General features: G+C 45.1%; 4 protein-coding genes across 5 annotated transcripts; 3 read left to right on the top strand and 1 right to left on the bottom strand.

Moving 5' to 3' along the window:
* The first annotated feature begins 6,681 nt into the window (after nucleotides 1-6,681).
* Nucleotides 6,682-10,019, top strand: LOC124692566 (probable aquaporin PIP2-2). The gene is made up of 4 exons (XM_047225963.1): nucleotides 6,682-7,056; nucleotides 7,171-7,466; nucleotides 8,840-8,980; nucleotides 9,617-10,019. The coding sequence occupies exons 1-4, from the start codon at nucleotides 6,741-6,743 to the stop codon at nucleotides 9,722-9,724; spliced, it is 861 nt and encodes a 286-aa protein (XP_047081919.1). The 5' UTR covers nucleotides 6,682-6,740; the 3' UTR covers nucleotides 9,725-10,019.
* Nucleotides 10,020-21,364: 11,345 nt separating this feature from the next.
* Nucleotides 21,365-22,278, top strand: LOC124687638 (thioredoxin domain-containing protein PLP3B-like). Its single transcript, XM_047221410.1, has 6 exons — nucleotides 21,365-21,389; nucleotides 21,473-21,570; nucleotides 21,647-21,722; nucleotides 21,805-21,866; nucleotides 21,966-22,063; nucleotides 22,236-22,278. Exons 1-6 carry the CDS (start codon nucleotides 21,384-21,386, stop codon nucleotides 22,238-22,240), a joined length of 345 nt encoding a protein of 114 aa, XP_047077366.1. The 5' UTR covers nucleotides 21,365-21,383; the 3' UTR covers nucleotides 22,241-22,278.
* Nucleotides 22,279-36,131: 13,853 nt separating this feature from the next.
* On the top strand, nucleotides 36,132-44,907 carry LOC124692565 (F-box/LRR-repeat/kelch-repeat protein At2g27520-like). Of its 2 annotated transcripts, none has more exons than XM_047225959.1 (3): nucleotides 36,132-37,300; nucleotides 38,003-38,081; nucleotides 44,488-44,907. In XM_047225959.1, exons 1-2 carry the CDS (start codon nucleotides 36,184-36,186, stop codon nucleotides 38,023-38,025), a joined length of 1,140 nt encoding a protein of 379 aa, XP_047081915.1. In that variant the 5' UTR covers nucleotides 36,132-36,183; the 3' UTR covers nucleotides 38,026-38,081; nucleotides 44,488-44,907. The 2 variants fall into 2 exon arrangements, with proteins under 2 accessions (XP_047081915.1, XP_047081918.1); XM_047225962.1 differs by lacking the exon at nucleotides 44,488-44,907 and adding an exon at nucleotides 38,616-42,732.
* An 11,717-nt stretch (nucleotides 44,908-56,624) lies between these two features.
* On the bottom strand, nucleotides 56,625-60,276 carry LOC124692564 (phytosulfokine receptor 1-like). The gene has a single exon (XM_047225958.1). It carries the CDS (start codon nucleotides 60,002-60,004, stop codon nucleotides 56,849-56,851), a length of 3,156 nt encoding a protein of 1,051 aa, XP_047081914.1. The 5' UTR covers nucleotides 60,005-60,276; the 3' UTR covers nucleotides 56,625-56,848.
* Between the last annotated feature and the right edge of the window lie 11,392 nt (nucleotides 60,277-71,668).

The following is a 71,668-nucleotide window of genomic DNA, read 5'->3' as shown; positions in this document are numbered from 1 at the left end:
GTTAAAGATAATTGCAATTCTCCCCTGTTAATCAAGTGCTACTGAATATTATAAGGAAGCCCAATGAATCAGCAGGAATAGTGCTAACGGATTATTGGATGCCGTTAGACACGTGTCGAGTAGCCAGGGGGTGCTCACGTACCCCCCTGATCACCGGGCTTCATCCGATGAATCTTGTTCTCTGGACCATTTCGGACCTCCTCGTGATGTCCTGGATCCCATCCGAGACTCCGAACAAACTTCGGTCTCCATCTCATATTCCGAATCTACTTATGCGACATCGAACCTTAAGCGCGTCACCCTACGGTTCGTGAACTATGCAGACATGGTCGAGACTCCTCTCCGACCAATAACCAATAGCGGGATCTGGAGATCCAAAATGGCTCCCACACATTCAACGATAACTTAGTGATCGATTGAACCATTTACATACGATACCGATTCCCTTTGTCACACGATACTTTACTTGTCCGAGGTTCGATCGTCGGTATCTCCATACCTTGTTCAACCTCGTTACCGACAAGTACTCTTTACTCGTACCGTGGTATGTCATCTCTTGTGACCCAGTCACATGCTTGCAAGCTAATTAGACGACATTCCACCGAGAGGGCCCAGAGTGTATCTATCCGTCATCGGGATGGACAAATCCCACTATTGATCCATATGCCTCAACTCACACTTTTCGAATACTTAATCCCATTTTATAACCACCCATTTACGCAATGGTGTTTGATGTAATCAAAGCATCCTTCCGGTGTAAGTGATTTACATGATCTCATGGTCAAAGGACTAGGTAAATATGTATCGAAAGCTTATAGCAAATTGAACTTAATGACTTGATCTTATGCTACGCTCATTTGGGTGTATGTCCATTATATTGTTCATCTAATGACATAACCTTGTTATTAATAACATCCAATGTTCATGATCACGAAACCATGATCATCTATTAATCCTCAAGCTAGTTATACAAGAGGCTTACTAGGGACTCCTTGTTGTTTACATAACACACATGTATCAATGTTTCGGTTAATACAATTATAGCATGGTATGCAAACATTTATCATAAACACAAAGATATTATAATAACCACTTTATTATTACCTCTTGGGCATATCTCCAACACCAATCTCCTGAAGGATCTCCTATCATGGAGCAGAATAATGAAGCTAGGGTGGAGATGGAGGAGGAGGTGAATGTTGAGGAGGAGCTGAGATTCAACCTTCGCAAGAGTTCAAGTGATAAAGAGTCTATTATGGACAAGGCCATCAATCGGATGAAGAAGAGAAACTTTGAAGGTAGTTTTGAACCTGAACATTTACAGTCAACAAATTCTTTTCCTGTGATGTCTAATACATAAATTCTTGAAAAGGCTAGCAAAATGGGGGTAGTTTTCCCTTCGGATAGTTTTGAAGAAATAGATCTATTGAAAAAAATGGAAAAGGTTAGAAATAATTTGATGGATAAAAATAACCAAAAACAGACAAATTTAGTTGTGCAACATGACAATGATCTAACTACCACCCTTTCTTTAGAATGGCATGATGAAGTCCTATTTTGAATGTTTATAGAATGGATAAGCCTAGGAAGGGTAAGAGAAAAAGTGGTGAAAATAATAAAGAGACTGATGTCTCTAGACCTTTGACTAGAAGTAAAGGGGCATGTCGAGAAGATGTTGCGATGTTGCTAGGGGTAGTTTCGGAATTAAATAAATAGTTTTGGAGAGTTACGTAATTGTTCCGGGAAGATGATTAATAATTTATTAATTACTTAAATTAGTAAATATTAATATTTATTTATTTTAGTAGAAATAAATATAAGGCTAAAAATAGTCTATAACAAATTTTGCTAATGAGCCAATTAAGTAGTTCATGTAGACAAACTATCAAATTTTTTTGGCAAAAGACAAAAGAAACAAAAAAGGAGAGCAAGGGCCGGCCGGCCGGCCGCACGCACGCCTCAAGGCCCAAGTCTAGGCCAAGGCAGCGATCGCTGTATGGCACTTGGCCCGATCGGTTTGACCGATCGTGCGCCTTGCTGCCTCGTCGATCGGCCAAACCAAGCTTGGCTTGGTACGCGCGGCTGCGCGCCTATATAAACATGACGACGCGCATAGCCAGATGAGATTTTTTTGCTGCTTCCGTTTGCTCCTTATTTTTCCTAGTTTCTTTCACCTAACGTGAATAGGTGAAGCTCTACCCGCGCAAATTCTTCACCACCACCACGCCGTCGTGCTGTTAGACTAGATCCCATCTACCACATCTCTCAGCTTGCTAGAACAAGAAGAAGGTGTCTTCATCGAGCTGTACGTGTGACCGCGTACGGAGGTGCTGCCCGATTGCAGCACCGGAGGGATCGTCATCGCGATCTTAAGATCGGCAAGTGTACGACTACATCACCCACGAGATCCGATCTCGTTTCCTCTTAGCGATCTACAATGGTATGTGGATCCAATCTTTCTCGTTGTTTAGATCTAGTAGATTAGATCTTGATGGTTTTTTCCTAGATTGGATCTTGATTTTATTCATTCTTGCGGTCGAATTTTTTTTCCCATGCAATGAACCCATCAGAATAATGTGGTGGATCCTTACTTCCAAAGTGCTAAGGGAGTAAGACGAGGTGATCCCTTCTCACCAACTCTTTGTCTTACAAAGATGGTCCTTAAGGCCCAGGAAAATAATCTCATAACTGGGTTTGCTAGTGATATTATTGACAAAGGAGTGGCACTTTTACAATATGCTTATGATACAATTTTCTGTATCCAGCACGATGTAGAGCAGGCTGTAAAACTGAAATTGTTGATTTATATGTTTGAGTTGATGTCAGGGATAAAGATTAACTACCTGAAGAGTGAGATTTTGGTGATTGGTGGTGATCTTAATATCATGGAAACGTACTCTGATGTGTTTAATTGTCAAATTGGCAAGTCACCTATGAAATATTTAGGGGTTCCTCTGACTTTTTCAAATCTGAAAAATATTGATTAGGATTTCCTTGATGCAAAAACTGATAAAACGTCGGGCTCCTGGATTTGTGATTCTACATCCTCTGGTGCAAGGCTTACTTTATTAGATGACTGTCTTTCTGGCATACCTTCTTACTATATGGAAATGTTTCTGTTGAACAAAACCTTTGTTGAAAAGTTGGACAAACATAGGAGAAGATATTTTTGGGTTGGTAGGAAGAAGAAGAAAGCCTACTGGATGGTTAAGTGGGAAAAGGTTTGTAAATCAAAAGAAAAAGGGGACGCGGGGGTGAAGGACCTTAGGAAGCAGAACATTAGTTTTCTCACCAAATGGCGGCGGATGCTAGAAACCCAAGATGGGTTAGGGCAAATAATTGTGAGGCAAAAATGTATGAGAAATGAAACTATGTCATCTGTAAAGCCCAGATTTAGTGATTCCCCTTGTTGGAAAGCTCTCTTGAAAGTAAAAGAGCAGTATCTTCAGGGGAGAGAGGTGGTGTTGAAAAAAGGTGATCTTGATAGATTCTGGTTAGATCCCTGGTTAAATGGTGAGAGTCTATCTGTAAAGTATCATCTCTTGTTTAATATTAGTTTAGCCCATGAGGTTACCTTCTATCATGTGGTTTCTACAGATTTTAATAATCCCTTTAGAAGAAGGTTTTTGTTGACCTGCTCAATCACTGGAATGAGATAAAGTTTGCTATTATCCAGTTACCTAGATCTAATGATCTTGATGAGGTTAGATGGAAGTTTTGTAGTAACAAGTGGTTTTCTACTGCTTCTATGTATAAGTTGCTCGAACAAAATCTTGTTGGGCCTAAAAATAAATGGATATGGAAAGCCCGGTACCTCTGAAAATAAAAAAAAAATCATGTGGCAAATTGGTTATGATGTTATTCCAGCGATAACCTTAAGAAGAGAAAATGGACTAGGTCTCCTTTCTGTTCCTTCTGTGACAACTGTGAGAGTATAGATCTTTTTTTTTCTCGTGTGCTATTGGAAGAACCACTTGGGGTTGTGTTGGTGAACGTGTGGGAGCTAATAGCTTCCCTTCAAATAGGTGGCATGCTCTGGATGGTTGTATGCTTATTTGCCTTGAGATAGAAAATTCTTTACCCTGCTTATGGCTGCTATCTTTTGGTCCATTTGGATTACCTCGAACAAGACAACTTTTGAAGGTTATGTGCTTAAGAATCATGTGGCAATAATATACACGGTGTGTTCTTTTTTGATGTACTGGGCAGGTTTGTATGAAGAAGTTGATGCTGGGAAGATCAAGGTTGGGGCAAAAATGCTAATGGACAAAGTGGCACTTCTGACCTAGAACGGCAACACTGCTAATGAATCTCAGGATGGATCAAGAGTGTTGATGATTCAAGCTCCTTGATGTTGTTGCTCTTTATCTCCCTAAGTGATGTTTTCATTTGTTATTTGAACTTGTAATAATGTTGATGGACAAAGTGGCACTTCTGACCTAGAACATCACCGCTGGCAACACTGCTAATGAATCTCAGGATGGATCAAGAGTGTTGATGATTCAAGCTCCTTGATGTTGTTGCTCTTTATCTCCCTAAGTGATGTTTTCATTTGTTATTTGAACTTGTAATAATTGATGTTTGTGGGTGTGTTGTGCTGAACTTCTCGTCAGATGTTGTTGTAGTGCTATCATGTTTTTGCCCCGTAGTGGATGCTCGATTTGGAGCATCTATCAGCGGGTTTCCTGATGGTGCGAGAGACCTCTTTCCCGTTCCCTTTTGTTGCGTGGGTGTGTCTAGTTTGAAATCATGTATTTCCGTTATGTTGCAGTAATGGAAAGGGGTAGCCCGTTTGAAAAGAAAAATTATGATGTGTGTTGCGTGGTTGTACTCAAGTATCCCCGTCATTGCACCTCTATATATAACCCTGCAAGAATCAAATCAATACACAACAAAATATTAGAGTTCTACATTTTTCTACATGGTGTGAGAACAACACGAAGAAATTGAGATACAATTCAGTGCAATTTACATTCAGTATTAGTCTGCTAGATCTTTTTAGCGTGTGATAGCAAACTCCTGTCCTACGGTTAGTGCTTGGGAATATAATCGCATCAGGGTTGTAGCTATAGCTAGGGCGATGAGGAGCATCTGGAAATCAAAATGATTGGGGCCGCGAGAGTGACCCGAGCCGCCCGGTTCTTTCCAGCCACGGGATCGTAGGTGGCAGCGTCGGATTGGCAGGTCGCTCAAGACGGTTCCGGATATTGTAAATCTGAGTGTCAGCGTACGCCCACGTGTCCCCTAGGCTCCGTATGGACGTATGAGAATACGTAAGCTGTGCTTCTCGACGGTGTTATTTGTACGGGAAAAAAGAGTTGGCGCGGAGAGAATGGGAGATGAAGGAGATGTCATCGATCGAAGTGTCCAACACCGAAATCTTAAAGAAATATTCGCAGACAGGGGAACGTTGTGCGCCTATCTGTTTCGTCGTTATACTTGTCTTGATCACAGAAAGCGATCTTGCTCGTAAGCGAAAAAAAAGGAGAGTGGCCTAATGCATGGCTCTGAACCATATAATTAGCGCATGTATAGACGAGTGACAGAGAGGCCATAAGCTGCGCGAAGAGACGAGAAGAAACCACAAATCATAAAGACAACAACTCAAGCTGCAAAAGTGGCCGTGGAAAATGCTTTTTGTTTAGATAAACCTTGTTGATTTGTTGGAATAAATTAGACGGCATGAGTAACGATGGGTTTGTGGTTTGGGACATAGACTGAACGAGCTGTGGTCGGCCTTGACATTTGAGGGGCACGTTTTTCTCTCGGGGAGAAGAGGAGGACAGATAGCTAATCAGCTGTCGCCTCATACAGCTTGCAGGTTGCAACTAATCGAGCTAGTGATGAGAATCTCCATATGTATGTAGCTTGTCAAGCTGTCTTTCCTAGCAACGATTCGCTGTCTTTGTTTGTTATTGCTACTACCATCTCAATCAAGTTTCTGAGCATCTCCATTGGTGCCTGGATATACAGAACTTTGTATTACTTATAGAAAGATACCACTATCTATACTGAGTTGTTCCCTAAAAGATAGAGTATACTTATATGCTATAGGAGTTGAACTGCCGAATTGTTGGGAGTTCCGCCACTAAAAAATGTTTGGATATGTAGAGGATGTATTGAGCAGTATGCATGTGCTTAGTAGTGGAGTGCATATCATGGATGTGCTGTTATTAGCTGCATGCATGCGTGCATTCTGAACGAACTCATCGCTGATATTCCTCCAAGAAGATAATCGCAAGCCTTTAACCGTTGCCTAACCCGGTGCATACCAACACCTAGCTAAACGTCGCTATATACCATCACCGCTGATGAGTTACTGACCACGCTAGCTAAATTAGAAGCAGCGATAAGTGATGTGCTTTCTGACCTTTCTGCGTATTCTTTTTTCCAGAGCACTAGTACAACAGTACGTAAGCGCGCATAGTGCCTTAGAAAATAGCCCCTCCGATTGATCGCTAGCCACCAGTTCGATCATTAGGCTCCGAAATGACCTATCGATGATGGCATAGTCGGTTGTGGGCGGCAAATTATAACCCAAATCTCCCCTAAATTAAGCACAAAACCTTATCCCTCGCTAATAATCAATCTGCCCCGCCCTTAACGAAGCCAAAGTCGAGCTGATGATGAGCTCGCTCTGGCTCTCCATATATACCTGAGCTCTCTCCTATCGCCTCACACCACACACAACTGCAGCAAACACAGCTCACAGGGCAGGGCACTAACTGAACAAGCTAGCAATGGCGAAGGACATTGAGGCGGCACCCGAGGGGGGCGAGTTCTCGGCCAAGGACTACTCGGACCCTCCCCCGGCGCCGATCGTCGACTTCGAGGAGCTCACCAAGTGGTCGCTGTACCGCGCGGTGATCGCCGAGTTCGTCGCCACGCTCCTCTTCCTCTACATCACCGTCGCCACCGTCATCGGGTACAAGCACCAGTCGGACCCCACCGTCAACACCACCGACGCCGCCTGCAGCGGCGTCGGCATCCTCGGCATCGCCTGGGCCTTCGGCGGCATGATCTTCGTCCTCGTCTACTGCACCGCTGGCGTCTCAGGTAATTCGTCCACCCATCACCGATCAGTTGTAACCAAGTGCAATTTCGTGCTATATGCGCGCATGCAAGCGTGTGTCTGACTGAAACTGTTCTGTCGACTGTGCATGGATGCAGGTGGACACATCAACCCGGCGGTGACGTTCGGGCTGTTCCTGGCGAGGAAGGTGTCGCTCATCCGGGCGCTTCTGTACATCATCGCGCAGTGCCTCGGCGCCATCTGCGGTGTGGGGCTTGTCAAGGGCTTCCAGAGCTCATACTACGTCCGGTACGGCGGCGGCGCCAACGAGCTCAGCGCAGGCTACTCCAAGGGCACCGGGCTCGCGGCCGAGATCATCGGCACCTTCGTCCTCGTCTACACCGTCTTCTCCGCCACCGACCCCAAGCGCAACGCCCGCGACTCCCACATCCCGGTGAGTACATTTTGATCACTGTAGAATTGATGCTTATATGGCCAGCGAGTGTTGTCCAAGTCGTTGACCTTGCACTTACTCTGCTTTTGACATAGCATTCGAACAACTTACTTTAATTATGTATCCGGAAAACATTCTAACAATTTTGCAAGGAACCTTCAGAAATAGACTGTTCATGGTCGATCCTGCCAGTACAGTCTTTTAAACTTTTTGATTCATGCCACGTAGCACTTTCCATGCACCTATGGATGCAAGGTTTTACCTACAATTAATTAAACATTCTAGTGCAACTAATTTAATGTCCTTTTAAGTTAAACTCGAATTGCTGAAATTGCTGGTAAAATAATTGAATATTTATATGATATTTGAATTCCTTCTACCGGTGTTATACTAGCAAAATACTTTTGGGATGTAGAAATACGTGATGGAACCCGGGTACTCTGGAACCCGTTTCACCGTGCGGGCCGGAAATACCGATTTCCGGACCTCTAAAAATTTCAATCAAAATTTTTGCATGTAGAGGATGCACGTATGTATGTGTGTGCCATTTTTTATACCCAAATTCAAAAGTATGTAGTTTAGAGAAAAATGACAAGTTTTAGACGAATAGTATGAAGAAAACTCAGCCACACAGTAAGTTCTATAGCTTGGGAGTCGAATCGACTACGTAAGTTACTGTTGGGGTAGGTTTAATGGGTTCTGCCGTACCCAGGTTCCAAAAACGCTTTATTTGGGATGCAACTCTCCAAGCACCTGTTCACACAGAATGCATATACAGGAGTAGGCCAAACAAGTTCGTCAATCCTGACAAATTAAGCATTTTAGTGCACCTAAAGACTAAAGTTCATAAAAAAGATCAAGCAATACCAATGGACCAAAACGTTCAAGCCACTCTACATAACGCACATGCATGTGCAAATGTATCTTGTCTGACGCACTGCCTGCCAATAGGCAGATAGGAAGATTCTCTCACACGATCAGGCAGTACAGTAGTCCCTGTCTCGCCGTATCGCCTACAGCAAATTTGAGGTGGCGAATCGCAAATGATCTCCACCAGTTAATGGCGTTATATATTCCTTGAGATAAGAACACATTGCAAAAAAACAAGAGAAAATTCTATCAAAACGATGGCTGCCTGGGCGTATTTCAGATTCGGGGAACCGTCCCTTTCTAGTCCTTGTCTTGCAAAGCATATTCAATTTTGAAAATAATATTATAATTCCATTCTTAGTTAGCTACTCTATATAATATTGACAAAGAAGCTTGCTATAGTTAGTTTCTTGATGTAACTGCTCAACGTGCATGCTAGCAGCGTAAGATTTGCATGTGTTTGATGATCTGAACTGAGTGTTATGAACTTACCAACTACTCAGGTGCTGGCTCCTCTTCCAATCGGATTCGCCGTGTTCATGGTCCACCTGGCCACCATCCCCATCACCGGCACCGGTATCAACCCGGCGAGAAGCCTGGGAGCTGCGGTCATCTACAACACTGACAAGGCCTGGGATGACCAAGTATGTATACATATTACCAATATGTGCCATCTGTCTCTTGGAAAATACATGTTATTTTGCTAGTACAATTAAGAAGTGCCATAGCATATTTGGCATTTGGTGAGAGTTCTCAATCAACCGGTACTAGATAAACTCTAACTAGTGAATTAACGATCACAACGGATATTACAGGAAAAGGCTCAGAATTATTAAGACTATTGCAAACCAACGGCAGGATAAGGCTGGCCAAATTGAACAGCTAGCTCACACCAAAATTTAATCTATCGTCATTCGAACTGCCTGCTTAAAGCACTTGTTTAGGTTATGCATGACATACTCATCCACTGACTTCATTTTTTAGAGAACTCGTCCACTGACTTAAGGCAATATGTAACCTAATCCCTTCCCACTCCCTCACATCTGACGTTAACAAGAAGTTTTTCCGTAAATCTGCTGAAATGTCACCATCGCCCAAATGATTTAACTATGTTTAGTTTTCAGTTCTTCTAACCGCAGCTAGTCAAGTCGTTAGAGGATAAGTGATTAAATATTACTTGGATATTTTAATTATGCAAAAGGTTCATACTGAAGCGGCGCCTATGTTCCTCACGCTGGTATGCCACGTCACACGTACTAATTGCTGTTTGTTTTGTGCAGTGGATCTTCTGGGTGGGGCCACTGATCGGTGCCGCCATTGCCGCCGCCTACCACCAGTACGTTCTGAGGGCCAGCGCTGCCAAGCTCGGGTCCTACCGGAGCAACTAAGTTATCCGCCGCTCGGAATGGACACGCAAGGGGGTGCCTGTGAAGTGTAGATATATGCCAAGAAGAAGGCCACCTCCAGCATATCGCTTGTCCAGTTCAGTCTTCGCATCGTCGGCTGCTACCGTTCTTCGGCTTGTCGATTCTACTGCATATAGTCTCGATGTGACCCTCCGTTCATATGTTGATGTGCTCGCCATATTTGCTGCTGTTTTTGTTCCAACAAGTGTGTTTCCTTTGCTATACCTGTATGCATGCATTTGAAGGATTTTGGAATCAAACAATTGTTACTATGTCCTGTTTATGCTTTCCTTCGAGCAACCCATATCTCCTAAAGAGTCAGCAGTAGGGATACAAATTGTGATTGGGGCATTGATTCCAACAGTTTGTTTCAACTTTCGTGACTATACGCTATGCTTGCCATATCTCCTGCGAGATTTTAGAGTCCGCGCGTTCAATTATTCCAGATTCATGACTATACGCTACGCTTGCCTTGTCAAATGCGAGACTGGGGAGCTCGGCATCTCTAAAGCCCAAACCTCCCATGAACTTTGGTTTTGTGTTATTGTGTCCCGTGACACCGAAATCGCCATCCTTTCTCCGTGTTTGGTTCCCGAATAGAATTTGCGAATAAAGAATTTATGTGTTCACATAAACCTCGAGGAAGTTTAAAACATGACATATATGATATATTGAATATACTAGCACCGTTTGGGCTACTGATTTGATCAAAACTTCCTTCCCAGCTGGTGGAACGGTTTCTCCAGCCAAACCCCTCGCTTCATTCCAGATTCTACCTTTTAAAATTTGAAAGCTCCATTCTTCATGCTCCTACGTCCAAAGGCATACCAAGATACTTCTCTGAAAGTGATTCATTAGGCAGATTCAAAATTCCTTTTACTTTATTTCTAATAGCATTAGGGAACCTCTTACTAAAAATATATAGATGATTTTGATAAATTTATCCGTTGCCCTGATGCATCATAGTAGCTATCAAACACGAAGAGATCTCTCTCGCTCCATCACTATTAGCCTTGACGAACCATGGGTTGTCATCTACAAAGAGCAAGTGACTAAATTGGCGGAACCGTTAGAGCCACTTTGATCCTAGTGAGGTTCGATGCATGTTTAAACTCACTCCGCTACAAATAAGAATGAGTATGGAGAGATAGGATATCCCTGACGGGATCCCTTTAGTTGGTTTGAACTCCTCAAGTCTAGCACTATTCAGCAAAAGTGAAAACTTGACTGAACTCGGAAGACTCATGACAAAAATGACCTAAGATGGTGCAAACCCCAACTTAGTCATTTGATGAGTGGAAATACACTCATCGTATCTCTGTTTAAACCGAACATATCCCACCATTATTCTGGAAATATCTCTCTACAATTAAAACCAATCACTAATAAATACATAGATGTGCAAATCTCTATTTTTCATTTTATGCACATTTGGACGCATTAATGACGAAATCTGAGCCAAATAAGGAGGAATTGCGAGCTAGAAGGATTCCCAAGTTAACCAGCCTTCGAAACCAAGCATCTGCGCATTTAACAAGCACTGGTACCGCGGCACCCGTATGTGTTGTCCGGCCGTAGCATGTGTTGGTGGCTTTGTGAGGTCAAATGGAGTATTCATTGTGAAGGCCCCTAGGTCATCAGGGCAACAGAGCGCCGCCAGAATGCAGCTCCGTCCACATAAAGTCTGATCTCCATCACCATTCCTCGAAGCTCTGTCGCCACTATCATCTCCATCACCATTCCATCACTCCCCACCTTCACCTCTATACCCATATACTTGTAAAGTGATTTGTTCGTGATTTTCGATATTGTAAGACTATTTACTATTCACTGATCAAGGATTTGCAAACAATGTTTATAATTATTTATTTAATCATGTGTGAATAGTCTTTATGGGCCGAGAGCTGAGACCTACACTAGTAGGGAAAATCCTACCGCTCGCGTATTAATCTAGGACTTTGTGTTAGATCCGTATTGCACTCACCTACGGAAGCCATTAGGGCAATCATCACATAAAGACCTTTCAAGCCTCTCTTGCTACACCACCAAATTCTTTAAGAAGGGTTTCTAAGATAAAATCTTTCTTTTCTCCTTCCTCCATATCACAGAGTGTAAGAAACATGTGTTGAATTATACGATTGAGATTAACAAATTTAGTTTCCAACATGTGTACTAAACAAGCAGCAGCAATTTCATAAGTAGGAGCAAGTTCTACCAAGTGTTTATCTTCAAAATCTTCAGCTGTACTAACATGAGTGAAAAAATCTTCTATATTATCTCTTCCAATTATAGACCCTCGTCCTACCGGTATGTCTTTCAGAGTGAACTTAGGAGGAAACATGATGAAATAAACGAAAGGTAAATAAAGTAAATGCAAGTAACTAATTTTTTGTGTTTTCAATATAGAGAACAAGATAGTAAATAAAGTAAAACTAGCAACTAATTTTTTTGTGTTTTTGATATAAGAACCAAACAAAGCAGTAAATAAAATAAAGTAAAGCAAGACAAAAACAAAGTAAAGAGATTGGATGTGGGAGACTCCCCTTGCAGCGTGTCTTGATCTCCCCGGCAACGGCGCCAGAAATTTGCTTGATGGCGTGTAAGGCACACGTCCGTTGGGAACCCCAACAGGAAGGTGTGATGCGCACGATAGCAAGTTTCCTCGCAAGAAACCAAGGTTTATCGAACCAGTAGGAGTCAAGGAGCACGTGAAGGTTGTTGGTGGCGGAGTGTAGTGCGGCGCAACACCGAGGATTCCGGCACCAACGTGGAACCCGCACAACACAATCAAAGTACTTTGCCCCAACGTAATGAGTGAGGTTGTCAATCTCACCGGCTTGCTGTAAACAAAGGATTAGATGTATAGTGTGGATGATGATGATTGTTTGCGAAGAATAGTAAAGAACAATTGCACTAGATTGTATTTCAGATGTAAAGAATTGGACCGGGGTCCACAGTTCACTAGTGGTGTCTCTCCCATAAGATAAACAGATGTTGGATGAACAAATTATAGTTGGGCAACTGACAAATAAAGAAGGCATAACAATGCACATACATATATCATGATGAGTAGTACTATGAGATTTAATCATGGCATTACGACAAAGTACATAGACCGCTATCCAGCATGCATCTATGCCTAAAAAGTCCACTTTCAGGTTATCATCCGAACCCCTTCCAGTATTAAGTTGCAAACAACAGACAATTGCATTAAGTATGGTGCATAATGTAATCAACACAAACATCCTTAGACAAAGCATCGATGTTTTATCCCTAGTGGCAACAAGCACATCCACAACCTTAGAACTTTCTGTCACCGTCCCGGATTCAATGGAGGCATGAACCCACTATCGAGCATAAATACTCCCTCTTGGAGTCACAAGTATCAACTTGGCCAGAGCGTCTACTAGCAACGGAGAGCATGCAAGAACATAAACAACATATATGATAGATTGATAATCAACTTGACATAGTATTCAATATTCATCGGATCCCAACAAACACAACATGTAGGATTACAAATAGATGATCTTGATCATGATAGGCAGCTCACAAGATCTAACATGATAGCACAATGAGGAGAAGACAACCATCTAACTACCGCTATGGACCCATAGTCCAGGAGTGGACTACTCACACATCGATCCGGAGGCGATCATGGCGATGAAGAGACCTCCGGGAGATGATTCCCCTCTCCGGCGAGGTGCCGGAGGCGATCTCCTGAATCCCCCGAGATGGGATTGGCGGCGGCGGCGTCTCTGGAAGGTTTTCCGTATCGTGGCTCTCGGTACTGGGGGTTTCGCGACGAAGGCTTTAAGTAGGCGGAAGGGCAGGTCAGGAGGCGTCACGAGGGACCCACACAACAGGGCCGCGCGGCCGGGTCTGGGCCGCGCCGCCCTGGCGTGTCGTCGCCTCGTGGCCCCACTTCGTATCTCCCTCGGTCTTCTGGAAGCTTCGTGGAAAAATAAGCCCCTGGGCGTTGATTTCGTCCAATTCCGAGAATATTTCCTTACTAGGATTTCTGAAACCAAAAATAGCAGAAAACAACAACTGACTCTTCGGCATCTCGTCAATAGGTTAGTGCCGGAAAATGCATAATAATGACATATAATGTGTATAAAACATGTGAGTATCACCATAAAAGTAGCATGGAACATAAGAAATTATAGATACGTTTGAGACGTATCAGTCTACTTTGATTTATGATAGAACAAACATATATAGGAATAAGAGAAACAAAAAAAGATTAGAATGTCATTCCTAGTTAAATTTTATGGAAAGATGAGTTCTTCTTGATTGTAACAAGGAAATTTTAATGAGGTATGACCTAAATATTTTTCCTATAGAATTTGCGCTGCAAAATTTCTATAGGATTAGCTCCTATTAGATACTCCCTACGTTCTACTTCCTCCGTCTCAGTTTAACAGACGCGCACATAGTTTAATAAATTTCTTTGATCATTATTTTGGTTAATAAAATATGAAATATATGTCACAAAAATTATATAATTGAAAAGCTTTTTTTGCATACGAATCTCATTTTGTAGACATAAACTTTTATTTTGTTGACCAAATTAATGGTCAAAGTTTGTCTTAAACTGCGTGCGAGCCTGTTAAACCGAGACGAAGGGAGTAGAAAAAATAAGGCAATTTGTGTTACATTTATTAGTAATTAGATATCTGAACAACTAATCCAAACTACATTGAAAATAACAACGTCCAATAAAGAGAACGAAACCAAAAAAATTAATATACATACCTCTATACAAATCATATGAAGCAAAGAAGCCTTTAAAAGTGTTCTTCTAGTGGAAAAATTGCAAGCGTCGGGTGGACTGCGGTAAGCACGGGCATCCATACTACCTTTTGTTAATGTTTCCTATGGCTTGCTCGCTTCTTCCCATGTCTTCCTCGCTTTCAAAGAGCTAATAACATCTTTGGTCCTACAACTTGCTCATCATGTGATGGTTTGGTCCTAGATTTTGCAAAACCTGCTGCCAAGTCCTACAACTTGCTAGTCATGTGAAGTTTTGATCCTCGGTCAATCAGAAGCTGACACGTGGCGTTACCGATTTTGCAGATAGACCCTAATATTCTTAACTAGCACATAGGGACCTTGGTGCCATCTTAGATGCGGGTCCCACTTATCAGACAGGTAAAATAAAATTTAATGTCTCCTATGGCTTGCTCGCTTCTTCTTTACTCTGGTATAGCTGTACACTCAGAACCTCAGACAGTGTGCGCAGGACGTACTGCAAGCCCTTGTCTTCCTCGCTTTCAAAGAGCTAATAACATCTTTAGTCCTACAACTTGCTCATCATGTGATGGTTTGGTCTTAGATTAGATCTTGCAAAACTTGTTGCCAAGTCCTACAACTTGCTAGTCATGTGAAGTTTTGTCTTAAACTGCGTGCGAGCCTGTTAAACCGAGACGAAGGGAGTAGAAAAAATAAGACAATTTGTGTTACATTTATTAGTAATTAGATATGTGAACAACTAATCCAAACTACATTGAAAATAGCAACATTCAATAAAGAGAGCGAAACCAATAAAATTAATATACATACCTCTATACAAATCATATGAATCAAAGAAGCCTTTAAAAGTGTTCTTCTAGTGAAAAAATTGCAAGCGTCGGGTGGACTGCGGCAAGCATGGGCATCCATACTACCATTTGTTAATGTTTCCTATGGCTTGCTCGCTTCTTCCCTTGTCTTCCTCGCTTTCAAAGAGCTAATAACATCTTTGGTCCTACAACTTGCTCATCATGTGATGGTTTTGTCCTAGATTTTGCAAAACCTGCAGCCAAGTCCTACAACTTGCTAGTCATGTGAAGTTTTGGTCCTCGGTCAATCAGAAGCTGACATGTGGTGTTACCGATTTTGTAGATAGACCCCTAATATTCTTAACTGGCACATAGGGACCTTGGTGCCATCTTAGATGCGGATCCCACCTATCAATACAGACAGGTAAAATAAAATTTAATGTCTCCTATGGCTTGCTCGCTTCTTTACTCCGGTATAGCTGTACACCCAGAACCTCAGACAGTGTGCGCAGGACGTACTGCAAGCCCTTGTCTTCCTCGCTTTCAAAGAGCTAATAACATCTTTAGTCCTGCAACTTGCTCATCATGTGATGGTTTGGTCTTAGATTAGATCTTGCAGAACCTGCTGCCAAGTCCTACAACTTGCTAGTCATGTGAAGTTTTGGTCCTCGGTCAATCAGAAGCTGACACGTGGCGTTACTGATTTTGCAGATAGACCCCTAATATTCTTAACTGGCATATAGGGACCTTGGTGCCATCTTAGATGTGGGTCCCACCTGTTAGTACAGACAGGTAAAATAAAATTTAATGTGTGTAAAGGTGTGGGATCAAACTCTTGACCTCAGGTTCGGCATCAGCTCATGTTTGCCACTACACCACGGACATTATACATAACTTGCTCACCATGTGATGGTTTGGTCTTAGATTATATCTTGCAAAACCTGCTGGCAAGTCCTACAACTTGCTAATCATGTGAAGTTTTGGTCCTCGGTCAATCAGAAGCTGACACGTGGCGTTACCGATTTTGCAGATAGATCCCTAATATTCTTAACTGGCATATAGGGACCTTGATGCCATCTTAGCTAGATGTGGGTCCCACCTGTTAGTGCAGACAAGTAAAATAAAATTTAATGTGTGCAAAGGTGTGGGATCGAACTCTTGACCTTAGGTTCGGCATCAGCTCAGGTTTGCCACTACACCACGGACAGTATACATAACATAAGTAGGACGCTGCTCTATTATACAGAGAATAGATGATTTTTTACACCTTTCAGGAGAAATGTAACAACTCAACTTTATTTTCCTTTGGCGTCACACCTGTTTTTTTTAGCAAACTTGTACATTACGTAATTTAAGTGATGGATGCATGTTATCATTTTCTCTTTATAAGATGGATACGTGTTGTCATTTTTCTTGAAAGCTTTTGTGCATCTATGTCAGCCAATTTAAGAATATAGAAAATAAACTATTTCATTAAATGATACTTGGGTAGAGAGTGAAGTACAAATGCATGACCCTTTGCGGAAATTCAATTTGGCTCACCGTGCATATGCTACTTCTACCTAAAAATTGTATTTGGAAGTATCAAAAAATTTACAAAATATTTTACATATACATCTCCATAATATATGTTTGTTCGCATGGTTTCATGAAAACCCAATATTTTGTGTGGTCTATGTAAAAAAGGAAAATTTATCTTGTGAACAACCTTATTCTCAGCACCGAATTTTGTCTTTTTACCACATGCCATATCATAAGTCGATTTTTTCTGAAACGACTTTGTGAACGAGTAGCACGTGAAGATGTACATGCGGATTTTTTGTATCATTTTTTATGAAATTTAAAAATATATGTAAGATGCATTTTAAAATAAACGGAGCATATGCTCCCATGTTCTATAGCACCACTCCTCTTCTAAACTAGTTTATAGTGTATACAATTTCTAGGATGAAGCATTTGAGATTTCCATAATAAAATTAAGTATCGTATACCCCTATTTAGCTAGATCTAGAACATCTATCTTTTATCGTCATAGTGCACGATTTGTTATTATTGTAACCTAGATTTCATAAATAGATAAATTTTCCCTGGCATTGGTGCATTTTTTTACAAGTCATCTTGGCTGCCAATGCCAAATTTTGATGTTGTACAGTTGGTAATGTGATTGTGCAAATTAGGGAAACAGAGTATTGCTCTTGACTGTTGACTTTCCACAATTGGCGATCTTTGCATTGTATAACGACCGTAGCTGATGAGAATCTTTGGGCATCACCTCAACTATATATATGTAGCCCTACATATATGCCAATCCGAGGGCCACAATATTTTGGTAGGGCAAATAATTATCTTTCTTCCAGAAAGAAATATATTTATTTTGAAAGAAGGCACAGATTGTCGAGTTAGACTTTAAGAAAGGAAAATGCAGTTTTTATGAGTGTACATTTTTTTAGCCTAAGCTACATGTAGCTCGTCTTTCTCAAACTTTGAAAACGGCATTTAAAGTTAAAAAAACTAAAATTAAAAGTATTTAGGTATGTACAAAAATGACAAAATTTGACAGATTTCACAACTAAATATGTTGTCATTTTTTGCACAACCCAAAATGTAAGATATCCCGGGCTAAAATTTTGCATGTGCATAGAACACAACATTTTCTATATCTTGACTTGCTTTCAGGTTTATTCTCAACTTAAAATGCCATTTTTTTATATTTCAAAAAAGGGCTATATGACGATTTACATGAAAATCCTCCATTATTTGTGGTAAACGTGGTGTTTTTTGTTCAATGTACATTAGAAGTGATGCGTGTTTGTTACTGGAGGCGGTGGTGATGTAAAAAAAAGTTCCTTTACGAAAAATATAACAATATACTGTTGTGCACAATAGATATTATTTTAAGAATGCTAAAGATATACTTAAATGTGTATTCTAAACCTCATATGCTTTAGTTCCTTATATATACGTTAAAGATCTTGTGCTTGATGTTTCGAACCTGGAAGATGATTCGTATTTGAAACTCTTACTATAATAATTTTATAAAATTTAACAAATGGATCCTGTATAAGAAAGTTACTTCCTCAAGTTAAACAGAAAGAGTTGTGTAGTTAAGCGGCAGCCTCTTTTAAGCGTCAGCACTAGCTTATTCGCGACTTTGAATCCTCATCCTAGCAACTAAAATTTTATGTGTACTAGTACAAATGCCCGTGCGTTGCCACGGGTCCTCAAATTATATTTCTCAATACACATATATAATTCAAATATCATATATAAAATTTTGAAAATAGATTTCTAGGTGGGTATATAGAGTAGCAAAGTATAGACAATAAAAAAGAGGACCGAATGTTGGTTGAACTATATCATAGAAGAACTTAATACATAGTCACAAAGAGACATGAGCGCAATAACAAAACAAGATTGTTTTGCATCTGCGTCGTTCCAAGTTGTAGGTCATCTTATTACTCTTCTGCGGTAAATCCCACATCTGTGTTCTGGGCCGTCAGAACTGTCAACTCAACAACCTCTCCTTTTGGATGATTTGTTGTCTCACAAAACGTGGATGCTGCAAACATATGTATAATTGAAGGAATACTTCTTTTCTGATTAGTCCAAACAACACTGCGATATTCATAAATATCCGGAGACGACCCTGTATCGTAGCCTTCTGTGTCAAACATACAGAAAGGGCTTAGCAAATCTTCGATAATGGCTGGGTAAAAAACTTCGTCGGCAGGGCGGTGGTGCGGATGCTTATTTTTCTAGGCAGCGATTCCTTGACCGCTCCAGAAGAGGATGACCACGGAGACCAAGAAAAAGGGTTTGAACAAAAGATGATATTGTTGCCAACTCCTAAAGTTTCCTGCAACAGTTGAGGCAGTGGAGGGCCTGTGGATCGTGCTATGAAGCCCTGAACACCAATAGATTGCACGTTTAGTTTACCACTGATACACGGTGCCACCGATCGTAACCCTGCAACAATTTCTTGTACCGTCATATCAAGACCTAATTGCATGGGCCTTAGCAAGATAGATTCCTGTAGTTCTGCAATTCGAGCCCCACAGACATCAACATCTCGTAGGAAGCAACATCCAACCCGATCGCCTTGGGCGGCTCTAGAAAAAAAGAATGTGTCATCGTATAGTTGATACTTTGGAGTGGGGTGAGGACATCCATGTTTTTTGACTGTGATAGCAACACAGTATGTCTGAACATGTTTCTGTACCATGCTTGAGAGCACTACTGAATCCTGTGAGAATCTGCTAGTAACTCTAATAACGATAAATTGAGGGAACATGGTTCCTCTCTGAACCCAGCAGGCACAACTGACACAGTCGAGCCTCTTTGAAGAAAGGCAATCATCATCGACAGTATGAACAACACAATAATGTAGCAAGATGCGCTCAATAGCCTTGATGGTCCGAAGTTGAAGCGGCAAAGCATGTATCTGTATCTCAGTGTAGATGTCCACAACTTCATCATTATGGTCATATTCCTCGAAGGGTGTACCGAAGTATCCTTCTGCATATTCATCTGTAGAGTAACAAATTACGTCTGAACCAGCAAGACGAAGCATCTTGCTCTCATCTAGTACAGCACATGCATAATCAGTTGGCATATGAGTATCCAGTGTGAGAATGAATATGTTGCTGGCAACTTTAATTAGCTGAAATTCATAGTCGAGATGGAGGTATGGTGAGAGCAAAGCTCTGAACTGATCATCCACGAAATCAACTCCATTCTCTGTCACGGACATGTAATTCTCAAAATTCTTCTTTACTAAAAATTTCTATGCACCTGCAAGTCGTCTGTTTGTCAGTGTTGCGACACAACTGAAAGTGATGAACCGGTCTGGCAGCATAGGTATGGAAATGGTAGGCCCATCTAAATCAATTTGGGTCCAAGAGTGCATGGTGGTGTAATAATCATTGTGTAACAATCGTTTTGTCAGTGTTTCAGCCGGCTGGAACCTAATACCTCTGATGTAGTATACATGGCCCGTTCGCAACTGGTTGTTCACACGCAATGCTGTTTGTCCAGATGCTATCGCTTCCATCTTATCACCCTATGAAAATTCCAATGTTCAAACGGATAGAGATAATAGCAATGTTCAAACGATATGAAAGAATACCCTTGTTTTCCATACTGTCTTGTAAGAAATAATGGTTTGCCAAAATAATGTTTTTGAAATAATGATCAGAAGCACAATTTTCTGAAGAATCGTCCAATAAGATTTTGTTCCGTAGTTATTGTTAGCTCCTAGCTTAAGATTTTGTTTCAAATTTAACACTGTTCCTTACTGATACCTGCAAATATTCCAGTGTGTTCTTGCTGTCAGGGTAGCTCTTTTGGAAAAACCTTTTCCACCTCACATTGTTTCATCTTATTTCAAGGTTGTGGTGGCTGCATTTGTTACATAGCTTGGCTGGTTCATAAATGGGCAACTTCACCTCCACCCTCAGCAATGGATTCCGGAGGCAATGGATAGTTTTGAGCTTGCTCTGCAGAAGACTACTCCAACTGCTGTTATTTGCCTTGGGAATGAAACGACAGATGCTAAAAGCCTAAGATTCGGCCAGCAGTTCCCTCATGTGAAACGGGCAGCTCTGTTCTCAGGATCTAGCAAAATCGTTTACATCTAGCCTAAGATTTTATTTTTGGGCCTAGTTATCATTGCATTCCATTTTGCATACGATGCTCACACCGAACCATTAAAGATGTGGCTAGAGTTGTGTAAAAATGGCAGGTCTATTATCGTAGTGGTGTTGGTCACTGTGTTATCTAGACTGATTGGATTTGCAACAAACCCCTAAAAAGTACTTTTTTTTTGGTTCAAGCTGTTTGTTGCTTATGCTTGTAGGCCGATGAACTGATTGTGTTCTCACATGCAGTTTCTTTTCATGACTTCCATGCTGTAAGCTCTGTGTTAAGCTGATTTGAACTTGTGCTATTATTAAATATACTGTTGGAGCAAGAATAGCACTGTTTTTTTCATGATAAAGTTGAATTATTGGATGTGAGTTAAACTTTACAGCATCTCTTTATCTTCTCTTACATTTATCTTTATCTGATTTCTAGGACCCTAAGCTTGAGAGATTGCTGCTATGAAGGTACTGATCTGAATCTCACACTTGTGAAGCTTGTGTAAGTGTCGTATCATGTACTAAGCATTTCAGTTTTCTCTACGCAACAGAGAGAGGTTGAGAAGCGTGAAGTGCTTAAGAGGCAAGGTCATGGTGAATACAGGGAAATAATTGAAGGAGACTTCCTAGCGGAGGTCACTCGCTGCAAGTAAGCCATAACTCCTTTTTACGGAATTGCTTAACTCTTGCCCATGATGATTCACGAAGGATGTCTAATTTTTTGGTAGGATCATGGATAAGCATTTGAAGGCACTTGCGCCGGTCTATTTGGGGACTAAATTCATCAAGCTTGATGCCGAGGTCCGTATGCTATCGCTATTAGCTTTAAGTTACTTCTGCTTCTACTGCATCGATGATGCTAATTTGTTGATGATTATTTCAGAATGCTCCCTTCTTTGTGACAAAACTGGCAATTAAAATGTTGCCATGTGTTATATTGTTCAAGTAAGTGCATAAACTGTTCACGATTTCTACCTATTTCAAATTCCAATGTCATAAGGCATTATACTAATATACTGTGTTCACGGTACTTTTCTACATCAGGAAGGGTATTGTTGTTGATCGGTTAGTTGGATTTGAAGACCTTGGAGGTAAAGATGATTTTTCTACCAGGGCATTGGAAAATATTCTGAAGAGGAAAGGTAGAGACAGCTGTTACTTTTTTGTTTGTGTATGCTAGTCTGTGTGTGTGCACATGTGCATGCCCATGTAATACAGAGTTAGAGACTCGGGTGGGGAAGTATTTCTTTTCTTGATTAATTCTAATGTGGTAGCTTTGCATACTGAACTACCCTTTTGAATATTCGTTTGCAGATTAAGACTATCATATTTGATAAAACTGGGACCCTGACTATCGACAAACCTTCTGTTGTTCAAACAAAGATCTTCTCGAAGATACCACTTTTTGAGTTGTGTAATTTAACTGTTTGCATTTCTGTGAATAAGGAATACTTACATTTTCGTCGGTGAGGATAGCATGGTAGATTAGATCACCTACTCTGTTGTTTTTTATTCGATCATAAATAAGTTTCGCAGTTGCCTCCCAGGATCTGTTGTAGATATGCAATTGTTCCACATTGCAGAATGTAACATGACTGCATTATAAATGGAGAAACATGAGTAAAACGTGATGCTAAGAACATGAGTAAAACGTGATGCTGGAACTTACCATGGTGCCATTACCCTCTTGGAGGCGTGGCGACTGAGAAAGTATTGACTCAACATGGTGGTAGATTGAAGATGGATCAGCTGGACTGAGATGAAGATGAATGAACTGGTCTGAGATGAAGATGACCTTAGCCTGAGTTTTGTAGACGTTTCGGAAAAGAACTGAGCTATGGTAAGATGGTTCATTCCTTGTAATTTAATGTAATTAATATCGTTCAGGTTTCATTCCTTTTTATACATGCGTCCTTTTTTCGTGATTACTGAGAAGGATTACTGGGGAGATTACATACCATGCGTCATGGGTGAATCATGGTCATTTAATTTCCTGATTTATTTCCATTTAATTTCCTGATTTATTTCCATGTGTGCACGAATAGATTCCATCCATGCGTGATTTATTTCCATGCGTGAAAACAGGCACATGATTTCCTGGCGTTCCTGTTATTTTCTGGCGAGGCGATGGGCTACGGTCAGCCCATGTTAACGCCTGGCCCTGGCGGGTGGGCAATCGAAGGACGACGATGACCAAACGTATTGGCAGAATAAGGAACCAATTGAGTCTTTTTAAGTAGTAGAGATATACATGCGTCCTTTTTTCGTGATTACTGGGAAGGATTACTGGGGAGATTACATACCATGCGTCATGGGTGAATCATGGTCATTTAATTTCCTGATTTATTTCCATTTAATTTCCTGATTTATTTCCATGTGTGCACGAATAGATTCCATCCATGCGTGATTTATTTCCATGCGTGATAACAGGCACACGATTTCCTGGCGTTCCTGTTATTTTCTGGCGAGGCGATGGGCTGCGGTCAGCCCATGTTAACGCCTGGCCCTGACGGGTGGGCAATCGAAGGACGACGATGACCAAAACGACCAAACGTATTGGCAGAATAAGGAACCAATTGAGTCTTTTTAAGTAGTAGAGATAGCCTCATTTCTCTTTCTAGTATTCTCGGATGAATGCACAACGTGCTGATATGCAACAAAGAATGTTGCCTGGTCTTGTGGCTATAGCGGTCTGGAATCAGCCTCCGGTCTTGAGGTTGACCCCTCCTTCTCGCAAACCATTTTATTTGCTTCTCTAGTCGCTGACAGCTAGGACCCACATGAGATTCGGCAGATAAAAATCTTAGGGGTTTTTCTACAAAACTACAATACCACATGTCAGCTTTTAATTGATTGAGAACCAAATTTTCACATCATTTTACAAGTTGTAGGATGTTGCTGCAGGTTTTGCAAGATCTAGGAATAAACCTTCACATCGTGCACCAGTTGTAGGACCAGAGGTGTAATTAGCTCGCTTTCAAACCTCACCGTGGTCAAATGGCAAACCTCGAGCCCCGAGGCGAATTCAGTGCATTGGCCAGCACTGCACGCCCCCCTCGACGCCACTCGGCATTAACGCCTCCATAACGTTGAGCCACCCACCTAGAACTTGCCTCATTTGATCTTCATACCCGACCGTGTGCCGCATCTCCAACGAGCGGATCCAAGTTCGTTTGCGTAGGTTCAAATTCTTGAAATTGACCACGCGCCCATTTGCGTTTAGGTGTTTCCAGTGGTCCGACGCATAAAATAAGTGATTTTTTCATTCATTAAAAAGTCATAATTTACATAATTATAAAAATGCAGAAAAAAACAAAAAAAAACGATAGGCTAAAACCTAGCCATGGACTACTGCTCGTCGTCGCCGACGAGGTCGATGATTTCCGGCATCCACCATGGCAGTTGGTAGACGGGCGGCGGAGGAGGAAGGGGAGCCTTTGGTGACGGCAAGAACGGATCCCAGGCCGGGGATGGAGCAAGAGACGACGCGCGCGTGCGGGTCGTGTCGGCGTGGACGCCGAGGTTGTCCCACATAGGAGGAGACAGCAGCGGCCCCCGCGCCAGCCAAGATTCACGAAGTTGGACGCCGAGGTTGTCCCATATAGCGAGCTGGTCAAGCTCGTTGTTGGCCATGCCGATGGCAATGGCCTCCTCCTCGTTGATGCTCGGGCGGCTAAATCTTCGGATCATAGGCCGGGCTGCCGTCGCCGTTGTTGTTGGCTCCGAGGATGTGAACGTCGTTCGCTTCCACGGCCTTGGCCTTGGCCTCGTACTCATCCTCACCCTCGTCGCCGTGGTCCTCGGCCTCATCGTCCAAGCACTCGTAGTCCTCATCCTCCTCCAACTCACGGTTGAAGAAGTCGACATCGCTGAGGTATACCGCTCGGTGGCACGTGTCGAACTCCCACGTCTCGAACAAGATCCAGTTGTACTAGGTCAGCGTGGACGTCGGATCGTCGCGCAGATCCGGAGACAAGATGGTTTGGCGGCGCCGGACCTTGTGGCGGCGCTCTCGCCCCTCATGTGGCATGGGAGGGATCGATACGCGCCTTGAGTTCAGGTATCATCCTCCTCCCGGTAGACCCGCATCCGGCCATGGCACCGGCTGGTTCTCCTCCCAGAGCCAACGCGCGAAGTCGACGGGGACATACCGCTTCCGCCGTGGCTTCTAGCTCGAACCAGAGCCGCCGACCTCGTGGACGTTCTTCTCCTTGCGGTACCGCCATCTCTTCCTCATGGAGTCGGCCGGGTGGGATGTGCGGCGAGGTGGATGGCTCTGGCAATGGCATGGGCAAGAAAATGGGCGCCCGTTAAAAAGACTCGGATGCCACCTCACCTTCAATGCCCTGCCATTGAAGTCGTTGCGGCGCCGCCCACCAGCGCAGTCTCGTGGAAAACGAGGAGCGCCATTAACGCGCCGCAGAAAGCTACGACACGCAGCTTGTCAGTTCTACCGCATTGAAAAGGCGAAGCATCAAGGTCCCTGTAGGCGGGCACGTGCGAGAAGCACACGGACGCGTCCGCTGACCGCGCAACGTCGGCCCAACACTCGCGGAGCATATTTAGACCACGTTTGCATCTAAATGAACACCTAGACACATTTGCGGAGCATATTTAGACCGTAGACACATTCGCGGAGCATATTTAGACCGTGTTTGCATCTGAACAAACATACCGATCACCATACGTTGGGCCGCTAGGCTTGGGTACATGGGCATTTTTCAACCCCATGGAGATGCCCTAAGAGCATCTCCAGTCGCGTCCCCCAAACGGCGCCGGATTGAGCGTTTGAGGGACGTGTTTTGTTCGTGCCGCGTTTGGGGGACGTCGCTCCCCAGTCGCGTCCCCCAAACAAAATCCCCAAATAAATATTAGTGCACGAAAATAAAGGTTTTCATTCAAATTTGATTATATATTACAAAGTTTGAATGAAAATGGCTACATTTCATCTAAACCCTAGCCTATTGACCGCCCGGCGGTGTGTTCGACGGCCCTGCCCCGTCGTCGCCTCCCCTCCGCCGCAGCTCCTGCTGCCCGCGCCGCCTGTCCATGCATAGGGCGGTGGCCAGACGTCGCTGCTCCAGCAGCACGTCGTCGCCTGCCCTCCCCTGCTGCATCGTCTGGAGGGAGAGCTCGACGGTGCGGTGAATCTGCGCCTCTTCGCGGGCACGGGCAGCGTCCTGGTTGTGCGATAGGTTTTTTGAGCGGCCCTTGACATAGCCCTGGTGCACCGGTGTCTGGCTTGAATTGTACTCGTGGAGGCTGGAGGCCGCAACAGTAGCCAATGTCTGCGTCGACTGATCAGACTCCTCGTCGGAAGAGGAGTCAACGACCTCCGCGCGGAACTTGTCCAGCATCTGCCACATGTCCATCTGCATGGGTAGGAACCGCAGATCGATAGCCGCGCACGATAGCGCCGAAAACACGAGTAAGAAACTTACCAACACAATTGACCGAATAGGTCGTGGGCGGCAAGGCCGGGCGGCGCAACCGACAAAGTTTGGCCCCCAAACAGGCGACAGGTGCGCGCCAGAGCCTACCCCGACTGAGATCCTGTTCTCCGATGCGGGGAGGACCGAGCCGACGACGTGTACTGCAGCGGTGCGGCGGGGCGGCGGCAGGTGGGCTTGAGGTGGTGGCATCGCACTAGGGCAACAAAAAAGGGGAAAAGAAGCAAATCGAAGCGGTCGATTTCGCAGTCCCTGACGTGCGAGACCGGGTAAGAAAATGAGGACGCTCGGCGCGACCGCGCAGCGTCCGCGGAGACGCAAACCTGGCGCATACTTGGGCCAGGTATGCGTCGCCGCGGACGGCCCGGTCACTTTGCGTCGCCCCCCTGAAAAAGGGCCCAGACTCATTTTCGATCTACGCAGACGTAAAAGGTCTCAGTGTCCGTTTGCGTCGCCCCGTTGAAGATACCTTAAAATTTAAAAATCTCTTTTGAAACTTGCAAGAACTATAACTATCTACCAATGGACGCATATATCTAAGTTTTTTCTGTTTCTGGTCCGAATTCATCTTACTTTCAATTCGAATCCGTAGTCCAGTATATCCATATTTAAATCTAAAACCGATCAATATTTGTCACCAATTTGAATCCAAAACCGATCAATATTCGCTATGATTCCAAAACTCAAAAAATATAGTACTCCATCTATACCTAATAATAAAGAAAATAAGGCTTCTTGTTCGTCCGTTTTTAATAGCCCCTGGATTTGACGGACATTTCTCCCACTGCCACCGGCAAGTGGAAAAACGGTTCGAGGGTTATTTTAGCGCCATCCCGTCCGAGCCCGCATCAGAATTGAGATCCCCTTTCATGCCCGACACATCTCCAAACGTCCCCACCGCTTGCCTCACCCCTCCCCGTCGTTGTCCCATCGCGTCGCTAGAGTAGCGCGGGAGGCGGAACTCCATCAGCTGGTACGCTGCGGGCACCAAGCCGACCTCCTCCGCTGCAGCATACACACTCTTCTCTAGAACCAGACACTCGATTGACCTTGCTGTCGCGGTTGTCTCTCCCGGTAGATTTGGTCGCAGGGTTCACGGCGCCGGCTGGTTGTTACCAGCACAGATCGACTAACATACCAATGACCTACCACCGCAACGCTCCCCGTTGCTCACTCTCAGAAGACCATGGCGGCTGGGATTGGGGATTGGGGATTTTGGTGATGTCCTACAGCTCAAACACGATGTGCGGTCGATGGATCTGAGGCTCACCCTGCAAACGGGGCGGCGACCAACCCGGCGATTTCTCTATCGCGCTTCGAAGAGTACTTCCTCTCCTGCGACCACCCGGTTGCTGCGCGACCAGTTCGATGGATCGCGGCCGATCCCGCTCATGAACGGCTCGCGGTGGTCTCATCACAACTCCTCGACGCCGCTGCGGAGGGTGGAGACCGTGCAGCTGTCCTGGAGAGGTCGCTGGTGTGTGCCGCGCCCCCGGCGACCCGCGCAGCGTGCTCTCCGTGGGTCTCTTTCTTGCCCAGCTCACCCTGCGTTCTCTTCACTAAGCAGAACTTCCTGATCGATCGATGGGAAGAACTGGCCGTGCACCCATCCCTGCTACTCCTTGGGTCAGTTTGAAAGAAGTCCAAATCACCCCCACAAGTTTCAGAGAACGGACGCTAACCCCCCCTAACTTTAAACTGGAGCAAATTACCCCCCTAACTACACAAAACCGGGTAAATTACCCCCCCAGAAGATAATAAGCTGTTTAGTCTCTGGTTTTGGACACGTGGACCGTGGTTTTGGTCCACGTCGGACCCTGGTCGAGCCGGACCTGATTGAGGCGCACTCCACGTCGTCCTCGAGCCGGACCTGATCGATCACGTAGCGACTTCAGCACCTGGTCGGCACCTTCACGCAGCGACGCCCCGCGCAAAGATTGCGGAGTCTGCGCCGCCGCCGCCCAGCGCGAGGTCGACGGCAAGAAGGTGAAGTCTGCGCCCAGCCTTGTTCCTCCGCCATATCCTCTGCCGGCTGCATCCCTCACTCTGGCTGCTTTGGATAGCAGGTGCGTGGACTGCACCTCCTGGACGCCGGCGACGGTTACTTCTCGACGGCGGCGACGGGGACGATCGGCGGCGACGGGGACGATCGGCTGATTGCAGTGCGGCGCCAAGTACAAGCAGGTGCGATCCCCAAACCCTTCTCTGCATCTGCACCTCTTTCTACCCGTGGCTTTCAAATATGCCAACTTTTCTGATTTCAGATTTATGGATCAGTGACAGGTTTTCTGTTTTCAGCGCAGATTATGATGCTGCATAGTAGTAATACTGTTAGTAGATGTGCAAATTCATTTGCAGTGATAAAATATGATATTTTGATACTAAAATATGATATTTTGACAGTAAAATATGATAAAATATGATATTTTGATAGTAAAAGTGACAAAATTTGATCTTTTTGTAGGATGGAGATGCTTTCTGTTCGATTCCATTATCGTGGGAGAATGGAACATGATGGCAAGGAGTGGCAATACTTAGGGGGAAGGACAGGATGTTCAACCGTGTCCGTTTCAGGCCTGTCACTACGAGAGTTGAAGAGGCATTTGAGCGATCATATGATAATTACAGTTGAAGAGTTGGAGAAGGTCAATCTATCTTGGAGGCTAATTGAGAAGAAGAAAAATTTGAGATTCATGTGCAGTATTGATGACAACACATCTGTCAACAGTATGGCTCGATATGTGATAAGAGAAGCTGACGGTTTTGTTGAAATATTTGCAAAAATGCCTGAGAAATCCATGTTTCATAGCTCAGAAGAAGAAGATGCAATTGAGGAGCAAGAAGCACAGGAATTTCAGCAAGACCAGGAATTTCAGCAAGAGCAGCAACAAGAACAAGTAACTGAACAGGAATTTCAGCAGGAGCAGCAGTTTGAGCATGACCAGCAAGAAGGGCAGCTAATTGCACAACAAGATGCAAGTGATCAGCAAGAAAATTACCACCATGAGCAGCCAAAAGGGCAGCAACTCCAAGTGCAGCCAAATGTAGCAAGGAAATTGACAGTTGTGAGGGCAGCATTGCATGACAAAGGCAAAGGAGTTCAAGATAGTACTACCACTGAAGGTGAATATGGTGAAGACAGCTCAGATAGTGACTATGATGATGTTCATGAAGCAGACAGTGGAGATAGTAGTGCTGATGATGAAGAGGCCATGTGTTACAGAAAACATGCACAGGAACTGAAGGAGAGAGTGAGAAAAAAAATGCTTGGGGAGGAACATGTGAAAGCAACCATAGTACCAGAAGAATTCATTGTTCCCGAGAATATTGCAGAAGAGGAAGACAGTGATTGCTTTGACAGTGAGGATGAACTTTCATTTGAAGAAGATAGTGATGGAAATGTTAAAACAAGAAAGACAAAACACAGGGTGTATGATGAGAGTGCAGATGTGAAAGAGTTCGAGGTTGGTCAGGCTTTTCATGATAGTAGACAATTCAAACAAGCATTAGTCAACTATGGATTGAAAAATTTCAAGCACTTAATATTTCCCAAGGATGAGAGGACAAGAGTGTTGGCGAAATGCAGTTGGATTGGTTGCCCATGGAGCATATACGGCTCGCTAGTACCTAGCAGGTCAGAATGGTTCACTGTTAGCAGGTACCATAATGTGCACCATTGTGTCCCAATGAGGAATAATAAGTTGGTTAGTAGTACGGTCATAGCAGAGAAATATTTTAGGGAGATTAAGGATAATCCGGGTTGGAGGATTGAGAAGATGCAGGAGGCAGTGCTAAAAGATTTATTGGCTGATGTTAGTGAATCAAAATGCAAAAGAGCAAAGAAGATAGTTATGGAGAGGATTATAGATGGAACAAATGGAGAATATGCTAGAGTGTATGATTACCACTTGGAATTGGTCAGAACCAATCCTGGAAGCACAGCGGCTGTTACTTTAAATCCAGATGTAACTGACAGGCCGGTCTTTGAACGAATGTATGTTTGCTTGGAAGGTTGCAAGCGAGGTTTTCTTGCTGGGTGTAGAAGAGTTGTTGGCCTCGATGGATGTTTTTACGAAAGGTGCAGTTAGTGGTCAGATCCTATGTGCAATTGGCAGAGATCCTAACAACCAAATGTACCCAATTGCATGGGCTACAGTCGAAGGGGAAAACCATGACAGTTGGTACTGGTTTTTGTCTCTTCTTCAAAAGGACATACAGATCAATAACCAAGGTGATGGTTGGGTTGTGATATCTGATCAGCAGAAGGGCCTTATCAAGGCAGTCAGTGAGATTATCCCAAATGCAGAACACAGAATGTGTGCACGACATATATATGCAAATTGGAGAAAGCAACATAGAGACAAGATTTTCCAGAAACTGTTTTGGGCTTGTGCCAAATCAAGTGACACAATTCAGTTCAACTACAATAGGGCCAAACTAGCACAGAAAACACCGGATGGTGCAAAGGACATGATGAAGACTGCTCCTGCACATTGGTGTAGAGCCAATTTTAGGCTAGGATCGTACTGTGATTCGGTTGAAAATAATCTGTGTGAGTCATTTAACAATGCTATTATGCGAGCAAGATTTTTTCCAGTAATTTCATCAATGGAAATCATGAGGAGAAAGGTGATGGCTAGAATAGCAGAGAATAAGGCAAAGTCACAGGGTTGGCATGGTACAATATGCCCCAATATTTTCAAGAAACTCAAGTTAAATGTGAAACGATCCAACATTTGCACAATATTGTACAATGGAGATGAAGGGTTCGAGGTCCAAGAAGGGGAACACAGAAGGTTCACTGTGAACTTGGATAGATTTACATGCAGCTGCAGATATTGGGAGCTCTCTGGTTTGCCATGTTGCCATGCTATTAGTGCTATTTACACAGTGGGCAGAGAATTGGATGACTTTATTGCACCTTGCTACAGGATTGATTTGTATGATCAGGTGTACATCCAAGTACTACAACCAGTGGAGGGGAAAGAGAGTTGGCCAATAGCTCCAAACCCTAGGCCTTTTCCACCAGTAAAAAAGAAAATGCCTGGGAGGCCAAAGACAGAGAGAAGAAGAGAAGAGCAAGAGAAACCCAAGAGTGACAAATTATCAAGGAAAGGATGCATAATTAGGTGCTCAGCATGTGGAGGTGAAAATCATAACAAAAGAAAGTGTACAAGTAACCCAGATGTTGTCAGGGAGCATGCTCAGCAGAAGAAAGCAGCGATGAGTGCTAAGAGAAAGAAGGATAAAGCAGCAGCTAAGGTTAGTAATATTTTGCTATTATCTCTACGTTGTTGTTTTTTGCCTGGTAAAATGATTGCTAAAATGATTGTTACAGGATGGTACTATCTTGTTGCGCCGCGAGCAACCTACTTGCTCGGAGTTCCGGAGAAGCATGTGTTGTACTTTGAGAAGAAATCTAGATCAAGGAAGAAAGGCGAGTGCACATCAAGAAGCTCCTTCCATGCACCAAGATCCTGGCCAGCAACCAACTCCAGCCATGCACCAAGATCCTAGCCGTCGACCTTTTGTTCCACCAAAGAAAAAGCAAATGAAATCGTCCCATGCAATTGGACAGTCCACTTCTCAACCAGATAGTCAACCATCAACTCAACGAATGAGAGAAACAATTCCAATGACTGATGTTGTGACAGAATCAGTGCCAAAGGAAGGGAGACTTAAATGGTTCATATTGGGGAATGAAAAGAGAGGTCAACAAGGAGAAGAAGAATAGTGCAATTTTCTGTTTAATTTTGTCACACAAGTTTTGTGTTTAATTTGTGTTTAGTTTTGTCACAGAATTATGTTTAATCATAGAATAATACTGTTTTCCTAGTGTGCAATCATACTTGAGTATATGCGTTCAGGCCGAAATTGAGGTACTCTTAAATGTTAGGGCAATCATACTGGATGGACGACATTGTTACTGTCATTCTCTACTTCTCTACTTCATTCTCTACTTCTCTACTTTGTGGTTATGCAGTGATGACATTTTATTGCATGGTGAACTGCTCATATCTGCCCAAAAAGAGTAGATTGAGTTCCTACATCTCCAAAAAATACACCAACGTCTAGACTGTTTGTGCTAGCTGAACAAATTTTTGTGACATGCTTTGCTCTTTTAAATGTGCTCTTGCTGTTCATTTGTTGGAATCAGGGGCTTTCGCTCATCTTTTTTCAATGGAGCCATCATTCATTAATTAGTAGCAGGATTACAATACATACTGTTTCAATTTGCACAAGAGATAACTTGAATACAAAAAAGTGTAGGATGCTGAATACAAAGTTGTAGAAACTAGCCGGGATCATACAAAGTTGTACAAACTGTAGGATGCAATCATACAGAGAAGTGTAGGAAGATAGTGAGTACCTGACAGAGATACACTGAGCAGTGTTGTCGCAGAGGTAGAAAACAGGGGCAGCTCGGCGACACACACGCTGCTGGCAGCGCCATCACCACTGGAATATAAACCTGAGACAAGTCGAATCAATTGTGATGTAATACTATATCAAATGAGGAATAGAAACCTGAGACACATCGATTTCGACAAAGCTGTGACATATATTCACACCAAAAGGTGACAACATTACATTGCTTGTCTGATTACAGAGTACAACTTTGGTTCATTTACAAAAGAAAGATGAGCATTGCTACTAACTACACTACTGGTGCTCATCTGCTAATCTACTCCAACCATCTCCAAAAGCTGATCATTGGGTACTGCAAAGGCCACTCCAGCCATCTTGGTCATCTCAATCATATCAGATAGGTGATCAGGGGAAGACATAGACTCACAGCAATACGTCGCCTTTGCCGCGCCATCCCTCAAATAGGCCATGGTGGAAGCCTGCATTTCCATTAGACAACGAACCTTCAAATCGGAATCCCACCTAGTCACCAGCTCCGTTCCCCTGCGCCTGCACTCCACACCCAGACGCTGCATATCCAGCGGGGATCGAGGCGCAAATAGCTGCTGCTTCTCCACCCCCGCAAGATCCAGCAACGCCGCCGCCGCTTCCTCGATTTCCGCCGCTTCTTTCCTCGCCGGCATGATGTACCACCTGCCCACGACCTGAGATCCCTCCTCAACCTCCATGCGGTCCGATTTGGGGAGGAGGAGGAGGTTGGCGGCCGGATTTGGGGACGAGGGAGGACGCTCGCGGCCGGACTTGGGGACGAGGTGGAGGATGCCGGCGGGATTTGGGGTCGAGGTGGAGAATGGCGACGGGAGGTGGAGTCAACGATTTGGGCGCGGCTCGACGAAGGAGAGTGGAAGCGCCTCGACCAGGTCCGGCTCGAGGACGACGTGGAGTGCGCCTCAATCAGGTCCGGCTCGACCAGGGTCCGACGTGGACCAAAACCACGGTCCACGTGTCCAAAACCAGAGACTAAACAGCTTTTTTTTGACAATCAATACCACATATATTCATAGCAACAAATAGTACATGGTAGAGATACATGAACTGACTCCAACGATTACAAAATAAAGTCTAAAAGATAGTAACAAATCTTCGAGGTCTTCAATTTCTTTCTTCTTCCAGGACACAATCTTGTACTCTTCTGAAGGCAGCCAAAGATAGATAACGAACCATAGACCTGTAGATACCGATAAAAATTCTCCCATAATTTTTTGAGCCGCAATGCCAAGGCTGCGTGCACGCACGCAACCATTAAAGCAGTCATACAACATCGGCAAGAGTACCAACACCAGTATCTCAGGGAATAATAACCAACTAGCTTTGTCATCGTCGATGGAGAGCCGAGAGTACGAATCACCATTGTCGAGGACGTAGCAGCCCGGGACAAAAACTGCGAGGATAATCCTCCTCGCGGCAACAACGACAAAAGATCCAAAATCGATCTGGCGAAGCAAGATCCGAAGGCCCATACCTAGAAAATTGTGATTGTTCAACACCACCATTGACGCCGGGAAGAAGATCTCGTCGCCGAACGAAAGGCCGAAGATCACTTATTGCAGATGATGCCATCTCCATTGAGGGGAAACCAACAAGAAGGCGGCTACCAAAATTCTAACATAATCTAATGAAAACAATACTTTTATTCGAAACTCCACGCATAGATCGGGTTCCCCACTCCTCCTGACGCCGGTGAAGCCGGCCGGAGGAGGGGGCACCAATCTATGGAGGAGGATGAACTGGAGGTGGCTAGGGTTGAGGCGGCGGCTGGCTACATACGCTACGGGAGAGCTCTTACGAAACAGTTCGAGGAGGCTTCAGCATGATCAGGTGGGCCCTGAGACTAAACAGCTTATTATCTTCTGGGGGGGTAATTTACCCGGTTTTGTGTAGTTAGGGGGGTAATTTGCTCCAGTTTAAAGTTAGGGGGGGTTAGCGTCCGTTCTCTGAAACTTGTGGGGGTGATTTGGACTTCTTTCGGTCAGTTTCAATCTATGTGGAAACGAAATAGAAGAGAGCGGGTGAGATATTGATAGATCGAGTTAATTGATTTCTGTGAAACTTTCAGCCGGCGGAGATCACCACAACAGCGATGCTGCGCATGCTCTGCATATCAATTTGAAGGGAAAAAAATACGTAAGAACAGTTATGCGAGGATAAGAAAAATGTGGTGGAAAATTTACATGCCTAAGCATGTAGTTAGCTAACAAACTAACATGACACATCGCTTTAATCAGAAAAGGCAAAGATGATTAAATTTGATCTTACATTTAATTATCACTCTAATCTATAATGCAAATTTTCGCTCCATGTGTCTTTTTTCAAAATTCTATGCTACTGCGGATGTGACCATCTTACACAGTACTTGCCTCTAAGGCGAGATTAATTTATTAGCAATTTACTTTACTTGTGGTAAGCCAAAAGAATTATATAAAAAGGACTCAAGTCCCTCTACGCGAACTGTTTTGCTGATATTTCCGAAACTTCGTCTGCACATGTACCAATCGTGCCGACAAGGACGATGTTCGAGGCATAAAGCATAGCCACAATCGGCGATCGGGTGAAACTGTTCGCCGTAAAGAGGCTAGGTGAAAGGTTTCACCATCACGTGACGATGATACAATAACCATCACAGCCATACCATGACCAATTTCTCAGAGAAAGATTCACACAAAAATGCGCCAGATAAGCAAATATCGGTTAAATTTCAAATCTAATGATGGTGGCTGGGCCAGCGACAACTATGGGCTCATCTTGGACGAAGTGGTCAACTTCATAAAGTTGAGGGTTTAGAAGGCATCAATGTCAACGGCGAGATGGGCACCTCAACCATGTCAGGTAGACGACAAAAGGGAAAAAGATCACATGTTTCTGAGGGAAGACACCAACCGTCAAGAAAGACATGCATTATTTTTGACCATTTAAAATTCTTGATCGACTAAAAAAATATTAAGCAAAAATAGATCCGTAGCAACGCACGGGCAAATTTACTAAAGGATATGGCATAAGCACGAGTATATCTGATCTGATTTCAATCCGTTTGCACCCCTACCAGCGCGCTCCCGTGCCGTGGCCGTACTCCTGCCCAGCCGCGACGGCGGCCGCCCTCCGTCGCAGTGTCGCACCTCCGCAACCTCCTCTCCAACAGATCTCGCTCCTCCGCCCTCACCGCGACTCCCCGCCCGCCGCGCTTTCGCTTTCAACCCCTTCTCCGGCGTCGCGCCGTTTCCGCCGTCAGCAGCGGCACGTCGCCAGTGCCCGCGCCGGTGGAGCTCCGGGAGGCCGAGTCGGAAGAGTGGACCGTATCGGCGGTGGTGGGCGTGGTCCACTCGTCTCCGCGCCGGGATTCCTGCGGCCCTAGCTCTTGTTACAGAGAAACCCTAACCCTAGCTCAGATGAGCCGCCGCCGGTACTCGCTGGCGCCAGCGCCTCCGCTGGACGACGAGTTCCTTCTGGAGGAGATCCTCCTCCGCCTCCCTCCGCAGCCCTCCTCACTTCCACGCGCCTCTCTCGTCTGCAAGCTTTGGCGCAGCATCCTCTCCGACCCCCAATTTCTCAAACGATTCCGGAAACACCACCGTGAGCCTCCTCTGCTCGGCTTCTTCACAGGCCATATTGCCGCGCTCTTCACTGCCGCCCTGGACTCGCCTGACCGCATCCCTCACGCCCGCTTTTCCCTGCCGCAGAGAAACCGCCCCGATGAACAGTTGTTCTTCATGGGCTGCCGTCACGGCCTCGCCATCCTGATCAATGGCAATGAGCGCGAGGTTGTCGTGTGGGATCCCCTCACCGGCCAACAGCGCCGCGTGCCATTTCCATCGGATATGGACAATAGACGGGGGAATTCCTTTCAGGCCGCCGTGTTGTGCGCTGATGCTGAAGATGGGCATGTGCACGGAGATTGCTTCTTTTGTCCATTTAAATTGATTTTGGTTTGTACCGGATACAAGCATGCATTCGGTTCTCTCTACAATTCCAAGTCTGGTGTATGGGGAAATATTGCCTCCACAGCGACTACTGATGAGTTATCTATAAGGCCCAGCATCCTCATCGGGAATGCAGTTTACTGGTTGTTTCGTGGAGGTGATATCCTTGCCTTTGATATTGAAAGGCAAACCCTTGGTGTGATTCAGAAGCCGCCAGGTACTCAGACTGCTGACTGCTGGTCCTTTCAGCTCTTACGGACAGATGATGGTAGTGCCCTTTGCTTTGCGAATCTGTCAAAACTGAGAATATATATATGGGTGAGGAAAAGGAACTCCTATGGTATCGCGAGATGGGCGCTGCAGCAGAAATTCATTAAATTGGATGTGCTCTTTCCACAAACAATGGATAACAGCTACAAAAAGGCGACAATGGTGGGGTATGATGAGGAGTCAAATGTGATTGTTCTGGGTACGTATCTTGGCGACTTCATGCTTCAACCTGAGTCAATGCGGTTTACAAGATTTTCTAAAAGAAATTCCTGGGATAACAAGATGCATTACCCCTACACAAATTTCTACACTGCAGGTAAGGCCTCGCTATCTTCATTGAACAAGCAACCAAAATCCTAATAGTTCTTTTTATTGGATGAGATTTGTTCCAATTACTTTTGGATCACAAATGGTACATGATTAATGTAGCATTGTTCGTGTGATTAATTATTGAGTAGGCATACAAGTGTAAATTTAGTTGTTTGTTTCTTTGTTGGTCCAGTGGTGATCTTATAGTGATATAATTTATAAGTTTATCGGTGGGCTACATTAAAGCTATAACACGAATATAGCTATTACTTTGTTTTCTGGTGATTGCTAAATGCTAACTGTGGTTTTGTGCTAACTGCTAAATGTTAAAGCACATTTTTTCTAACATGTGGAAACAAGCAACAACTGCACTAAAAGAATATAGTGAAACCAGCTACCTTTTTCCATTATATATTTTCCTTGCAAGACAATATTTATCTTGCTACAAATTTTCAACTGAATATGAATAATTCTGGATAGATGCATTTTCTCTGAACATCTATCAGTCTTAACATGTCTGTTGAAGTATAATTTTTTCTTTCTTTCTTGCACCTGCTAATACATCTGACTTCATTTATTATTATTTTCACAAAAGCTACTTTTCCCAGCTCATGCCACATAATCTATAATTATTTGCAACTAATGCCTTCTCACCATTTAAACTTTTCCATGAATTTTCCTTGGTTTATTGGGCTTCTTTTGCTTTTAGGAAGGGGAGTTGGGTGGAAATGATTGGTCTGAAATTGTGAACACACGAGACCTGGTGATGTGCTATGGTGGTTGAACAGGTGAAGTAATTTTTCTTTGTTACTCGATCTATAAGATGATGCATGATCTATTATTTTTGGTTTCTAGCTCATGGATATGCTTAATAATCTGTCCAGTTCTTACATTTTCAGAAATCATGCATTTGAGTCACATACCATATATTTCTGCTTCGTAAGCCTCTTATATGCCCATGATACACAAAATAAACCTTGATTGACTTCACAAACTAGGAAGTTCAGTTTTTCCTCTAATGGAGTCACTGATCTTATAGTTTCTGCTGCAATCATATGAAATTGTGTAGCAAAAGAACTTCGAGAACATGTCAACTGTAGAGGTTCGAAGGTGTGCTAGTAGTAATTGTTTTTGCATTGCTGTTCTCCAGTTGTAATGTTAGTTTTGCCCAAAATTGCTGGATGATTCAGCTTTGGATATTTATGTATAATCTGCTCAATGGTTAATTAAACTTAATGTTCATTATTGGAATCATAGAGATTTGGCTTTTCTATGAGAGAATACAAATTGGTTTGACAGAGATGGTGCTGCTTGCTCTGCATGTTCTAGAGCTGAATTCCAGCTCCTGAGAAGCATAAACTGCTAGTTGGTCATGCTGTGGCATTTGATGTGGTCGATGCTGAAATTGCTCCACTGTGTAGTATCTAGGTTCTTCTACTTTTACATACTGCGGCCTGTGAAATGGACTTGTAGGATATAATTATGTAATATTTTCTGTGACCTAGTATCAGTAGGCATTAGTCAACTTGCATGCCTGTTAGTGAATCGTGCATTGCTTTGGTAATATTGTCGCTTGGCCCCAATGTTCAAGATATCGCTGATCGGTAACTGATCGGTCGGGCTTAGATGAGAGATTAATCGCTTATCGGCCGATTAATCGATTTTATCGGTCGACTATTTATCGGCTAGTTTTTTTATATAAAATCTCCGAATCTAAGTATTGAATATTGAATATTATGATATGCAAAATATAATATTGCAATACTGGACGTTGGTGTCTTGCCTTGATTTTGCATCTGAGTCTTTGTACAAACATACTAATGGAAACAACCAGCAGTGCATGCTCTGAAACTTCAGATTTCAAAATCTTGCATAAGTGTAGACACAAATATAAAATATCACACGAAATAGGATAGCCGTAGCAGTAGTAATACAGCAAGTGCATATTAGATAATAATGGGTCGGCAAAACAGAAATAGGTATTCGTTCCCTCACAGAGCAAAGTAAGAAATTAAGAAAACATGCACCAGGTTCTTAGCTCTCCCTCACGTGAGTCAGATCACAACCAATATTGGCGAGAACTCAGAACTCACAGGAAGATAAATCAAAGAGTCTAGGAAAGCAAGCAACAAATGTAGTGCTCAAATAGCCAGATTATAAAAGGCCCAAGATTCAAGACTCAATCGGCTCCTCCTCATCTTCATTGTCCTTGGTCTCTAGCACCCCATCATCATCAGACTCGAACTCTATCTCATCCTCATTGACAACCACTTGTTTTCTCTTCATCGGAAACAAACTCTTCCACCTCATGGAGTTCTCTCACTCTTGCACTTCTACGAGGTTCCATAGCTTCAGTACTTCCCAGTGCATCATCACTATTGGAGTATGGAAGCCCCGTAATTGGATCAACCTCCTCATCTTTGTAAGCTCCTTCACATATCCAATCTTGTGCCATGGAAGCATCTTCACCAAGGAGAACATCACAAGATGACTCAAACTTCTTTCTCTTGTCCATCATTCTTCCATTGAATTGAATATAAACTAGATCATCTCTACGACGGATATCTAGTTTATTTCTCCTCTTTGCATCAACCTACAAATAGCAAAATGTAGTTTAGTGATTCACATTTTCATAAATGTACAAGGAATTTAGGACCAGATTTGAGTATTCGCAAGCTGAGATTTACTTGTTCAAAAACGCTCCAATTTCTTTCACATCCGGATGAACTTGTGGTCAAGTTGAGTATCCTTAAAGCCATGTGCATCAATGTAGGAGTTTTTAGTCCATAAGTTGCCCACCACTCGCCTACAGTTATGGAAAAAACAAAGTATTATGCATCAGCCCAAACAATTCAGAAATGCAATATGGCACAATCATATTGACAACGAGCTTACCGGCATTGAAATTTGCATTGGTAATAGCTTTTGCGGCAGCAACCTTCCCAAACATGTCTTCCATCTTTTTAAACTTTGGCAATTCTATGTTAAGTACCTTATTTATCGCCTCGTCATTATCATGATAAAATTGTTCAACAACCTCCATCAACCCAGACATGACTTCTACATCACTAAAGATGCTTGTGTTAGCATAACTATAGTAAGGATTTAAGTCATATCCCGCCATGTGCCACGGTGTATCTAGTCTCCCATTCATCTTGCTCTCCATAGCTGTTGTGATCACCATGTAGTCCTTCTCTGAGTTTTCAACCGCAATCATTATTGCCTTCTTTGCCTCTATTATTTCTCCATACATAGAGGCCATGGACTGTCCATCACCATCAGCCAACCGAAGTATCTTCACCAATGGCTCGAAAACCTTCCAGACCACATGATGAAAAGAAATGAATGAGAGAGAAAATGTAAATATAGAACAATAGTAAATATAGAACAGTAGAAAATAAATTAGCTAACATACCTTAATGCAAAGAGATACATTTTTCCAAAATGCCCTACTCATTATTGTGGCATGAGTATACTTTCCTTTCTTTGTTCTGGTGGGCTTGCACTCTTCCCAAGTATCAGTACAACACATCTCCTTTAGTTGCTTCTTCTTCGCAGCAAGACTTTGCAAGGTAAGAAACGCTGAAGCAAATCTAGTCACTCCAGGCCTAACAATGTCTCTCTTTTTTGTATGAAACCTCATGAGAGCCAATGTGGCATGATGTGCATAAAGGAAAATAGTCATCTCTTTGGCTTTGGTAATTACAGGAGCAAACTGCTTCAACTTCCCAATTGCTTCTACCATCAAATTGATGGTGTGAGTTGCACATGAGGTCCAAAAAATCTTGGGCCTTTTATCCTTCAACATCACCTTTGCTCCCATGTTGTTCGATGCATTATCAGTGACTACTTGCACAACATTATCAGCACCTACAAATACATGAGAGCAAAGGACAATAATCAGATCACAATATTCAGACCACATGATGAAAAGCAACGAATGAGAGAGAAACAAAAAAGTTGAAGATTCATACCAATTTTCTCAATGCATTCATCCACATAATTGAAGATGTACAAACTTGTGTGTGCATCCGCCGACGCCTCCTTTGATCCAAGAAAGACAGTCCCTAACTTGCAATGCACACACAAGTTCATGATGCTCCTCCTTTTCTTGTCTGTCCAAGCATCAGTCATGATAGAGCACCAGTGTCCGCCCTCTCAATGTCATGTGGCTTCAACAAATCCCTAGTTCTGTCCACCTCTTGCGACAACATCTTCTCTCGAATCATGTACTGAGAAGGTTGCCTCCAATCAGGACCATAGCGACCAAGAGCCTCACAAAATTGTTTGAAGTCGTCATCATTTATAGCGTTGAAGGGTACATTTTTCTTATACAACCATCTAGCCAAGTACTGCCCCACTCGATAGCTTCTCTCCTTATCAACACTATCATTTATATTCTGCTGATGTTTTTTATTGTTCAACGGAATTGAAGGATCGATCGGAGCAAGAAATTGATCCATAGGCCCCTTCTTCGGATCACCTTTGCCAACTTCATTAAGCTCTTCTTGAGCATCCTCATTAACAACCTCTATGTTCACAGCAGCTCTTACTTCTTCTTCTTGCTTTTGCTTTTCTATCTTCCTCCTCTTTGGTGCCTCACTTGCCTCCTTACACCGAGCTTGTTGATCTGGTGTGGCATTCAAACAAGGCTTCACTCCGCCTCTGATCTGGGCAATGTGTTCCTTCATCCGGGTCACACCTCCCGACATTTCTTTTCCACAAAGCTTGCACTTGACTCTTTGTGGATCATTGGGATCAATCAGCACAGCAAATTCCCAGCCCATATCATCTGAATTCCTCTTTAATTTAGAACTTGCAACCTGAGATAAACCAGTATCCGTAGCAGCCATCTACAAACAATAAAAACCAGCAGCAACATGTATCAGTCTATTAGACATTCAGATTACTAGTATTACGAAATTATATACACTATACACTATTTTTCTTAAGAAATCTTTACATGGTAAGTATCAAGGCAATCTCAACTAAACCACCGAGTTGGTGTATCTGCCGCAGGTTAGCCTCGCCGCGTGCGTCTGTTGCCGAACCAGTGCAAGCTAGCCGGAAAGCCGATGGTTCTGAGCTCTTTCCTATTCCCGGCCGATCTAGCTAGGCTAGCCATCGCCACTCACACGACTCATCGCTCAATCCATCACTAGCCTGACACGCACATGTAGATACACCGCAGTGGCCTCTGTATCTACATGACACGCACATGTAGATATACGGCAGCCATCCAAATTCGAGCTAAGTAACTAGAGATCTACAACAACTATACTACAATCCATATCCTCTAAAAAATTACACACTATTGCTCCAATTTTTGACCAAAAGCCAGAGAACTAAAGATGAAAAAAGAGAGGGAGAAGAGAAACATACCGTGAAGTGGATGAAGAACTGCTATCGGAAGGGACGCCGTCGGAGTGCTGCGGGCGGAAGGGACACCGGCGGAGAGCTGCAGGTGGAAAGGACGCCGGCGGAGTGCTGCTGGCGGAGAGCTGCTAAGGGAGGAAAGGGGGCTGGCCGTCGTGCTGCTTTCCTCCTTCACCTGGACGGGCTGGAGAAGAAGATGGGGGCAGGAATATAAACGTCTGGGAAGAAGGACGAGAAGGAGGTGACCATGCTGGCGGCGGCGGCTTCAATTCTTCCATCGGAAACGAGCGGAGGCGGAGTACGAGGGGGTGGCGGGCGTCCCAATCGAGCAGGGGAAGTTATGGAGGTTGGTCGGCGTCCATATCGAGCAGTTCCAGGTTTTTTGGCCCACGGGCTTTGGCCGATTAATCGGATTTAGGCCGATTTCTCGTTTGTCAGACCGATTAAACGCTCCAAACGAGAAACATGAAAGAGATGGCAAAATCTTATCGCCTACCCTGCGATTCACGATTAATCGGCCGGTTAATCGGAAAATCGGCTGAGTTTTTGAACATTGCTTGGCCCTGTGATGAGAGGTACTAACTAAGTGGATGGACAAGAGGCTGTGATAATGCTATCTCGCAGCACCTGATCACCTCTTGTAGCAGAGGTAGACAATGCTTGATGTAAGATATCTTGTATTAAGGCTACAGTCCATTTAGAGGACACCACATAGGAAGGTAAGACTCCTATCTTCAGGTTTGTAGGTTATGAAGCCACTGTCCGCCTTGCTTGGCTTTGATACTCGCTCTTTGTTCTGTTCATTCCTGGTGAAGAAGGCGTTTGATAGTAGCTTGAACCCTGTCATTCTTATGACTCGCTCTACGACTGTTGGTAATGGCCACTTACCTAGCCCCAATTGCTACTTCAGAGTAAGGTTTGTCAGGAACCATTGAACCTTCGTTTTTCAGGTAGAACATGATGCTTTGGCATCTCTGCAAGTTTATTTGAAAAGCCACTCTCATGTTGATGATATATTTGCATGACGGTTTCCAGCTCTTGAAAAATACTTCTTGCTTGATGTTCCGATGTTCCTTAAGGATCTCTGTGATACAATTGTATTTCAGTATCTGGACATTGGCCTCAGATAATTTCTCATAATTATTATTTTTACTTGGATTCGTGGAGTGCAAGAACCAAGATGCACAAAGGGTAACAGTAACTTCGGTCTATGTTAAGTGCAATAGAGGAGATAAGCCAAAAGAATGTTCTGATTCTTTTGTTATGGTCTGAATTGTAATTTTGTAAAGAGGTTAATTTGAGGATATTAACAATTTATTCTTAAATGCTATTCCAATTCTGGATCTGCTATTTAAAATCTTCTTCTGAATTACACTAAAAGTTTGTTTTCGGTTTTGCATTTTTAGAAGAAACAAAATGCTTGCACATTATCTATTCTCTCTCGAATGTATGCTTCTGCTAAATTTTGTCCTTTCACCTATAATAGTCTGGGCTGCACTACAATGGGTTTCTTCATACATATTTTGCATATCTTTTAACCAAAGAAAATGATTCCGATATTTATAGACCCTAAGTTGCTCTATTTTCTCTTCTATGTATATTTTCTGCAAATTTTTCCATTTTTCATGGAAAAGGTCTTGTCTGCACTCGAAATTGATTGCTTGAGCCCCTGTGTAGGTTTACCTCCCATCTATAATGTTATTTTTGTTGCAGCTTCTCGCATTATGAGTTCTCACAGTTTTGGGGGTTTTGTTGACTAATTCAGTGTGGATCATCTGACCTGCATTTTTTGGGATTTTGTTGACCATGTTTTCGCAGCTACCAGGGAAATTGTGGAGACCTCGAGGTCGGTGGGGTTTCTCGCGTTGCAGCTATCTGAGGCCTGCTGGCATAACGTTTTTCTTTTAGCGTGCGGCTATGTGTATAGTGTGGTGGTGTTCTGCTCTGTGGTGATACTCAGAGAGCATGTTCTCTGTAGTTAACTTGTGCACTCTCGAAGTATTGCCATGTATTGCTGCTGCTTATTTCTAACAAAAGTTTGGCCTGAGGCCCTTTGGTTTATTCTTCATGTTGCCTTTCATAAGAGTTGCAGTAGCATTCCCTCTTTTACTTTTTATTCAGTGTTATGACTGTACAAGTGTAGGGGAAACCTCAGTTCTGGACCAATCTAGTGAGAGCCATGTGCTGCTGCAAAATGGCGAGGTGTTTTTCGTGCCACTGAAATCTGGGAGTAGCCCTTTAGGTTTACCGTGTTCTGATGTATCAACTGCTAAGTAAAGTAGCACAGTAAGTGATTTTCAATTGTTGCTGCTGCTGCTGCTGCTGCTGCTGCTGCTGCTGCTGCTTCTTTCTGTGTATTATTATGAATGTTCTTCTTTTGTATGATGTGGCCTGTCGAGTGGACTACTAAAATTGAACTGTAATCTTTTGCACGGCTAATTTCCACAGACATTAGTCAGCTTGCTTGCCTGATTAGGAGAACACTGATGCTTGGCACTGTGTGTGATGCACAGGAAGCAAGTAGGCACTGTTATACATGTCTTTGTCAATATATACAATTGATCTCCAGTCTTGCTAAGTGATGTGGCTGTGATAATTCTATTTCTATCCTTTAGCTCTTTCCCTTTACACCTTGTAATGGCATGAGGTTTTGCCAAAATTCGAAGTTCAGGGTAAAAACAGAAAAAAGAGCAAAAACAAGTGATGTAAAAACAGCAAAAAGAGCAAAAACATGGTGATGTAAAATGCGAGATGATGCTCTAATGGGGCTGCCTTCTGGGCCAGTCTTCGCAGCTTGACGCGGGCTTTTTGCTAATTTATCGTGCGGTTCTGGCTCGGGCCTGAATCTGTCAAACTGAAGAGTTGGGCTAAATCACGGAATGATTGCTCTACCCCGGGGATCCCAGCTTGGCAACCTCCTGGTGTGTTGCTGTCGGATACGAGCATCGTGCGGACCCGGACAGCTGAGAGAGACACAGCTCCACGTGTGTGGGCCCCATCCTTCTTCTTTCTTCTACCTTAGGCCTCTGGTGTTGCTACCAGTATAGGCCTGCTTTGCTACCTTAAGCGTTGACGGTTTCAGGCGTTGCTATCTTGGATGGACGGAGTTGTTGCAAGCTTGGATGATGTTAGAGCATCTTCAGCCGCGTCCCCCAAAGCGTTCACCAAACCACGCCGGATTGAGCGTTTGGGGACGTGTTTTGTTCGTGCCACGTTTGGGGGACGTCGCTCCCCAGCCGCGTCCCCCAAACGCCGCCCCCAAACATTTAAAATACTTCTTTTTAACACAGAACCATTTATCAAATATAGCATATGAAAAAAATGTTTGCGAGGATTGTTTTTAAATTAAATTACAACAAACAATAAAACAAGTAAACAAATATAATAAATAGGGCTAGATGCTAGATCAAGGTGCCACAGTATTTCCTTTGATCCTCCACAAATGCTCAACAAGATCAGCTTGAAGTTGTTCATGAACATTGCTGTCACGGATCTCTGCGTGCATGGCGAGAAAATCAGCAAAATCTGCAAGCAACTCATGATCAACCTCCGCAAGAGGGCCCTGGCACTCATAGGGACCAACATGTATCTTGGCATGATTCTTGCGATCATCCTCGATGATCATGTTATGCATGATCACACAAGCCTGCATCACCTCCCACATTTGGTCGTGAGACCAGCTTAGAGCAGGGTACCGGAAAATGGCAAATTGTGCTTGAAGCACACCAAATGCCCTCTCGACATCCTTCCCGCAAGCCTCCTGTCGCGTAGCAAAGTGGGAATTCTTCAGACCTGATGGATTCGATATTGTTTTGACAAAAGTGGCCCATGTTGGATATATACCATCGGCTAGATAATAGCCTTTGGTATATTGGTGGCCATTGATCTCATAGTTGCATGGTGGAGCATGCCCTTCCACTCAGTCTGCTGAACACCGGAGGCTAGCTGCAACACGTTGATGTCATTGTGTGATCCCGCCATGCCAAAGAAAGAATGCCAAATCCACAGGTCATAATCTGCCACAGCTTCAAGCACCACACTGCAATATGCATGACGCCCTTTGTATATACCTTGCCAAGCAAACATGCAGTTCTTTAATGCCCAGTGCATGCAATCGATGCTTCCAAGCATTCCAGGGAATCCTCTGGCAGTATTTTGTGCCATGATCCTTGCAGTCTCTTCCTCAGTTGGCTCTCTCAAGTAGTATTTGTCAAACTTTCACACCACAGCTCGGCAAAACTTGTACATGCACTCAATGGCAGTAGACTCACTCATGCGAAGGTAGTCGTCCTATGTATCGGCAGGTGCTCCGTATGCAAGCATCCTCATGGCGGCGGTGCACTTCTGAATGGACGAGAACCCGACAACGCCTACATCGTCGAGCTTGAGCTTGAAGTAGGGGTCGAACTCTCGAACGCCGTGGAGGATATTCATGAACAGACCCTTGCTCATCCTGTACCGACGGCGAAAATTGTCTTCATGTGTTGCACCGTCTGCAAAGTAGTCCTTGTGCAGCATGGTATCCCCCTCCATCCTCTGCCGGGGCTTGGACTTCCTTCTCCCCCGCCTTGATCCTCCGCGGCGCGGCCTCTTCCTCTTCTCCGCCTCAGCGTCAACCATGTCCTGGAGGGACGCGATGATCGACAAATGCTCCCGCGAGGTCGTCATCGAAGGCTTGCTCGTCCTCCAGCAGCAGGGCAAGCATCTCATCGTCGTTGTCCATGGCTAAAGCAAAATCAATGGTTAAAATTGCGTCGAGGCAGACGACGCAACGAACAGCGGCCAATCGCGCCTACCTGGCAAGTCGTTGATAACCCACAAGTATAGGGGATCGTAACAGTCTTCGAGGGAAGTAAAACCCAATTTATTGATTCGACACAAGGGGAGACAAAGAATACTTATAAGCCTTAACAACTGAGTTGTCAATTCAGCTGCACCCTGAAAAGCACTAGTAACAGGGGTGATGTGAAAGCAGCAGTAATATGAGAGCAATAGTAACGAGTAACACAACAGCGATAGCAGTAACACAGAGGCAATGACACCAGAAAATAGTTGATACTACTTCTAATGGCATATAGGACCGAGTGAGTATTTGATGATGAAAGATGGACCGGGGTTCCCAGCTATCTACACTAGTGGTAACTCTCCAATAACAAGTGTTGGGTGAACAAATTACAGCTGGGCAATTGACATAATTATTATAGCATCAAGCCAGAACATCCAGTTTATTAATCATGTAGGCATGTTTTCCATATATAGGCATACGTGCTCGCAATGAGAAACTTGCATAACATCTTTTGTCCTACCAGCCGGTGGAAGCCGGGCCTCTAGGGAAACTATTGATAATTAAGGTACTCCTTTTAATAGAGCACCGGAGCAAAGCATTAAAACTTGGTGAAAACATGTGATCCTCATATCTAAGCCATCCCCTCCAGTTATCCCGATTCTTTGTCACTCTGGGGCCTCGGGTTCCGGACATAGACATGTGCAAACAACTTGTAGATACAATCTAAGCAATAATTATAGAGCTTAAATCTAAGATCATGCCACTCGTGCACTAGTGACAAGCATTAAACACAACAAGATTGCAGCAAAAATAACTTCACAAACTTTATAGATAGGCTCGATAATAATGTAACAATTCATCGGATCCCAACAAACACAACACCGATTACATCGGATGGATCTCAATCATGTAAGGCAGCTCATGAGATCATTGTATTGAAGTACATGGGAGAGAAAGTACCAACTAGCTACTGCTAGAACCCGTAGTCCATGGGGGAACTACTCACGGAGCATGATGGAGGCGGTGGCGTCGATGGAGAAGGCTCCGGGGGTCGATCCCCATCCCGGCAGGGTGCCGAAACAGGAACTTCTGACCCCCGAAACTAGGTTTCGCGATGGCGGCGGCGCTCCGGGAGTCTTTGGAGTATGATAGATATATCTCGGGTTTTTGCGTCGTGGGGGAACAAATAGGCAAAGGGGCGATGTCGGTGGAGTCCCGAGGTGGGCTCCCCACTCGTCGGCGCGCCTGTGGGCTGGGCCGCGCCGCCCTATGGGGAGGAGGCCGTGGGCCTTCCCCGGGCTTGCCCTTCTGGCTCCGTGTGTCCCTCGGAAAAATAGGAGGTTTGGCTTTTGTTTCGTCGAATTCCGAGAATATTGGCCGAACAGCTTTCCTGGAACGAAAAACAGCAGAAAACAGGAACTGACACTGTGGCATCTTGTTAATAGGTTACTCCCAGAAAATGCATAAAAATATTATAAAGTGTGAACAAAACATGTAGGTATTGTCATAAAACTAGCATGGAACATAAGAAATTATAAATACGTTGGAGACGTATCAAGCATCCCCAAGCTTAGTTCCTACTCGCCCTCGAGTAGGTAAACGATAAAAGAATAATTTCTGAAGTGACATGCTACCAACATAATCTTGATCAATACTATTGTAAAGCATATGAGATGAATGAAGTGACTCAAAGCAATGGTCTATAGTTTGCTAACAAAAAGATAATGACTAAACAACTGAATCATATAGAAAAAACTTTCCATAAATAGTACTTTCAAGACAAGCATCAAAAAGTCTTGCATACGAGTTAACTCATAAAGCAATAGATTCTTAATAACAGGTTTTGAAGCAACACAAAGGAAGATTTAAGTTTCAACAATTGCCTTCAACTTTCAACATGTATATCTCATGGATAATTGTCAACACAAAGTAATATGATGAGTGCAATAAGCAAGCATGTAAGAATCAATGCACACAGTTGACACAAGTGTTTGCTTCTAAGATATAAAGAAGTAGGTAAACTGACTCAACATAAAGTAAAAGAAAGGCCCTTCGCAGAGGGAAGCAGGGATTAAATCATGTGCTAGAGCTTTTCAAGTTTTGAAATCATAAAGAGAGCATAAAAATAAAGTTTTGAGAGGTGTTTGTTGTTGTCAACGAATGGTAGTGGGCACTCTATAACCCCCTTGTCAAACAGACTTTCAAAGAGCGGCTCCCATGAAGGACGTTATCTCTACTAACAAGGTAGATCATCCCTCTTCTCTTTTGTTTACACATGTATTTTAGTTTTATTTATAGATGACACTCCTCCCAACCTTTTGCTCTCACAAGCCATGGCTAACCGAATCCTCGGGTGCCTTCCAACATTTCACATACCATGGAGGAGTGTCTATTGCAAAATTAAGTTGCTTACTCGATAAATCGGGGCAAAACATGTGAAGAGAATTATTAATGAAAGTTAATTAATTAGGGCTGGGCACCCCGTTGCCAGCTCTTTTTGCAAAATTATTGGATAAGCGGATGTATATGCCACTAGTCCATTGGTGAAAGTCTGTCCAAACACCACATACTTCCTCATGAGCTATAAAACATTGACACAAATAAAGAGTAATAAAGTTTTGAATTGTTTAAAGGTAGCACATGAAGTATTTACTTGGAATGGCAGAAAAATACCACATAGTGGGTAGTTATAGTGGACACAAATGGCATAGGTTTTGGCTCAAGGTTTTGGATGCACGAGAAGCATTCCCTCTCAGTACAAGGCTTTGGCTAGCAAGGTTGTTTGAAGCAAACACAAGTATAAACCGGTACAGCAAAACTTACATAAGAACATATTGCAAGCATTATAAGACTCTACACTGTCTTCCTTGTTGCTCAAACACTTTTACCAGAAAATATCTAGACCTTAGAGAGGCCAATCATGCAAACCAAATTTCAACAAAGCTCTACGGTAGTTCTCCACTAATAGGTTTAAACTACATGATGCAAGAGCTTAAACATGATCTACTTGAGAGCTCAAAACAATTGCCAAGTATCAAATTATTCAAGACAATATACCAACTACCACATGAAGCATTTTCTGTTTCCAACCAAATAGAAATAAACTCTCAAAACAAATATAAGTGAAGCAAGAGAGTACTTTCTATAAAATAACTAATATCTCTGAACAAGAGATACATGAAAACCAAGAGCTAGAAGCTAGACAGTGCGAAAACTGAATACTCAACAAATATAAGTGAAGAATAGGAGTATTCAAATGAAAAAGCGGAGCGTGTCTCTCTCCCAAACAACATAGATAGGATCCAATATTGATATGATCAGAGAATAAAAATAACAAACTAAAAATAAAATCACACAGACGCTCCAAGTAAAGCACATAAGATGTGGAAGAATTAAAATATAGTTTCACTAGAGATGACCTGATAAGTTATTGATGAAGAAGGGATGCCTTGGGCATCCCCAATCTTAGACGCTTGAGTCTTCTCGAAATATGCAGGGATGAACCACGGGGGCATCCCCAAGTTTAGACTTTTCACTCTTCTTGATCATATTATATCATCCTCCTCTCTTGATCCTTGAAAACTTCCTTCACACCAAATTCAAAGCAATCTCAATAGAGGGTTAGTGCATAATAAAAAATTCACATGTTCAGCAAGGACACAATCATTCCCAGCACTTCTGGACATTACCCAAGGTTACTAAAATTTAATGGAGCAAAGAAATGCACTCAAACACAGTAAACGAGGCAATGCGAAATAAACGGCAGAATCTGTCAAAACAGAACAGTCCGTAAAGACGAATTTTTTCGAGGCACTTAACATGCTCAGATGGAAAAGCTCCAGTTGAATGAAAGTTGCGTACATATCTGAGGATTACTCATGAATTTTTTTAAGATTTGTAGGTTTTCCTACAGAGAGAAAAACTCAAAACCGTGACAGCTAAAAATCTGTTTCTGCGCAGAAATCCAAATCTAGCATCAACTTTCTATCAAAGATTTTACTTGGCACAACAATGCAAGAAAATAAAGATACAAAGGTATTGCTAAAGTAGTAATAAGCACCTTAACTCAAATAAAAGAAAAATTACAGAAATAAAACAATGGGTTGTCTCCCATAGCGCTTTTCTTTAACGCCTTTCAGCTAGGCGCAGAAGATTTTAATGATGCTCACATGAAAATAGAAAATGAAGCAAAAGGAGCATCAAGAAGAAAATTAGAAACACATTTAAGTCTAACCCGCTTCCTATGCATAGGAATCTTGTACACAAATAAATTCATGAAGAACAAAGTGACAAGCATAGGAAGATAAAACACGAGTAACTTCAAAATTTTCAGCATGTAGAGAGGTGTTTTAGTACCATGAAAATTTCTACAATCATATTTTCCTCTCTCATAATAATTTCCAGTAGCATCATGAACAAACTCAACAATATAACTATCACATACAACATGCTTTTCATGATCTACAAACACATAATTTTTATCATCCTCAAAAATAGTGGGATCAAAACTTTCAAACCCACTTTTTAAAAATCTATAACAAGATGATTGATCATTCTCAAGAGATATGGGACTCCTAGATAAAGTCAAGACCTCTCCAATGCCATTTTCATTAGTAGTACAATTAATATTATCAAGTAACATAGGACCATCATCTAGAGCTTTATCATAAACATTTGCTAAGCAAAACTCTTTAGTACCATGCATTTTGATATCAGACACAAACTAAGCATTATCATAAGATTTATCAAAATAGCATGGATTATCATAGATAACAGTAGCATAATTATTCTCACAAGTTTTACTCATAGAGAATATTTCAAGAGAATCCACAGGAACATAACATTCATCCTCCTTTGGTAAGCATGGAGGACAATCAAATAGTGTAAGAGATAAAGAGTTACTCTCATTAGAAGGTTGGCATGGGTAGCTAATCTATTCTTCCTCCTTTTGTTCATCACTCTCCTCCTCTTTTTCATCCAATGAGGTTTCAGGTTCATCAATTTCTTCTTTCACAGGTTCCTGCAAATTGTGAGTGCATTCTTGTGCATGAATGAGTCTCTCTTTATAATCAATGATATAAGGATTATTGATGTAATGTTCTATGCAATAATCAAGGATAGAAGAGACATAATCTTTAAGGTCCTTACAAACAATACAAGTTTCATAATTTTTAGCCATGAAGGATTCTATCTCAGAGGCTCCCATAAATAAAACAAATTGTTCTACTTCTTCGAACCCAAGATGAATATAGTTATTCCAATGATAGTCCACAATTAAAACTTCTTCACTAAAGCCACATTGGAATTTAAGATGTTTAGTATCCTGTTTAGAGCAACAGTTTATATCATAGCGTTTAAGCAAGATTTTAGCAATTGTATTCAATTTTTCTAACACGACACTCATGACTTTACCCTTTCTTGATTCTCTATAATTCATATATAATTCTATAAGCTCCAAACATGTTGTGGGTTCTTCCATAACAACAGTTTTGAATTTTTCGGTTTTTCAAAATTTTATGGATTTTCGGGTATATAAGAAAAATAAAACAAGACAAAAACAAACTAGACAAAAGTAAACTAAGCAAAATAATACTAGACAGAAATAAACTAAGCACAAATAAACTAGACAAAAGTAAACTAGCAAAACAAAATAAAATAAAAACAGAGAGAGATGTAGAGTGTACTCCCCAGGTGAACTTATGAGTAGAGCTATGCTCCCCGGCAACGGCGCCAGAAAATAGTCTTGATAACCCACAAGTATAGGGGATCGCAACAGTCTTCGAGGGAAGTAAAACCCAATTTATTGATTCGACACAAGGGGAGACAAAGAATACTTATACGCCTTAACAAGCTGAGTTGTCAATTCAGCTGCACCTGGAAAAGCACTAGTAACAGGGGTGATGTGAAAGCAGCAGTAATATGAGAGCAATAGTAACAGTAACACAGCAGCAGTAGCAGTAACACAGAGGCAATGGCACCAGAAAATAGTTGATACCACTTCTAATGGCATATAGGACCAAGTGAGTATTTGATGATGAAAGATGGACCGGGGTTCCCAGCTATCTACACTAGTGGTAACTCTCCAACAACAAGTGTTGGGTGAACAAATTACAGTTGGGCAATTGACATAATTATTATAGCATCAAGACAGAACATCCAATTTATTAATCATGTAGGCATGTTTTCCATATATAGTCATACGTGCTCGCAATGAGAAACTTGCATAACATCTTTTGTCCTACCAGCCGGTGGCAGACATGGCCTCTAGGGAAACTACTCGATAATTAAGGTACTCCTTTTAATAGAGCACCGGAGCAAAGCATTAACACTTGGTGAAAACATGTGATCCTCATATCTAAGCCATCCCCTCCGGTTATCCCGATTCTTGTCACTGCGGGGCCTCGGGTTCCGGACATAGACATGTGCAAACAACTTGTAGATACAATCTAAGCAATAATTATAGAGCTTAAATCTAAGATCATGCCACTCGTGCACCAGTGACAAGCATTAAACACAACAAGATTGCAGCAAAAATAACTTCACAAACTTTATAGATAGACTGATAATAATGTAACAATTCATCGGATCCCAACAAACACAACACCGATTACATCAGATGGATCTCAATCATGTAAGGCAGCTCATGAGATCATTGTATTGAAGTACATGGGAGAGAAAGTACCAACTAGCTACTGCTAAAACCCGTAGTCCATGGGGGAACTACTCACGGAGCATGATGGAGGCGGTGGCGTCGATGGAGAAGGCTCCGGGGGTCGATCCCCGTCCCGGCAGGGTGCCGAAACAGGAACTTCTGACCCCCGAAACTAGGTTTCGCGATGGCGGTGGCGCTCCGGGAGTCTTTTTGGAGTATGATAGATATATCTCGGGTTTTCACGTCGTCGGGGAACAAATAGGCAAAGGGGCGATGTCGGTGGAGTCCCGAGGTGGGCTCCCCACCCGCCGGCGCGCCTGTTGGCTGGGCCGCGCCTCCCTATGGGGAGGAGGCCGTGGGCCTTCCCCGGGCTTGCCTTTCTGGCTCCGTGTGTCCCTCGGAAAAATATGAGGTTTGGCTTTTGTTTCGTCGAATTCCGAGAATATTGCCCGAACAGCTTTCCTGGAACCAAAAACAGCAGAAAACAGGAAGTGACACTGTGGCATCTTATTAATAGGTTAGTCCCAGAAAATGCATAAAAACATTATAAAGTGTGAACATGTAGGTATTGTCATAAAACTAGCATGTAACATAAGAAATTATAGATACGTTGGAGACGTATCAGTCGTCGAGCACCTTGTGTGCGCGGAGGTGGGGCGGATTTGACGGCGCGTTCTGGGACGCGCTGGCGAAGCGGCGGCGGCGGCACGACCGGCGAGAGCCCCAGCCGCGATGACGGTGCCGACTCTCAGCAGAGATCAGACGTCCGAACGGCCGGGAAATCCAGCGGCGACGGAAGGGTGGGAGGCGCGGGAAGGAAGGAGCGACGAGAAAAAAGCGCGAACCAACGATTTATGCAAATAGTCGCCGACATGTGGGAGCCCGCCTCGCTTTTCGTTGTGTCCGGCGTGCCCGGAGCGTCCCCTGTCGGACGGGGACGGGCTCGGGGCGCCGGACACCGTATCGGGGCGCGCCGGACAAAAATGGCCTTTGGGGGACGCGACTGGAACGGTTTTTTGGTCCGGCGCGCCCCAAATTGCTTTGCGGGACGCTTTGGGGGACGCGGCTGGAGATGCTCTTATGACCGCTATAGGCAGGGGTCTTCAGTGATGTCTTCATTATGTGGATTTGCAACATATGAATAGCTCTTTTTCTACAACTTCTGTATGAGTATGCTATATTTGCACAATATGTTTGCTACGGGGGTCTCCTGTGAGTTCTCCGGCGAGTTCCCGTCGATATATCCAACAATATCTACTTTTACTACAATAGCATAATTTTTTGCTATGAGCTCTCCGGCGAGTCTCGGTGGTCTATCCGGCAAGCTCAGCTTCTTTCTTTTATTTTGTAGGTGAACCATTTTTACTACGCTAAAGCAAAAAAAACGAATTTTTTTTGCTACCTAGCAGCAAAAAGAACACGTGTCAGCACGAGAACGAGGGGAGGGTCTGGGAAATCAAATCCCCGGGGAGTCCTAGCACTGTCCCTAAATCACCAGCCTGCGATAGAACGCACACCGCACACGCCAGCGACATTCCAATGCGGCGGCGCCGTCGGGAAGGAATACGCCGCCGGTTCGCGGTTGCTGCCTGCGACCGCTCTCCTCCGCGGATGACCACCACACCGTTCCGTCGAGCCCGCGCGCCGCTCTCCCAGGGTCGCAGTCCAAGGGAGTACGAGACCGCACTCGGGCGGCCGGTTGGCGTGCGTCGATCTACCGTGACGTCCAAGGGCCCGTGGAAAGCGACGATCCATCGACAGAGCAGTCCAATGCCGTGGCGACTCAGGGGGGCGGCTTGGACGGCGAACTTGTGGTGCCTTCGGCTTAGACGGAGCCGCCACCCATTCAACGCAAGCCACCTATTCTACCAAATGCCAGAGCCAATGACTACCGCCAGCCTATTAGGTATGTATCGTACTCAGGTTTGTTTCCCATTGACTTTTTTTTTTGTATAATGTACCTGAGTTATTAAACTAGAATAGTGGAAACGAATTTCTGGTTGCAATGATTATCCATCAGCGATATAGGATAGCTAACAACTGCCATTCTGAGCATATTTATTATTCTTTTGTTACTTCCGGACGATTGGAGACTGCCAAGCCAGAAGTAATGCAATTTTAGATATCGACGCCTGCTTTTGAGCGCTAATCATTTATCTCAAACGGCAGTGAGATGAAAGATAACTGAAGATTACAATGATAATGATAAGGTACAGTTTCATACATAGCTCTACAATTCATTTACGTTCCTTTCGTATTCATTTAATTAGTCATCATGACTTTGCTGTATACTTATCTAGTGTCTAAAATTCTTGTCAACTCCCAAAACAACATGACACACACTTCAAGTTGGCTAAATGATTAAAAAAAAGTTGGGTAACAGGTAAAGCAGGTAAAGTTAATGCACGGAAACTTGTGAACTATCTACCGTGTACAAACCTAGTAAAAGATCAGAATATTTATGTCCTACCTCAGAATATCTCCCATGACTTCGTACAGGAAATTAGAACACGGGCGTAAAAAGAAGCAGATAACATTTGCTCCAGCTATCACAAAAATCTCATTTACATACAGCGTAACAGAGCTTTTGCTGTTACTGAATAGCAAGTTAGACTCCCATGAAGCGTGTCTTATTTTGTATCCGATCCTTCATTATCTTACATCTGCACTGTGATAAAATTATTGGACGGAAAAACTGAGTACAAGTATTTCCGCGAAGGTCACTGTTATTGAACTTTACTTCACTTTGTTGCTTCACTGCTATCACAAATGTTGTCAAGCCATAGAACTAATTCATGGGTTAATGGTCTCAGTTTAGGTGAGTCACTGATGCACAAACATGCGATATCAATCATCTTCATCATTTGAATCTCAAATTTCTTGTCATACATTGCACGGTCCAGTACTTCTGCTTCACGGTGTTCTTCTTTCATGTGTACGACCCATGAGACCAATTCCCTAGCTCCCTTCCGCTTGCACATATCAACAGGCCTTTTTCCTGTTAATAACTCCAGAAGAACAATGCCAAAACTATACACGTCACCTTTAAAAGTGGCTATTGAACAGTGGCCATACTCTGGGGGGATGTAACCCAGTGTGCCTACTAGGTCAGTTGTCACATGAGTATCATAGGGACAAATTAGCCGAGCAAGCCCAAAATCAGCCAACTGAGCTTCAAAATTCTCATCCAGAAGAATGTTGCTTGACTTGATATCACGGTGTAGTATGTGGGGTTCACACAACAAGTGCAGATATGCCAAACCCCGTGCTGCTCCTTTGGCTATCTGAAGCCTTCTTTGCCAGCTTAATCTAGATGGGCCATCAGGCTTTTCATGAAGCCAATGGTCTAGGCTGCCATTCTCCATGTAAGAGTAGATCAGGAGCCTGTCACTGCCATTCCTGCAGTAACCTTGTAGAAGCACAAGATTAGGATGCCTAGCTTTTGATAAAGTCTCCACCTCTGCTTTGAACTCCCGTTCCATCTGGCCAAAATCACCCGATAGTCTTTTGATGGCGATTTTTGCTCCATCTGGTAGTGTTCCCTTGTACACTAGACCAAAGCCACCACAACCAATGATTTTAGCCTGATCAAAGTTGTTTGTAGATTTCAAGATATCACTGATAGTCAATGCCTTGTCATCATCCTTGTTCTGAAACAGAAGTACCAGTGAGGCTGGTGCCAACTCCAGTGCTCCATTTGTATCTGCAACAGCCTTTACTGTATGATCATGCCTTCTGAAGCTTCTCCTGAACACAAGTACAGCAGCAACAGACAAAACCAATGCTGCTCCAAGTGCAGTACCAATTACTATTCCTAACATGAGACCCTTGTTCTTTCCATTTCCAGTTGCAGACATTATGGGAGCATGGCTGGAATTGCATTGAGATAAGCCAAAGCGGATGCCACAGAGGTTGGGGTTCCCCTCGTAATCAGAACTTGTGAATGTTGAGAATTGGCCTCTTGACGGAATTGTGCCCATCAGATTATTGTATGCCACACTGAAGCTTGATAGAAAATTCAGCATCGTTAATGAAGAGGGTATGCTTCCAGTAAGATTGTTATGTGACAAATCCAAGGATTCCAAACTAGCCATGCCTGATAGCTCATCAGGAATGATACCAGAAATATTGTTGTTACTGAGGTCCAAGACATACAGGTTCTTAAGGTTTCCAAAGCCCGGCAATATGTGACCAGTGAGCTTGTTATGGCTGAGAACTAGAGAGGGCGGGAAGCTGCTAACCTGATTGTACTGCAACCCTTTGCCTGTCTTGTTCTTTTTAATGAAGAAAGGAAAATAATCAGTCTCCGTGGATTGCCGTGAGCTGTTGTATGTAACAAGGCCCTTCATGCTCGACAAACTGTCCGGTATTCCTCCAATAAGTGAATTGTTAGAAAGATCCACATAGAACAGAAACTCAAGATCACCAATCCATGCAGGAATATTCCCAGACAGTTGATTCCATGATAAATCTAGCACCTTCAAATCCGTGAATTTAGCCAGCCATGGTGGTATTTCTCCTGAAAGATGGCTATTAGCAATGACAAACACTTGGATGTTACGGAAGCCATTTATTCCAGTCATCGGCAAGGCCTTCCTATCACGGAAGTTCTTTGTCAACACAAGGCTTGTTAGACTTCGACAGTCTTGAAGCACAGATAATGCCGAGGAAACATTTGTGAAGCTATTGTTCGAAAGTGAGATGTAGGACAAAAACTGAAGCTTTCTGAAATCAGCTGGGATCTCGCCACTGAGGTTGTTTGTGCCAAGATTTAGGCTTCTGAGATGTTGGCACTCTGACAAGCTATCAATTGTGCCAGTGAACTTGTTTGCCCCAAGGTCAAGTGAGATCAGCTGTGTCATCTCCGAGCAATTGAAATTGATCTTTCCACTGAGTGAATTGTTCCTCAAGTACAACATCTTCAATGATGGTGACCGAGACAGTGAGGAAGGCAATGGGCCCTTGAAGGAGTTGGATTGCGCAGAGAAGTACTCTAACTTGCCAAGCCTACCAAAAATATTTGGAAGGTGTCCAGAGAGCGAGTTGAAAGAAATGTCAAGCTGAGCAAGGCTGGACATATTGCCAAACCATGGGCTCATCCCATCAGTGAGCTGATTCTCCTGCAGAGACAAGTTCTTCAGAAGTTGCAGCTTGAATAGGTCGTCTGGCAAGCTCCCAGAGATGCTGTTGAGCTCCACATATAGCTCCTCGAGCTTCGTGCAGTTTCCAAAGCCAGCTGGAAATTCCCCCGCAAAGAGATTCGACGTGAACCGGATCACACGGATCACTGCGGACGACTCACAGATGCTTGAATCAATTCTTCCAGTAAACATATTGAATCCTGCGTCGAACACTGTGAGCTGCGGTGAACCATGGAGCGTGGGATGGGTGCCGCTGAACGTGTTGAAGGATATGTTGAAGACCTCAATCATCGGGAGCGACATGTTGACCGGGAATGCGCCAGAGAGCTCGTTGTCGCTGACGTCGAGCCGCTGCAGCCTGTGGAGCTGAACAAGGGGGGCCGGGATGGCACCGTGGAGGTTGTTGTTGGAGAGGTTGAGCCACTGGAGATGGTCCAGCTGTGTGAGCGAGAGCGCCAGCTCGCCCTTCAGTTTCCTGCCATGGAGGTCCAGCCCGATGACCCTGCCACCGGAGTCGCATGCCACACCCAACCACGCGCAGCAGTTAGCCACTTCCGAGGACGTGTTTGAGAGCGTCCAGCTGCTGATGCCTCCGGTGAGACCTTGCAAGAAGCCTTCCAGCGCAAGATAATCACCGGGGCTGCAGGAGCTTTGGTTGAGTGGGTAGACGGGAGACAGGAAGAGAAGCTGCACGGACAGCCATAGGAGGAAGCAGCTTGGCCATCTGGTGGCGCTTTGGATCAAGACATGCCCCATCGAAGCAAGAAGAGCTGTAGCGATGGTGTTGAGCTAGGAAGAGCGGTTCTTGTTTTTCTTTTCAGCAGCTATATGATGTCTAATGCCATTTGATGCGTAAAAGCTGGCCTCCCCAGCGCTTGCAGCTCAAGCAACAATGGTGGCGGCGGTGAAGAGTGAGGGAGAGAAGGTGGGTTGTGAGACGGTCATAGAAGTGAGGAGCGTGCTTCGGTTTTGACTTGTGATTGTGCAGGCACTCGGCCGTGGGAGACGAGTTTTCTTGAGGAAATTGATTGTCTATGTCAACTTGCTAGAAAAACTCCATGGTCGGAAATCTTTTGACTTCTGTTCAAAGTTGGCCTAAGCTGTCTTTTTCTTCCTCGCTTTCCTTCCTTTTGGCTGTTTTCATGGAAATGAATCTAATAACTAGCCTGAAAGCAGACCGGTGCCACCTGCACAATGGATGGATATTAATAGATATCCTGCAGAGGCAGAATACTGAGCAGCAAGTGCTCAAAGGAGAGGTTTAGAAAGTAACTAAACAGGCAAGATGTGTTACAAAAGGTTACTACATGTAATTTAGTGGACGCTTCCGTGCCATTGCAGGATTCTGGGACTGTTTTAAAGAACGTTTTACTAATTCTCAATTGACCCGAGAATTAACTTAATTGTAAGTCAACTCCTAGTTCATAGGATTGCACCGTGCCACCGTGATTTGTGCTAGAATGAGTTGCAAGATGAGTTGCAATTGAGATTTTCTAGTTGCATCTAAGGATTCATGTTAATTATTAGTTGTAACACGGTTGCAAGTGCCATAAACTGTTGGATTGCTTGCGATTCTTGTTAGTTATAAGTTGCAACTTGAATTACAACTAAGATTTAATGGCATTATCTGACCGGGAATTAGAATTAGTCACACCTTTAAAAAATACTCACTCTAGGCATAACATAATCCTAAATTGGTTGTAATATTGTCTTTTGGGACAAGGGAGCAGCAGACAAACCGTTGGTATACTTGCATATGCAAAAAACTTCTCTTTTAAGAGCAACAATATCCAAAAACTGAGATTGCATTCTGATGGATATTGGTTGCGGCAGTAGAGTCAACGGGCAGCGGCAAGCGACGCATGTGCGGCCGCCGCTTTCGGCTACGCCGGCCAACGCCCTGCCGTGCCCGCCAGTGAACATACACAGCACAGCTCCAAAATACGGGACAAAGGGCTGCAGAAAATACTACTACTACCGCAGGATGTAGCTACTTTGCATTTTGGTTTATTAGAGCATCTCCAGCCGCGTTCCCAAACCGTCCCCAAACCACGCCGGATTGAGAGTTTGGGGGACGTGTTTCGTTCGTGCCGCGTTTGGGGGACGTCGCTCCCCAGTCGCGTCCCCCAAACAAAATTTCGCAAATTTTAAATTTAACTAGATTCGATTAGATTCGTCCAAACTTACATAGATTCGAACGAAATTTGACTAACTTTAAACTAAACCTAATCTAGAACCACTTGCGGCGGCCGGAGGCGTCGTAGTACTGCTGGAAGTTGTACATGTCGTCGGTGACGACCTCCTGCTTGACGCGCTCGTCGACGGGCTCGTCGACGGGCTCGTCCTTCACCAAGCCGCTTGGTCCTGCCTCGCCGTCGTCGGTGTGGTCCACCAGCGGCTTGCCGGAGTCGCGGATGGACATGGCGATCGCCGCGTCCAGGTCGCCCCTCCAGGCGTCCTTGTCGTTCATGGACGCCAAGAACGCCGCCCGCAGCCCTGGGCAGTCCTCGGGGTCGTCGCTGCCGGCGATGAGCCGCTGCCGCCGCTCGTACTCCGCCGGCCAGCGCCGCTCGCGACGCTTCCTCCGGCTCCTCCTTCACCTCCGGCTTCGGGATGAGGAGGGCGCCGCCGCGCCTCCCTTGCTGCCGCCGGCTGCCGATGCCGCTGCCGCCACGCCTCGTGTTCACGGGCGTCGCCGGCTCCTCCTTCACCTCCCGTTTGGGAACGGTGTACGGCGCCGACCGGTAAGACGAGGACGGCGTCGATCGCGCCGGTCCCGAGGAAGAAGAGTGCGAGGAGGACGAGTACGTCGTCCTCCTCGGCTGCCATTGAGGAGACGGCGGCGGCGACGGCGGCATCTCCGGCCTTGGAGCGCCGTTGCGGATGCCGCGGATGACGTTGTCGAGGGTGCGCCCGGAACGCCCCGCAACGAGGCGCGGCCGTCCTTGTTCCAGCTATTGGGGCCGCCGACGAGGTTGTCGGTGTTGTGCATCTCGATGTCGTACTTCGCCTTGAAGTACGTCGTCCACCGAGCGTCGTTGTTGTCGACCGCCCACGTCGGATCCAACCGCTCCCGGGCGGTGAGTTGAGCCCGACGGGCCTTGACGGCGTCCCACCATTGGTCCGTGGGCGGCTTCGGCGGCGGCGGAACGCCAATGCCGTTCACGGCCATCTTCCGGCCGCCGCCGCTGGCGGCCGCATGTCCGGCGGGACTGGATACCGGGCGTGGTACAACGCCCACGCCTCCGCCATGGTGAGGCTGCCGCGGCCGAAGCCGTTCGCCGCGGCGATCTTGCGGGAGGACGAGCTCGACATTTTTTGAGCGGCGGCGGCGCGGAGAAGATCTGGAAGGGGGGAGGCGGCGGCGACGAGAAGGATTATGAGCGGCGAGAACTGCAGGGCGTCTTATTAAAACAGCGGCGGCAGCGGGTGGTTGCACACAATAACTCCGGTGCGGACGGCCACGCGGCCATGCACGACGAGACGCGTCCCTGCGTCGCCTGGGAAAACAGGGACGCTATTACGTCGCTTGACCAAAGGTAGGCGACGGGGTTTTAGCCTTCCTGTGCCGCTGACGGGTCGGTCCCGCCACTCCCCGCCTCGCTTTTCGTTGTGTCCGGCGTCCCCGGTGCGTCCCCTGTGGGACGGGGACGGGCTCGGGGCACCGGACACCGTATCGGGCCGCGCCGGACAAAAATGGGCTTTGGGGGACGCGGCTGGAACGCATTTTCTGTCCGGCGCGTTCCAAATCCCTTTGGGGGACGCTTTTGGGAACGCGGCTGGAGATGCTCTTAGGCTCGATCAGACGACGGCTGATAAAGTATGTGGATGATGCCGCCGCCGACGGCTACACTAGAAATACAGCATGCATAATCGATTGGTACACACACCGTATTGTTTGTGAGAGCTGGATCATCGATTTAATATGGGTCCGTCTAAATCTTTGTTAGTAAGTCTTGGCCACCCTAAAAGAATGGAAGTGCAATATAAAAGTAGAACCTGTTTTAGATACTCTCCGGTCCATAGTAAGTGTCAAAAATTTAGTACAAAAGTTATACTGACTCAGTGTAAAAAAATTACACTTGTTATAAATCTGAGGGAGTACAGTTGCACTTTTTCATCTCAATTACACTTCTCTAAAAAAGCAGAAAAATGCAACTAAAAGAAGTATCCATTTTTTAAATTGTGGTTATATATACTTCTTTCAGGCGACCGACACTTACAAAAAACTCAATCACCTAAGATTTTGCAAAACTGGTTTAATATTATGCACATCAGTGTCACCTCTAGAGAAATACAGTACATGCGTACATGCTACAACGCCATGTGCAGTGCAATTCTTCTCGGGGAAGTCAAGAGAGGCGAAGTTGGACTTGATAGATAGATACGTCGGCCAGCCCTTTGAATTTACCTGGTTCGATTAGTGGAGCATGTGATTCATCTAAATGTTATGGAACTTTAACCGCGTATTGTGACCGACTAGGCTAACTTGGTAAAAACAGCAAAGCTAGCCAGGTAGTACGGTGCAAGTTGTGAGAGATCGTTGCGCGTTTCGTATTCTATACGGCCACTCGGACGGACAGGAGTTGCCGATTACCTCGCGGAAATACTACGCCACTTCCACTCGCACGCCCACTATCCAGGGTAACTTTCGTCTCTTCTGTTGCTTTCTTCTGCACTGATTAGTTGCCACGTATCGCGCATTAGATTGAGGAGAGTCTTTGAATTATACGTGTGTGCAAAAAAAATATTAACATCGTGAAGGTATCCATTATATCTAATCAGTAAAAAAATAGAAACACGACTCTGTTGCGGTGATTAAACACTCGCAACAGCAACACCCTAAGTACCACGGAAGATAACACCCGAATTACGATAGGAATTACAATAGTGATTCTTCAGACAACGTCTTCAAGAAAGGAAAGAAACGATACACAAGCATGATCGTTGTCCGATTGAAGATCTTGAGTTTTCATCATGAGAAGGACCAAATTTACAAAACAATGCTTTACCAAAGCCATTTACATGTACAACCAATAAACCAATAAAGTCCAGACCTAGGTTTTCACTCTGAAAATCATGACTCAATACTCGAGGAGCGTCACCAAAATGCAATTCACATGTGCAGCCACCTCTTCTTGCCAAGGCCGCTACTGGCTGTTGTCAGTCACCAAACCCTCGATACACAGGAAGAACCAGACTTCATCACCAAAACACCTCTCATCCATAATCAAACCTCCGATGGCTTGAATGTGATAACTTAATGACTGATCGCTCTGCGTCTAGCCACCGAAGTTAGGTAAGGATCCCATCGTGCATACCGGCACTTCGTCATTTGTTTAGCGTCACAATTAAGCAGTGTCACACTGTCAGTACTGCACTCCTGCACTCCTCAGACATTAAACATTCCAATCTTCTATGTCTTCTCGATCGAGCTCTATTTACCCCACCGTTGTGGACTTTTTTTTTTTGAAACGGGCAAAAAAGCCTTTGCCTTATATTGATGTAGGAGAAGCAAACAAGGTTATGGCAAGAGCCATGAAAAAACAGAAAAAAGGAGGACGGGGATGAGAAACACCCCCGACCAGGACAAAAGGATCAGCCTAAAAGTTCCGCCAAGCTTGTAGCTCCGGCGAGAATCCAGTCCTTTCCGGCTTCCAATCTTCTATGTCTTCTCGATCGAGCTCTATTTACCCCACCGTCGTGGACTAATGGCACGGCGACGATCATAATCATATGGCACCGTATTCTCGCACAATTTCGCTCTAGTGCGCGTCTCCCCTTTAATTTCTCCCTTTTGCAAAGACTTTTCGCGAAGAACAGATCCGCACGATTAATTAACAATCATGGCGCATACTGATAGCCTTGGATTAACTAATCCTAGTAACGGAACCGGGTTCTCGTTCGTGGCTAATGGTGCGCGCGCCTTATCTCCCTACACGGCGCACTATCCCTAGCTAGTTAACAACAAGACATCCTATGGTGGATGGATGGATGGATCTCGATTCCTTCCGATGGAGATATTGCTATTTCCCGGGCCATAGAGTTAGTGGGCAGTGAACTTTCTTTCGCCCTTTTTCTCCGGTCCAATGAGCTCGCGATCCGGCACCTGACATGGATCACCGGAGTACCCGACGATGCGCTGCTCGACGGGACTGGTAACGACGCGTGCGCTCGCACTGGCGCCGGCGGTCGCTGCCGAATCGAGCGATCGGGCGTGTGACATGGACATGTACCACGGCCACTAGCTGACTAGCATACCACCACCACCACCACCAACGACCGTGCGGAGTGCGACGCGACACCACCATTTCTCCGGCGGTCTTGTGGGCGGTGGGCCGGCGGGGGGCGTCGTCGTTCCGGCCGTCGCTTTATTTCAGTGTCGTGACCTAACCATCCCAACGGGTGTCGGTCGGGCGCGCGTCGTCAGAGCGGCCCATCCAAGGCAGCGTTGAAAGGCGGCCGGCGCCTTCCGCTGGCTGGCTGACACGGCCGCCGTCGATGATGTTGCTTGGTGAGGGCCTTCTGAGGATAAGCTGTGCGCCTGTGCCCGTTCTGACCTTGCCATTGCGTGACTGCACCTTTTGTTGTGGGCTTCGGTTCATACTTCGGTGGTCGGTGGAACATCAGCACCTTAGGAAAGGGTCTCTGACATCATTTTTTTTTTATTCACAGAGACATCCTCCCCGTTTCATTTGTAGCATAAACGAAATCAGTGTTCAGAGAATCGAATTCGAAAACGAAAAACATGGGGAGCACTCGAAATAAAACCACAACTTTGAGCCAAAGTGCTCGAAATAAGTCCACCTTATGATTAAACATTTTTTCAACCAAAAGCCAAATGCTTTTGGACACTATGCAATCAAAAAAGAGATGATGCACACTCTCAAATTCTTTGCAGAAAGAGCATTCCATAGGTTTGGGAATACCTCTACGTCTCAAAGTATCCCTAGTCATGATTTTATTCTATGGAAACGACCACAAAAATACCTGAACTCTGGGAGAAATTTTCAAATCCCAGACTGCAGGCAAAAAAATAGTAATTACTCCCCTAAAATTAACTAAAGCGTACATAGATTTTGAAAAATATGAACTATTTGTTTCATATGACCAGATAAGCTGATCCTCAGCAGAGTTCAAAATTATGGTATTAGCAGTAGCCAAAAGCTCCTGCCATTGTACCATGCTCATCAGCTATTAGACAATCTCAGTCTATCCATATCTCAGTTGCTCTAATTCAGCTCATGTACAAGGCGATTGCCCTATACTGCTAGCACTTCAGAATATCTCCTTACAGGAAATTGTACTTTATGTTGTAAACTATCTATGAGCTGAATGAAAAATTAACATCGCCTTACCTTGTTTCCCTTTTGTTATGTTTTGGACTTACTTGTTCTAAGACCCCAACAGTTGTACGATTGCTATACTAACATAGCGAAACGAAAGCCTATTTTAAAGACGCCTCACTTTGTTGAAAAGAAAAGCAAGGGGTCTCGTTTTTTAACCATTTTTTGAACCAGACCTTAGCAAGGGGTCTGTATGAAGTTTAGTCTGGTTTCTTCGTTAGCTTTTTCGCACGTGTGCACTCAGGCTTTGTGTGGTTATTGAAGCAAGTCAATGGCCCGATCTAGTAAAGACGATCAGCATTAACTAGTAAATGAGCCTAACTTTCAAATATATACTTATTGACCAAGCGATCTAGAAAGTTTCAACCAAAGAGAAAATAGACCGACACCTGCTTCTCAGTGCGGACCAAAACATTGAAATACGGAGACACCCTATTAGCTAAAAAGGAAGGCTCTCCATAGCTGATACGGAGTAGTACATCAGTTCTTCACTGCTGGTAGAGGGGGCGGCAAGATGACTAGAAGTTTGGTCGGTGACGTAAAGACCCGTTCGAGTGAGTGAAACACCGCCCAACAATTCAGTCATGGTGGGTGGGCATGGTTTAATGTCTGCCCTAAACATAGCATCTGCTCGGTCACTTGTGACTCGGCATTTTGGCCGTAAATAAGGGAAAAACCATCAAGGTAAGAACCAAATGACGCAGCATAAGCTAAAAGAAAAGATCGGCTGTGAATGTATTTTGGGCTGGGCATTAGCTATTCGGGCTATCACTTACATTTGTCTTGGATGGGCCTTTTTGGTTCTACCCTTAGCTGCAGAAGCCTTTGAACACTATAGACTTCACTGCTTAGAGAAGAAAATGTTCTCTCTTTTATAATATTTTTAGGGGACTCTTTTTTATCAGTTCCAGTGAAAGTAAGAGGGCAAGTGCAACACGCGTCTCCTATTTGAAATTAGGATCAAACATAAGCTATTAATAAGATGAAGCAAAATTGATGAAGCAGTTTACCTTGATTTGTGAGTGTTTTCCTTGTATCTAGCCAACGACCCATGCTAAAACATGAAAAAAACACTTTCTATCAAACTTAAGTAACTAATTAATAAGTACAGAAATAATAATAATAGAAATAAAATATTAAATGTTCAAATCTAAAAATTTCAAACTTGAAAAATGTTCAGATTAAAATTTCAAATAATGTTTTTGAAATTTGTAAATTAATTAAATTTAAAATTGTTCAAGTTTGAAAAATGTTCAAATATGAAAATATTCAGATAAAAATTGTTCAAATAGTATTTTTAAAATTTGAAAATTGTTTAAATTTAAAATTGTTCAAGTTTGAAAATGTTCAAATCTGAAAAATGTTCAGATTCAAAATCATTCAAATCAAAAATTGTTGAGATTTTAAAATGTTTAAATTCAAAAAATTCAAATCTAGAAAAAGTTCAAACTTGAAAAAATTATAATTCAAAAAAGTTCAACTTTTAGAAAAAATAACCAGCTGGCAAAACTAGAAACCGGTTGTGTTAGCACCTGTTTTGGGGCGCCTATGGGCCAAACAAGCCCTACCCGTTGAAGCTGAAAAAGCTAGATAGACGCAACTGATTTTGAGCCAGATTCAAGAGTAGGGCGGATTTGGTCACCTTAGGGCATCTCCAACCGGGAGACCCAAACGGACGCGTTTGGACGTCCATTTTTTGCTGTTTGGGTCGTCCCCCGGACAGGCGGATAGCCCGAACGTCCGCGCCTCGTTTTTATTCCCCAACGCTGTTGCGACCCAAATTATTATTTCTCCTCTTCTTCCCTAGTAGTAGTACTACTAGTTGTCAAGGTGTGCCTCGACCGACGCCGGGGATGGCGCCCACGCTCGCGCTCGGACGGAGGCCGACCCCATGGTCGAGCGGAGGGGCGCGGGACGGAGCAGCGCCGACGGCCTCGCTCGCGGCCACCGCACTCCCTCGCGGCGCCCGTGCCGGCGGCACTCGCGCGGCCGACGCCCTCGCGGCGCGGTGTCCGTGCTCGCGGCCGACGGCGAGCCGCGCGAGGCCGGGCCGGCGACGGCACGGCGCGGCACGGCCAAGGCGAGGCTCGGTCGAGGCGAGGCCGGCGCGGACTCGGCCCGGCGCGGTCGAGGCGAGGCCGGCGGACGGCACGGCGCGGGCGAGGCCGGCCCGGCGCGGTCGAGGCGAGGCCGGCGAGGCGAGGTCGAGGCGAGGGTCGGCGACGGCACGGCGCGGCGCGGACGAGGCCGGCGAGGCGAGGTCGAGGCGAGGGTCGGCGACGGCGTGCCCCGCTCCCTCCCCCACGGGCGCGGCCGGCGACGGCGAGCCCATGCCCCGCTCCCTCCCCCACGTGCCCTCCGCCCTCGACCGGTGCCCGCGCGGGCCGGCGCAGCCCCCGCCGGTGCCTCGCGCGGCCGGCTCGGGGGAGGTGAGCGCGGGCGGCCGGCGTCGTCGATGGCGACGCGCGGGGCAGCCGGCGTCGTGCCGAGGCGCCCTCGCCGTTCACCGCCGCGGGCGCGGCCCCGTTCGCCGCCGCGGCCCCGTCCCGTCTCCGCGAGCGCAGCCCCGTCGCCGCCCGCTGCCCCGTCTCCGCGGGCACGACCTCGTTCGCCGCCGCGGGAGCTGTGTTCAGGGCGTCCAGGGCAGAGCGGCGACTGCAAGGCGCCGCCCGTGCCCTTGGCCATCGCTCTGCGCGTCGCCGTCGACGAGCTTTGTCGCCGGAGCTCATTTTGGCAGCGGCAACTTCCGGTAGGGATGAAAAAAAAGGAGGACTCGGCGCCAGGGTGCTCCATGTGTGGGCGGCGGCGGCGGTTGGCCGAGCCAGCCAAACTCCGGCAGCTATTCCGGCCATATCCATGGGAAAAAGAAGACATGGGAGAGAGAAGATGTGGGGTCGGGAGGATAAAAACGGACGTCCGGAGCCGTCCCGAGCGAGCCGGACGGACGCAAAGTCCGCCAAGATTTGCGTGAGATTTGGGTCGCCCCGGACTTTATTGCTGTCCGTTTTGCATTTGCGTCCGCGCGTTGGGACGCGTTTTTTCCCAAACGGACAAAAGTGGTATCCGTTTTTGGGTTTGGGTCTCCGCGTTGGAGATGCCCTTAGGGCATCTCCAACGCGGCGATCCATCCCGTGGCCGCGCATCCGGATTGGTCAAATCGGACAAAAACGCGATCCAGCGTGCGGACCCAACAAAAAACGGTTGGCCACGGCGTCCGGGACGATCCAAACCCGACCCAAATCTGGGACGAGTTTGCGTGGCCGCGTACGCCGAGGCTGGCCGCTCGCGTCTGCCCCTTGTCCGCCTCTGGCCCACGTGTCATAGAGAGATAGATTTTTTCTTCATTAAAGTTAACCATTACAGTTTTTCTTAAATCTACTACTACTAGTCTAGCTACGTACGGGGCCGGCGGCCTCGCCGCTGACTCGCCGTCGGGGCCGTGGATTTTACTCGACGCGGGCGGCCTGTACGCGTGAGGATTCCACTCCAGCTTTAGCAGCTGGGTGGCTCGACGGCGGCCCTCTTGCGGCGCTCCTCCGCGACCGTCTTCCTCTTTTCCGCCCGCACAGCTTGGGCGCGCTCGTGCTCCGCCTCCTGCAGCGTCACCATCCGCCTCCTGCGGCGTCACCATCCTCCTCCCGCACAGGTCGAGCTCCTGAAGGGCGACGCGTTCCACAGTGTCCGTGCCTCCAGGCGGACGCGGCCGGCGGCCTGGGCCTCGTGGTTCTCTTCGCGACGGCGCATGCGCTCTTGGCGGCTGCGCTCCACCAATGCAGCAACCTCCCAGGCGCGCCGCTCGGGCGAGGGCAGCCACATGAGGTGGCGGGCAGCTCGCTTAGCGAGGAGCTGGTTCTTCTGGCTGAGGAGGTCGCCTAAATGGCGGCGGCCGGCCCGGCAGGTGGCCTCGTCTTCCTTCGTCATGCGCGTGAGGTCGGAGAGACGCTCCTCGATGGCGACGTTGATGCTCGTCAGCGCGAGGTCGTCGAACAAGTCGTCGGCGTCGACGGGCTCCGCCTCCTCTTCCGCGGCGGGCTCCGCCTCCTCCTCCGCGGCCTCGTACCAGCCGCCCGCGTTCTCGTGCGAGCCATCCGCGGTCGCCTCCACCAGCTCCGAGTCCTCTTCCTTCTTCGCTGTCCCCTCAGCAGCGACGCGGAGTGCCTCGTCGTCGGCGACCCAACGCGCGTCCGCCCGCTCCTCGTCCTCCGTCCACGGGAACCTGGCCCGGGCGGTGTTGTGGGTATACTTCATGGGTGTACCATCGACAGTGCCTAGATCCGGCAAGCCCGGGTGGCCCACAGATGGTGATGTGGCATGTGGCCCAGTTGATGTTGATCATGAAGGATGAAGTCCAGCCCGGGATCAGGGAGGCCGGATCCGTGGAGGCCTGTGAGGAACCCGGATCCAGTACGACATAGATGGAAGGCGGATCCTTGACGTACACGCCAAGACATTGTACCGTAGTTAGGCAACCTGTAATCCGGCTAGGACTCTCCATGAAAACACTAGATCCGTGCGCCTTTATAAGCCGAATCCTAGGAGCCTTAGAGGCAAAACCACAACTCATTGTAACAACGCGAAAGCGCCCAGATAATTCCAGACAAGCAGCAGTAGGCCATGTCTTCGAGCAGGTGTTCCGAAGCTGGGTAAATCGCGTACCATCGTCCCGAGGATTCTCTGCCCAATGGCCCTACTTCTTCTCCCCCTTGTGAGGATCCCTCTTCCAGGGTATCGTCGAATAGGCAACGACAGTTGGCGCCCACCGTGGGGCCAGCGGCGTCAGGAGGCCGGAACCGGGAGGGTTCCGCCATGGGAAGCTACGACGAATCCATCGCTGTGGGGCGTGTTCTTTACGCTAGAAACTTTCCCATCGTCCCGCAAAACAAGTGCTGGACTCCGGCTAGGACCAACCCCATCAAGCTCTCCATCGTCCCGATTGGCGGCATACACGTCTTCATCGGCGAAACCGTCGATTCTGACGGAAACGCCCTGGTAAGTAACGCTGACGCGACCGCTGCTGAGCAGGACGCAGTCGCGAAGATCCGATCTGAGATGCTGGAGCTTCCTATGGAAGATT

This window comes from Lolium rigidum, chromosome 2, assembly GCF_022539505.1.
Source record: "Lolium rigidum isolate FL_2022 chromosome 2, APGP_CSIRO_Lrig_0.1, whole genome shotgun sequence".
Classification (NCBI taxonomy): domain Eukaryota; kingdom Viridiplantae; phylum Streptophyta; class Magnoliopsida; order Poales; family Poaceae; genus Lolium; species Lolium rigidum.
This window is presented reverse-complemented; position numbering and strand designations above follow the sequence as displayed.

Coding starts and splice junctions, on each gene's coding strand:
- LOC124692566 (XM_047225963.1), top strand. CDS start 6,741: ATGGCGAAGGACATTGAGGCGGCACCCGAGGGGGGCGAGTTCTCGGCC. Junction 7,057..7,170: donor CTGCACCGCTGGCGTCTCAG/GTAATTCGTCCA, acceptor GCATGGATGCAG/GTGGACACATCAACCCGGCG. Junction 8,981..9,616: donor ACAAGGCCTGGGATGACCAA/GTATGTATACAT, acceptor TGTTTTGTGCAG/TGGATCTTCTGGGTGGGGCC.
- LOC124687638 (XM_047221410.1), top strand. Junction 21,571..21,646: donor GCGGAGGTCACTCGCTGCAA/GTAAGCCATAAC, acceptor CTAATTTTTTGG/TAGGATCATGGATAAGCATT. Junction 21,867..21,965: donor CCATGTGTTATATTGTTCAA/GTAAGTGCATAA, acceptor TTTCTACATCAG/GAAGGGTATTGTTGTTGATC.
- LOC124692565 (XM_047225959.1), top strand. CDS start 36,184: ATGAGCCGCCGCCGGTACTCGCTGGCGCCAGCGCCTCCGCTGGACGAC. Junction 37,301..38,002: donor CACAAATTTCTACACTGCAG/GTAAGGCCTCGC, acceptor TTTTGCTTTTAG/GAAGGGGAGTTGGGTGGAAA.
- LOC124692564 (XM_047225958.1), bottom strand. CDS start 60,004: ATGGGGCATGTCTTGATCCAAAGCGCCACCAGATGGCCAAGCTGCTTC.